Consider the following 72089-nt stretch of genomic DNA (forward strand, 5'->3'; position numbering starts at 1 on the left):
TCTACTTGGGTTAAAGCCCTGTCCAGAAAAAAAACAAAAAACCCTTCAATATTTTTATCCTTTACAGAAATAAAGCCACACAGGAGTGAAAAGGTGAACTAGGTTTCCCCTGTTTTCTTTCAACAGTTGTTCTATTAGCGTTGTGACAGCTTTGGTCCTCTGTATGAGATACAATCAGTCTTCCTCTAATTAGACACTACAGACAAATAACTACACTCATCTGACACCTTGCCAGTAGATAGATGGATCCTCTTTTGCCTTAGGAGCTGCCTTAATTCTTTCTGCATTGATTTAAGAATGTGCTGGAAACATTCCTCAGATTTTGGTCCACATTTGTATGACAGCATCACACAACTGCTGCAGACCTATCAGCTGCACATCTGTGGTATGAATCTCTGGTTCCGCCACATCCCAAAGGTTCTCTATTAGAGATTGAGCTCTGGTGACTTTGGAGGCCACTGAGTACAGTGAACTCAGTGTCATGTTCAAGAAAAAGTTTGATTTGAGTTTGCTGGAAGCAACCATCAGGAGATGGGAAAGAGAGGGAGCAATACTAAGCTGGTACTAAGGGGCTCAAAAGTGTGCTGGGGAAATATTTTCTACAAGATTTCAACAACACCAGCAGGCTGAAATGTTCATGCAAGGTAGGTTTGGCTTCATGTTGTTTATGCCTGAGCCTACACGCTGGATGTCACAGGAGAAATTGAGACTTCAGATCAGGTCATCAAGTCTTTTCCCTCTATTGCACAATTCAGTCAATGCGAGTTCAATCAATTTATTATTTGTATTCTAATTTTATTTACATAGCACCAAATCCCAAGAACAGTGTTCTCAAGGCACTAAAGAGACTCTACAATATTAAAGAAACAAATGCCAAGCACAGTGGGAAGGAGAAAAAACTCCCCTTTAATATGAAGAAACCTCCAGCAGAACTATGCTAAAGAAAGGGCTCGGTTGCCAAGTCGCTGCTGATAGGTGTAGCACCTGGTGTGGTCTTCTGCTGCTGCGGCCCATCGGCTTTAGTGTTTGATGTGTTGTGCATTCAGAAATGATCTTCTGTATGACTTGACTGTAACAAGTTACAAGTTACTGTTGACATCAGCTCGAAGAAGTCTGGCCATTCTCTGACCTCTGGTGTCAACGAGGAATTTTCATTTAGAGAACTGCTAACTCACTGGATATTTTTTTTCTTCTTTTCCCTGCTTTTTGTGAGAATTCTTGTTAACCTTTCAGTGATGGTTGTATGGGAAAATCCTAGTAGCAGTTTCTACTAAATACTCAGCTTAGTCCATCTGACCAGCAGCCACGACTTGTTTAAAGTCAATTTTCTTTTCTATGTGGTGCTGAGTTTAAACTTCAGCAGTTCTTCCTGACCATGCTTAAATCCCTAAATGCAGTCAGTTGCTATAGATATTTGCATTAACAATCCTTTGAACCGCTATACCTAAACTTACTGTAAAGTAATCGTTTGCAAGATAATTAGTTTTGAGTCCTGTGACTATGAACATAAAATACTAAAACGCTGGACGATCCCTTTATTGCTGCAGCACAGAAGAATGACTGAAACCAATTAAAATGCTTCAGATATATTTGGCAAAAACATTCTCATGTTCTGCATTAAGTTGGCAAAGCACATCTACCCCAATTTTTCTCGTTATGCATAAAACTGTTACTTCTGTGTGACTCTAATAATTTTAATTTCCCAACTCTGCAACTGATTGGTTGCTTTAATAGCAGAGATCTGACCTGAAACACATGTCTGATAAGTGTCACTGTTAGTGTTGGTGGAATTCTGTTATTTGTGTATTGCAAAGATAATGCCATGTATATTGATTAACAGTGTTTTTAATCGAGCTGTTTTTTGTTTACACCGCTGAAAAATGTATATAGGGTAGATAGTGTGTGTGTGTGTGTGTTCACTGTTAGATATCTTATCAGCATCTACAATAACTAATTACCATATTAACGATCCCTCTTCCCTTATACTCTAAGCACATTCTTTTTGAAACCCCCTTTGAAAACACTATGTTTATGTGTGCAGCCTCCTGAAGGGTATTGCAATGTTAAGTGATATTAGATGCCAGCTGACTGTTGATGCATTAGATCTAGGTTGATCTGACTCCCATAATGGCACTGCTCATCCAGAAGTGGGGAGCTGCCCTTGACAGGAAAACAATACTGGGTGTTTTGAGTAGAGATGGCACGATACCACTTTTTTATGTCCGATACCGATATCATAAATTTGGATATCTGCCGATACCGATATGAATCCGATATAGTGTTTTTTAATCAACAAAACTGTTTTTTTCAAATAGCTTGCTGCATTTTGTATAAGTTCATACTCAAGTGTAAAACAACAACTACACTAAAGCTATTCTGTTATACCTGTATGCAAAAAAAATATTTCATAGTTCAGCAATACTGATCAATCTAATAAACTTAAACCTACACCATCCTCCCTATTCTGGTATTTTAAAGAGTACTTAGCGTAAATATTAAGCAACCTAACTAATAGGGTTCCAACTCCCAGCAACAACAAAAATAAATAAATAAAAATTGGGGAACCACCCCTCACGCTCCACCTCATGATGCTTAATCGACGTAATCAACCTTAATTTGATGCAGTGTGAAAAAAAATGCACAGAAATCAATTATTTTTCAAGAAATATTAAATAGATTCAACATCTTTCTTCAACAAAATTGCAGACTGCACAGATGGTACCTTCCCAAAGGAAAAAGTACTATAGCTTACTAGGGTATATATATTAGACTTAATAGTTACTATATACAGTAATTGACTTCTATTCATTTTACATCAAATTAAAACTTTGGGTGTAAGATTTGGATAATTATTTATTAAAAGCTAGACATTTTAAATGAGAATAAGAAAGAAAAGTATGTCTTTGTGCCCCCTTTTCCCAGTTAATGCCCTATCGGCCCCCCTGGCTAAACTTTGCTAGATGCGCCCCTGCACAGTTACCAGCCGTCAGCTACATAGAAAAAGATCCTGGTGTAGAAAGTAATATTAAATAAATTCTAACAACAGCTGATCAAGCTTAAACGTGCTGCTGTTGTTCAGCCGCTGGTTTCCTCTGTCTGGTGCAAAGTGGGCCAAAAGCAAACAAGAGAGACAGACTCGCGACAGAAAAGCCGATCAGCTGATCGTTAAGCAGTTTCATGATTGAAGTAGCAGCAAGAAGAGGCAGTCGCTTGTTAAGCTTAAAGCAGGAATGCTTTACAAACATTCAGAGATGGACTTACACACTTGCTTTACTTCTCTCGGGGATAACTTTGTCGGAGATGAAATGCCGGGTTGCTAGCGAAGCTCCAAATGCTATCCAGACCACCGACAGGTCCCGCATGCCACAGCCGCTCTATCACGTGATGCATACTGCTCTGACGTGCTAACATTCTGAAGTGAGTTACGGCGTGTTGCAAGTTTTGTTAGGTGCTTTCGTGATATTTAATGGATCGGATTACATTTTTTATTTTTCTCCGATATCCGATCCAGTAATTTAGGTCAGTATCGGACCGATACCGATACGTAATATCGGATCGGTCCATCTCTAGTTTTGAGGGATGACATTTCCCTGTGATTGAGCACTCTAATCAATCACATACTGAATGGAAATCATCTTGCCTATTTCTGAGGCAAACAAACGTGTTACACAAAGCTTTTTACTGCTGTATGAAATTTTAGTTTTCTGCAATTCAGAACAATATCTCTATTAGTTCACAGCAAGAGGCTTCTCCCAAATTTTCCGTAAGACATTTTCAACCACGGCTTTCTGTGTAATAGTGATTGTGTGTGTGTGGGGGTGGTTTTCAGTTTCGCGTGTGCTCAATGTGCCTTGAAACGACACTATCTACTGTACCTAGCAGAAGCGCCAGCTCCTAGGAAATATTGTGCTTATTTACCAGCTCACTGTCAAATCCAAACAAACAACTGTGAACGTCAGATTACGTTCACTTTATAAATTTTTATTGCAGAATGGATCATATTTCACACCCTCACACCTGTCTGAGGTGTTAGGTGAAGCCTGGAGTTTTCAGGTTGTCAAAGATTCACTCTCAGCAGGGAGACTTTCTCCACTTACTGTTGAAGTAGGTGCTGCAGCTCTGCTGGGTCTGATTGGATGGGGGTTTTTTTAGACATCACACAGCACTTAAATGTTTCAGCTGAGTTTCTGTTTTTTCTTTCAATTACCCTCGCCAACCTTGAGGCCGTTTGCTTTCACAATTGTCATCACACTTTAATATGCTGTGGAAAAAAGACACATCACAGCAACTCATCAGTGCAATGAGGGGAGATGTCTGGGAGCAACAACCTCATTGATCTGTGATGTCTTTATCTTATTACTCAGGAGGAATTACTTCCATGAGTAACACCGCCACAAGGGTTAAAGGCCCTCATGAAAAGGGTTTGAAATTTTAGCCATTCAATTTACTGAATGTATTTTCAAACTCTATTATTTGCAGGTTTGAAAGTGACTAGACTTCTAAAGAGACTTAAAGAAGTCCAGTCGCTTTCTTTCTAAGCTCCTTAGATTGCTTTAGTTCATTGATGTTTGTGGGTTTTCATTCATGCACAGCTCTCAGAAGGTCTTGTCTCAGCATTGAGGTCTGGACTTTGACTAGGCCATATCAGCTCTTTGGTTCTTTTCTTGTTCAGTCATTTTGTTTTCAGATTTCAGCCACACTTTAGCTGTCAGATGGCCTTACATTTAACTCAAGAATGCTCTCATATACAGAGGAGCAGTGTTAGGGTAAAGTGTTACACAGTAATGCTTTACTGTAAGAAATTCAGTTATCACACTACAGTTATGACACACACCTGTGTTATTACAGATGTAAAAGTTGTCAAATAAAGGTGTTAAGATGTGCAGCTCAACAAACTGACAAACTTTTGAATTTAGAGGGGTGGTCATATTGGCGGTTAATCAAATAACCCTCTTAATGCCTATAGAAGCCATACCTAAGACTGCACAGAGTTCTGTAAAAATGTTTTCTAAGGAAACTTTCCATAAATAAAAATCCTGCTCATATTTTTTTTTTCATTAACAAGCTATCTTAAAATCTTAAAAGAGCTTCAGTTGACTTGAAAGCTTAATAAAAGGCATCTTTACCTCTTTAGTCGCCACCAGGTGAATCAATTACACCTCTGTAGTGTTAGTATGCATTCTGCTAGGCTATAGTATTGGTTTGAGGTTGGTAAGCATTGTCTCCTTCCCATGAAACTAACTCACAGTAACTGGGTCCAATCTTTCAAAAGATCCAAATATATATTTTTGTAATTTATATAAAAAAAAAAAAAGAAAGATTAAAAAAACTGAGACAAGCAATGTGGAAATGTGGAGACCAAAGTCACTAAGAAGAATGTTTGTAAGATACGTTGTGCCAACTCATCCAAGAGCTGCAGTTATTCCAGTGTGGTGAACTGACCGACCAACGTATTAGCACTGCTGTCATTAGCATGGCCAAAAAAAAAAGAAAAGCTAGAGCTGTCACTGAGAGCAACCCAATCAGGTTATGAAAATCAACAGGCAGTCTTAGGCACAAATATGTTTATTGGAAACTCCCTAAGCAAGAGTGCAACACAGCTGGTGCAGTAAAGCACAACACACACTTAGACCAGAGTTCTGCTTGCGCTGTGCTAACCGATGGCAGCTCCGCTGAAGCATAAAGTAACTGAACTAACTGAGCTCATTCAGATGTTTGCTACTGCACAATCTAAGATTGTTCATTTGCATAATATAAGGAACAGTGTAGTAGCTGCTAAATACAGTTTTTTTTTTTTATTCTAATACCCCAAACCTTGATTTGTGAGTTTCAGTTTCTTTCATCAGAGTTAGTATAGACCCCCACGATCGCACAAGATACCTAAGGATCCTTTGATTCTTCATGGACAAGGTTCACACAGCTGCAGTCCTTTATTGTACATAAAGTATACAAATAGCAAAACACAGCTCAAAGACTTCTCAAGGCCTGACATGCTTATTGATAGAAAACAATCTTCTCACAAATGGAACTGGCATGCCATGAACAAAGATTCTTTTTTTTTCTTCAGACATCTATTCATGATAGCTGACAATCATCTCAATATTCTTCAGTATTTTTATTTTCTTAAGTTTATTTATGCCTTCAGTCCTTGTGAAGGTGAAACATCTGGAAAAAATATCTGAGGAGTACACACTGGCTGCTTATCTAATTTAAAATAATTAAATATTTATTTTAATAACTTTTCTTTCTCTCTTTCTAAAAAAAAGATTAAATTTCGTTTCTTAGTGACACATCAACCATTTGAAATAACAGGACACCAACTGCTACAACAGCATCTATAGCACCAAATGAAAACAAGCCGTGATCTTAGATTATTTCTAAGAGAGCGGGGAACTCAAATCCCCTGTTGAAAAAAGGTGAAAATACAGACTTCTGAACAATGCTTTTCCTGCAATATACAGTACCACATAATAGGAGAAAACTAAATGACAGAGTACAAACATCAGACCGCCATCAGTCAGGCAAATGCAGGTATAGAACATTGTGTATTTGTGTCACAATCCTTTTTATCTCTGAAAATCTGCCTCACAAAGCCAGTATCTCACAGTGACACATTTGCAGTCATGTGCTGAAAGACTCTATGGAGTCACTCTCCTTTCTTACAGTCAGCTCTCAGAGTCTCAAGTCCCATCACAGAGTCTGATGCGCAGCGTCGAGCACCTTTTTCCCTCTGGTGAAACGTTCGTTCTTTGTAAAGTTTCACGTTGTATTGCATCATTGTGAGGTCGACCTTGTCAAACGCTGCACACAAAAACATTCACACGCTCGCGCGCGCACACACACAAATGCTTTACAACAGCTGCCAATGGGTTGCATTTGTGATTCAGGCTTAATTGTGACACGTTTAAATAAATCATGTAAAAAGTCATTTTGATCAGAGAGATCGTTCCTTGTCTACCTTTGTGCCACGAGCCAAACTGTGCCCAGGATAAAGTGAAACAACAGCCGAAGGTACAGCTGATGTTTTCCATTAAAACATATGCGGCGACAGACTGTAGAGAATGTAAAAACACTGCTCACGAGCTTCTTGACAGGATTTGAAAAAAAAAAAAGCTTTCTACATTTGGCTTGCTGCTCATTCATTCTGTTATGCTGTGCAGTTCTCCTGCATCGCCCAACACATTGCTTTTTAGTGCTCGTTTGGGTTAGAGCTGTCCTAATATCTAATTTTCCCATTAATGTCACAGCAATGGCAAAAAAGCGCATAGTAACCAAGGCAACGAAAAAAAACATCATTTCTAACTGCAAAAGGCTACAAATTGCTTTGTTGATGATAGGAAACCAGTCATCTAGCTATCTGGGATTTCTGTTCATAATGAAAAACTTGGTGCACACTACCTAGGCATAAAAAAAACCTACAGATCTTTGGTGTTTGCTTGTTTCAACATGCTGTCCCTATATTAAGAAAAAATTGAACTTTAATGGATGATAAATACACCATAATCACAGCCCTGGGTTCAGATCTCTAGTCTGCTGAATACTAGATTGTCTATTTGTGGGGCTACATTAGACTGAAAGCCATTTGCGATGCATGGGCAGTTCACGGGGCACCTCATATAGTTCTAATGCCCTCATAAGGAGCAGTGGCTGACCGTGCTTAATGAGGATTAATGCAGAAGCAGATTGGGGTTTGCGCCTTCCCAGACACACTTCTGCCACAGCATTCCCGCTTGGCTGTTATTGATTGCCCCCACTGAGGGTCCGTGTCCCTGTGCAACCTCGGGGAACAAGTGTTAAATGCAAAGCAAGTGAAAAATAGAGTTTGATGGTGACAAGGAGAGGAGGAGGAAGAGAAATGAGGAAGTGGTGATATGCAGGGTTTAAAGCCCAAGAGAATGGTGAGAATTTGAATAATGAAAAAAAAAACATTGCTTTTGACATGGAGCTGTGCTTCCCTAAGTGAGTATTGGTTCTTTATTTATCGTTATGCTGCCAGACAATAAAATAAAACTGCTGGAAATAGTAGAGGTATGAATATAGACTGCTCCTGCATGCCTTAAAGTTTTAGGCCTGGTGCCCTACAAAATGCAGAAGACATCTGTAGATTTAAATGAAACACAGGATGTTGTTTCGTTTCTGGCATGAGGTGCTATCAGATTCCACATTTTGTTTTAAAGTGTGACATATACAATAACACTAGTTTAATTTCATGGTTTGATTGCTGTGACATTTCATGGGATCTCCTCAACCATCTGTCCCATTTCTTTACAACCAAACAATAAATATACTCCAGCATATAGCAACCTGCCAACCGTGTCTCTCATTACGCAGAAAGATTCCAGCGAAAGCTGGCAATATTTTCATCTTCTTTCACAGCCATTAGTAAGACATCTCCTCAGGTTTTCAACATTTTTTTTCTCGTCCCTCTCTGTGGCAATGTCCCATATTCGTAGGTTCCTCGCATACAACACATCTAAATATAGACTTTAATGGCTGCTGAGCAAAATCAAAGAGAAAAAAAACAAAACAGGAATAATGTAGGTGCCACCCGCAGTGTGGGGTTTAAGAGAATAGAAATGCATGAGGCGTTTCACTGTCCACTGGAATGTATACAAGAGTCAGTCAGTCACTGGGAATGGGGGGTGGGCTTGGCGGCTTGGTGAGGGCGTTGGGGGTAGTCTCAGTGGTGGCCACTAGTCATACTGGCCCTTCAGTCAAGCCTTCCAGGGGAAGGGTGGTGGCGTTGTCAGTGGGCTGCGGGTCGTCCTGAGGATGCATGGGCGTGTGCGTGGCGACAGCCAGGCTGGCATAAGGCAGGTGGCAGTCCATGTGCAGGAAGGGGGGGTAGTGCTGGCGGTAGCAAATGTATGCAAACAGCAACCCGATCACTCCTCCAACAAAAGCGTCTGCGAGGCACAAAAACAGATATATTTAAAGGAATGCATGGATAGCTAAGTTTAGCCTGCGTGAAGGAAGTAAAATAACACCTGCAAATAGAATTAGCACAATTAATAAGCCATTGATGTATGTGTTGCAGTGCTTATATTGTAGTTTGGAGTTCGATGAAAGAAACTTGAAAGGGAGAGTAACGAATCTGCTCTGCTGAGCGGTGGCTTCACTTGCCTCAGGACAGGAGGCTGTCTGTGTCACTTTGTCATATGCTGAACAGGCTTGTATTATACCTAGCCACCTTTAAGCTATAATATATCATATAATATCACACTGCCATGGTGAGTATTAAGTCTATATTGCTGCATATAGATCAAAATGACACAGCCAGCTGGTGGCTGAAACAGCTCTAGTAGAGGCTTCTGCCATATCAAAATGATGTTTTTTCCACAGGTCTCCCTTTATTTCGTCCTTCTGGGTGAAATGAAAAAAATACTGCAACATCGATTCCCGCCATTCAACAGCTGTACAGTGCACGAGTTTGCTCACTGAATGTTTCATCGACTGCTGTCAACCGAATTTAATAGACTGTGACTTGATGCGATATATTAGCTGGGCGGCCTCGTTGAGACGGCGTGTGGAAGGCCAGCCTTTTCCCCTCAGAGAACAGAGGGCACATCCAAAGTGAAAAGGAATGGTGAGGAACATTAGTATCTATTGAGAATGGTGCCGCAGCCTGGCTAATGGCAGCTCCCAGCTTGTGTTTACAGTGGGAGCAGATTGAGCCCCCTCAAGTTTAATAGCCCTTTGCGTACTTACAGTTTGCTGAGGAGATTCACGACAAAAAGTCGAGCTAAGAAACACAATGAGGACCCATGCAATGATTGGCTTGTCTTGAACTGCTGTAGGTGCTTTGCTTTCATTGTAAATATATTTTAGTTCCTAAAAAAAGTGGAACATATGGCTCTCTAAAACTAATTAACACCCCATGACAGAACTGTCATCATATTTGCACATGCGCTTTTACACACCTCACCCACATATTCATTCGCTTCCTCTCGCTTCACCCCTCCATCCCAGGTTTTTCTAAGTCTTTTAGTAAATATATGAAGTTAAAACAGAGAAAGAATAATGATGTGGAGAAACATGAAACCTTAACCTTATAATCATAATCTCCTCCCGAAGCTGGTGAATGATATGATGCATCTGATGCAGTTTTCAGGAATTAATCATTATGCAATATCTTAAAGACAGCTCTTTAAGACACAATTTTACGCCTGTTGGACAAACAAGTGAACTTCTTAGTTGGGCTTATCGTACCGGCTGCACTTTTTAGCTTTCTCTCAATTTGTCAGGTGTGATGATGAAGTTAAAGCTTGTTGTGATTATAGGAATACAGCTGTTACAAGCATAGGCCTCATTACTCATCTGCATCTACAATTACAAAAGTGCCTTGAGCAAGGTTGGACTGAACATCAATAATTTCTGGCTGACACGGGCACAAGACTTTTTGTGGCATTAATTCTAATAAATGGAGGAAAATCTCGTGTCTAAGTTGTCAGGCAGACCTTGCCAGTGGTGTTTGTAGTCACAGGTCCGGGACAGTGCAATCATCATGGCGCTGTAAAGAGGCAGCACCATAGCACAGAGACGCCAGCTACGCCCGCGACCTTGATCCGTAAAACACTGCAACTTTCCCGCCAGGTAGAAGGAGGTGAAACCAAGACCTGAGAATGCAACTAGAGGGAAGACAAAGAGAAAGAAAGAGAGACAAATCAATATTGAATGTTATGTTACAACATTCAGATTATCAGTTGATGTCTTGATCTAGGCTCTTGATATAAATACAGTCAGTGAGCCAGTCACACAAGGCTAGTTCAGTTACTTTTAATTCAGTATTTTTTTTACATAGCACCAAATCACAACAGTTGCCTCAAGGGGTTTTATATTATAATGTAAAGACCCTAAAATATAAATAATAGAGTGATGTGATACCACTCAGCCAATCAGCTCTGTGCATTCTAGGTGGTAAACACTGACTCTACAGTGTCAATAGCTGAGAGTAAGTTACACATGAAAAGATGGTAGAAAGAAAGGGAGAAATACAGACGATTGTGTGAAAAGCTTAAAAAATTGACAAGGAAGAAAGAAGGAAAAAATTAGGAACGAACAGTGCTGTGCAAAAATGAAAAGTGGACAGTGAAAATAGAGCAATGGGTGAACGCTGGGCCTCTCCAGATGCAATTTGTTGATCTCTAAGATGATGAGGACCTGAAAGAGCAGCTTGTATGTGCTGATCCTTGCACTTTTCAACTGAGTTAGGTTTCTCAGGTATGAGGAAAGTAGCCCTGTGCATCTTGACCACGTTTGGGTCTACACACTTAACCAAGGCAGTTTTCTCCACAGTTGTTATAATGAAAACTAAAGAATTGAGCTCTAGCTTTAAAATCCTTGCAGGACAAGCTAGAGCTCAATTCACTCACAATAAATTTGTGTGTAAATGATCAGTATTTATTCAGGTTTTGACGCACACGTTTGTAAAATAGTTTTACGTGTGGTCAGATTGCTTCTTACTTGTGTGTGGATTGGAGCATGCGCCTGAGAGTCCTAGAAAGTTGCACACAAAATTGGTGTACATATTTGTAAGTTTAAATTTACACTTGTGGAACATATTGTACACATTTGCAACCCTTTTTGCGGCACATTTCTCTCCATAATTAAAAGAGGGGAATAAAGGGAGCCTCTAAAACTGCTCACAACTGTTCAGCTGTGTTGAGATTTATAATGGTTGAGACTTTTCAGTCCGGATAGGAAACAGAAAAGAGGCAATTCGAGATTTTCCGCCCTTTATTCGATTTTTCTGAAGTTAAACACTTAAACTTTTAATGGCGAGAATTTTGAAAAATCATACATATATGTATATAATTAAACATTATGATCATCCAGACCTTTGCTTCAGTAACTTTCTTCTAAGTGGACCTCTTTAAATTTTAGTTAAATACCCCTGCCCTATTGTATGAGCACTTGGCAAGAGTGGGAAGGAAAAACTCCCTTTTAGCAGGAAGGAACCTCCAACAGAACCAGGCTCGGGCAGGGGCAGCCATCTGCCGTGATGGGTTGAGGTTGAGGTGAGTGAGAAAGGACAAAACACAAGCTGTGGAAAAGAGCGAGAGATTAATAACTCCTGATTAAATGTGGAGTGGTGTACAAATACAGAGAGGGAAAAGAGGTGAGTGAAGAAGCCCCAAAAGTAACCTGTCTATATAAAATCATACTACAGATATATTTATGTAGTTTAAAAGGTAAATGAAATTGTACTTATAAGTCACCTTTCTATTCAGCTGAGCAGTCAAAGCAACTTATTACTATAAGTCTCATTTTCACCCTATGACACACAACACTAACATTCACACACACAAACACACACATGCTTAAGCATCAGGTTGAGCTTGGACTTCAGTACCTTGCCCAAGGATACTTCAACCTGTGGAGGAGTTAGGGATCGATTCACTGACCAGCTGATCCATCTGTGTAACTGTTGAGCATTTTGGAAAAATGTAATGGAAACTGATAGGAGTTTTGCAGCAGTTTTTCAGAAGTTGAGTATGTGTTTCCACTGCACTTTTACCTGCTTTCAATGTGCATGAATTGAATGATAAAGAAAATGGAAAGAGGTCAAACCTCCAGCAAAACTTGCAATGTACAGATAAACATTTTTTAATTGACCAAGGTGTTTTGGCTTGTGGCCTTCAAGGGATCATCACAATGAGGTCGTCATGATGGGATGTTGTTGGAGTTTTTGACCTCTTCCCACAGCCACCCACTCACAGGTAATTTCACTGAGACTGCAGTCTCTAAACGCTGTGCTGAAACACTCTGCAGGTGCCTAGGAGCAGATGGGAGCAAGCAGAAAACTACACTTACAGAGCTAAGCAGAGCCCACACTCTCAAGGAGACTCATTTAGCAATTTGCATACTCTTGCAAAATGAGGTCTGTTTGCAGCATCAATGTGTGCATCCCACGTGAAATAATTAGCTTCCTAATGACTGAACACTGAACAGCTCTCACCTCAAAACAAGAAAGTCCTGGGTTTGAATCCATGAGTCAGCTGGGGCTTTTCTATATGAGGACTATGTTTGAGTTCTGTGGGAGTTCTCTCTGGGTGCACGGTTTTCCTCCCACAGTCCAAACACGTGCACTGGTAATGGTCTAAATTTGCCGTACATAAGAAAATCATCGGATTAGTGATCCTATGGTAGCACTCACTCACAAAAAGAAGAGAACACACATGTCCCAAATCGTACCACTCGAGAGTGGGTTAGAGTTTATAAATTACACACATACACACAGAAACATACGTTACAGTGAAAAATAAAGCCCCGAGTAAGAAAACAATCGTGACTGAGCTACTCGCCATGCAATGCTGAAGAGACCACCCCTTGTTTTAACTGATGTTGTAGAAAAAGCAGCAGTCTAATTATCAGAATGAAAGGTTTTGTGATGGAGCCATTAATCTTTGCCCTGGCACAGGGTCATTAGTTAACTGCTACAGCAGGCCAAACAGCACCCAGCCTCACCCATCAGATGCCCATTTGTCACTCACCCCACAATCTGGCCCAGAATACTAAGACCAGCAGGACACATGTGCAGCCAGGAGAGAGAGAGAGAAAGCGAGGAAATCCAATGGGGGTAGAAGGAAGAGGCAGAAAGTTCAGCCGTCCCAACAGCTGCCTGTCTTGCTTTCAGGTGATGACTTGGATCCATTAACAATTCTGAATTTTACACTGGACAATTTACACCAGCATAGTGGACAGTTGGTTTAGGCTAATATAAGATTTATTGCTATGTTATTCAATGTTACTTGCATGGGAAGTTATGGAGATATTGTAGTTTTCCTTCATTGCATCCTTATTCAGAATACTTTCCCATATTACATTTTTCTGCGTTTTTTTGTTTGTTTTTTTGCTCTTTTTGTTTTTGCTGGATTGCTCACAATGTATCTTCTTCTTGCTAGCCAGCCAATTTACCCATCAGATGTTAGCAAAAGTTGGATCCTGCTTGAAAAGTAGACTGGGGTAAACTGGGAGCCCAATTAATGCGAGGAAAGATGCAAACACTACAAAGATAATGAAGCTTTGGGTGATATAAAGCAGATTTAAGAGGCTCCCAGAGGAAATTCACACCTGCCCAATATTAACAATGCATTGCACAGAGAGGCTTAGTGGACCCCAAGCTTTAAATTGCGCCAGTATTTGCTATACCTTGTTCTGTATGCAATAACACACTGGACATTGTCAGCATTACCAAAAATGCATTACTTTTGAGCTTTCTAGCTCACTTGAGTTCCTCTGCTCAGAGGTTATGAACAAGCCATCCCCAGCCTAAGCGTTCCTCACTGCCCATCAATCTCACTTCTGGGCAACCTCACCACATTTCCCATCACAGCTCACACCATTTATTTTAATAGCTCTTACTATAGCTAAGACAATTACATTACTCACTGTGAAAGACAGAACCAAATTATCAATAAACCATAGAGTCGGACATTGAAATGTTCAGTCAGCATGGTCTAACTCATATTAGTTCAACAAGACTTTCAATATTATCTTTTCAATTTCTGGAGAGCAGATCACACATCATTTTTGTATTAGTAACAGCAGTAATGTAACACTTCAAAAAGGGTATCATATTGCACAAAGTCATCTTCACTGTTTGAACATGATAAACGTATACATTACTCTGTGCGTTGTACATGCTTTGATTCTTCTCTTCTAAAATCATGACCCAGCTGGAGCAGCCATCTAGTAAACTGCTCTTTCTTGCTATAATCATTCATTCAGAGTGACAGGCACATATCCATTTATGAGAAGGAGGCTGCACAGGTCACCAAACTCACACAACAACTCTCCCTGATTTGTAGCAATTTGCTGCTATAGTTAAATACCAGAGCTTTTTCGTAATATGTGGATTTCATACATAAAATTCTGCAAATGGCCCATTTTAACTGACGTGCAGTCTATAAATCTGAGCAACTGAAGACAATGTTGAAATACTCCAGACAGAAAATAGGGGAACTGTAGATAGAAACAATATTGTCTAACCTTTATTTTTAGAATTCATTGACAGAAACAACAAATGTGAATAAATAAAATCTAACCTGCTGCAAAGCTGAGCCAAAATCGTCTTTTTTATTGCCATAGTAAACACAAAGTTTATGTTTGTAGACACAGTAAGTCAACATCTTGAGGATTGCTCTAATAGAAATGCTTTTTCGGCATGAATAATACAATAAGTATGTGCTCTGCCCGGGCTACGTGTAAAGAAGTGCGCAAATACATTTTGTAGATGTAAAATTTGCATATATGACCAAGCTGGGTTATACTTAATTTAATAATGACTGGGATGTTATTGTCTTGTTCAGAAGTGGCAGGAGTCCCTAAGAGGACAGAGGGAAGAGGCCAAGGATGGGGGGGAAACATCATGTTAATGAATCTGTCTCATTCATTTCAAAAGCTTTGAAAAAGTTATTCCCCTGAGACTAAACAGAGATGCCTAATGAGAGTAATGAGTACAGGGTGATTGCCTTTTTTCATCTTCAAACAAACACAAGGTTTGCGCAGAAGTTTCAAGTGAAGAAGGACCAACATTGCACTTTTTTTAAAGATGGAAATGATGCAAGAAGGTTTTTCTTTTTGGTAAACGTGTTAGAAACGGCATCCACTGGTGCATCCAAAGGAACCGCTCAGCCACATAAATGGAGCTAGCTTGCACAGTCTGCAAGCTAGTTCAGGCAGACTGCTCAAGCTGGACTGCGTCATACACATGCCTTACTCTCCTCGCCTCATACACCAAACTAAGACCTCGAATTTGTTTAGACACCAACATTTCCCATTTCTTTCACTAACATGTGCTGCTCTGTATCGCTGCCTGCTGTTCAGCCCCTCCGTCGCCCCAGCAACCACCTATAGGTTTGAGCCTACAGGCATTTATTTTTTAAATTTGCTTTTTGATTTTTAATTGTAGCTGCATCTTTTTAGAGATGTGGTGCAGCAGAAAAGGCAATAGCAGAGCTGCATGATAAATTGAAATAATGAGATAGAATTTGCTAACTAGGAGTTTTTCTTTAGGCTCTCAAAAGATTTGCACAATTATTTCTTATACAAGAAACGCTCCTGTACCTACTTTGGATTTTGACTGAAGCATTTCAACAGCGGGACAGGTTGCCATGTGATTTGATAGACATTTTTCCTGCAGGTAATTACTTTACGTTTTTATTCAAGTCTATCTATCTATTAAGTTAAAATGTTCAGGACTTTGGTCTGTATAAAAAAGCTGACATTAAACTCAGTTGTAGTTCTGGCAGGACAGGGAGTCAAGCTCAGCCAGCAATCTCGGCTTCTTGGCTCTCTGTATCTATTAGCTTGCCATTTCTCCACTGTATTTGGTAGGATGAGCCAGAGACATTGATTACAGTATGTCTGCACTTGGGAGTAAGACTTAATATTATCTTGACTTTCCACATGCATTTATATGTATAACCTGAGGGAGGAGATCATTTTAAACCTTATTTTCTGGCAGTTGCTTCTTTTACCAGATTTATGTCAATTTTTACATCCCTGTGACTCCTGACACTGAACGTATGGCATTCTACCTGTTGATTATTATTAGGTAAAAGTAACTGCCCTGGGATGTAACCAAGATCACTGCCAATCTGCAAGTCTAACTTTCACAAAGATTTTTATCTTTGTTAGAATTAACACAGCAAATGTGCTAATATTAGTATGAGCTCAGAGCAATGCTGAAGTTCAGTCTGAAAGATCTCAGTGGCTGCGGCTGAGCCATTACACCAAACTTATCTACATTCTAGCTTTAAACACTTAACTCATTACTTATTTATGTGTTACTTTATAATATGAATTTCCATCAACACCACACTCCAAACTCATATTATTATGCTTCCAATCTCCCAGCCTTCCTCACTCTCTTCTTGCTGTTTTGACTTTTGACCCCAGCAGGAACAAGTGGGACACAACCCTGACTCTCACAGAAGTAATGCATATTAATTAACCACTTGAGCATGGAGACTGTTTCATCCATTAACATACAAAAGCTCAACAGAACCTCCTTATTAGCGCTGTATAATTGCTCCTTCACTCTGCACTGAACTGTGTCTGACTGCGTTATAGCAGAAATAAGAGGACACGCTGCTGCAGCAGCCTAATTCTCCCTAGACATTCAACTAATATGATGGACATGGCAAGCTAAGGCTAATTTAATATAGATAGTTGTGCATAAGTGAAAGAAGCAGGAGCTGGAGATGTGATTAGCTCCATCTCTCAGGATTCATTTAGGAATCGGAGAGACTGTAGATGGTAAGATGGCAGATGGGTTTCAAAAGTGTTTATTAATTGATCATATCTAATGGCTTAATATTCACAAGGGGAGAGTGGTGAGATGAATATGAATATGAAGTAGACAATTAGAGCTAATGCTTTAGGGCCCGGTTGCTTTATCGCTGTGGATATTGGTGCAGCGAATTCAGGGGAGTTGCTATTTATCTGTTTGTTTTTCTTTTTTCTGGAACCTGTCTCCTCCAATTTATGTTATTCTTTTACTTTGCTATGAGGCGAAGAAAAAGAAATCTAATCAGGGGCAACGTGAGCAGCTTTAACAACTTTCAAATGCAATAATAATAGTCTGAGTGTTTAAAAAATAGCTGTCGACAAACAGTGGAATCTGATATATATGTATATCTTTGTTCTGGCTATTCTTGATGGATTTCGTTTGCATTTTACCGTGCGTCCTTTAATGACACAAGCTGCATATCTGTGACCTCATTTCTGAGTCTGTGAGTGCAAAACTGTTTATTTTTCCCCTATAGTCTGAGTGTATGTCTTCACACAAGCCAGAGCTGATTTTGTGAGACATCCAGATGCCATTTTAAACAAGGCTCCATTCACTCTCGTCTTCTCTTTGGCCCTATTCTTCTGTCCCACGCCACATTTGTCTGAGTAAAAGCTCTGTAACTTATTCGTGGTCCAACAAGCAATGTCTGGTGAAAAGGGACAGAGACGGGAAATTGGATTTCTTCTGCTCTCTAGATGTGCTAGTGTATGGGCGCTCCCTATGTCCCCAGTCGCACTGTTCTCTCAATCACTTTCTTACTCACTGTGCAACAACATAAGGCTATTAGAGCTGTCGCATAGATGAATGTAATCCATGCTCAGTGCTGCGGTGAATTACAGAGCATCGTCCCTCTTTGCCATGTCTAATGGGACAAAGCCAACACTTCAAAGCCTTTCTTTAAAGCAGGTGTTTGAGAGGTTGTAAGCATTAGACTTTAGCATTATTACTATAAATATGTATTTCAAATAAATCTGGGCTGTGAAATTACATCATTGAATTCACATGGTCTTGGCATGTAACACACAAAAGCCCAGTGATCTCATGTTTGATTAGGAGCCTGCTGTAAACATTCACACTGACAGCAGGATGACAATTAAACAAATTTCCCAAGCATTTCAGAAGCAGAGTGTTTCTTGTACATATGCCCAATATACCTCAATAATAATTCGAATAATTCTCATTTGGTTTCATTAGAATCTTTAAAAAAAAAGAAGAAGAGGTGTTTAAGATGCATCATGCATTTTCAGCTCTTTTCACTACTGTGACAAATAACTGTTTCGGTAGGATGCAACAATTTGCTTATTTGCACATTCCTGCAGTACAAATGATTACTGCGTAATTACCTTGTCAACTCTGAATGAGGATGTAGAGTAGAAATGTAATGAAAATGCAGAAGCAAGCAAAACAAAATACATTTCATGCATGTCACAGCGGTAGCAAAGCACACAAAGATGCTTTCTTTAATTTCGCAAAACAGATATTGTGATGTGCAAAAGTCTTGAGCCACCCCTTGTTTCTTCCAAGCAGCCAGACTTTCTTGCAATTTTTTATATCTTGAGTAATAGTTCTCCAGGCTCCTGCCACTTAACACTGACGTATGACTCATTCAAACATGAAAAAGGCACCTAACTCAAGGGAGGAACCAGTGCTGTGTCACATAACAGACAACTTAGCAAAGAACCCGTTTTAAATTCCATCTTTAGGCACTTTTAAATGAGGAGAAACACCGGAACAAAACACCGTAAAAAAATAAAAACCCAAAACACCAAAGCCATGCGGTCACATTTTTGTTCAGTGCTGGCAAGACCATTAATAGATCTTTGCAAAGATGTATCTTCTTGATTAAAGCCTTTACATCCCAGATGCACCACGCTATGCCAAGAGTTTATTCAGCATCTGTGTGGCCTCCAGCAAATGTTCCATGGATACCGCTTAACATTCGTCTGCTGGACAACAGGAAAACATTTGAATTATTTAACATACTGCTGAAGTGAAAACAGCTTGGAGGATAAGATTTTGTGTGTCCTAAGCCGGAATGCACAGCTGAGCACAGCAGGATGTCAGATCAAACGGTGGGTGTGCATTCAACTCTTACTTAGGGTGCGCAAATTGAATGAAACTGATTGCTACATGTTGTAATTACCATGAAAGAGAGAGAGCAACAAGATACACCTCATACATACAGCAGCCAGTCAGTCATAGATTTTGTTTCTACTTGGTGAAATGTTGCTCAGAGCACCATGCCGTTTTAATGAGTGTCTGATATCTTCTGGCATTGTGTTGCAACTTCTGGTGGTGATTTATGTCAATCGCCTTGTGATACTCACAGGAGGAATGACTGCTGGGGAAGCTCTTGCGCCCCTCGGAGACTACCGCCGGCTCCCCAGTGCAAAGCATCTTTGCATTCATTTGCCCATCTGGGAAACAACGCTGTAAGTAGTCTGGCCTCGGTCTGAAAATCAAACAATACCATCGACGGGAAGAATTTCATTTTACTTGTCAAGAGTGAAAAAGGGATCTCATGTGGCAAGGGCCAAGAGCCTAACATTTAGCATTACTGACACTGCCTTTAAAAAAACATGGGCTTGTTTAACGTACCTGCCAACAATCAACTTGATAGTATTTGTGAAGACTCCGTTTAGAGCAAGAGCCAGGGATACAGCTGGAGGAAGAGAGACACATAACTGAACATTTTACAGTGTTGGGGTACTAAGACTGACATTTTTCAGCATCTGTAGGACTAATTGAAACCATCACGCTGCAGTAAATCATTCATTCTGTCAGTGTGACAAAGATTCGGGCAGGTTTACTTCTCCTCTGATATAATATAGCAATAAAACATCGATGGGAATTTCCCTTGCAGGTGGACACATGGTTGTTAGGGTCGTGTGTGAGCAGCAACAGTAGCGAGTAGGACTGACAAATGTATGCTTAGCTACCCTGTGAGACTCGTGGTGCTTTGAGCTACCATAAATGCCCCATCTCGCTTTTGTTTTAGGAGTGTGGGTAAATTGCCGTGGACCAAATACAACAGATGTCTGTCAGATCAAATCCAGCAATAAGCTTTCTCATCTCACAGTAGTGATAAAATTTTAGGTTCAGTCAAGGCTCGGGGCATAGGGTGTCTTGTTCGATCATCTCAGGATTACATCTTTGTCTCTTTTGCAGATGAAGTGGTCATGACAGCTTCATGAAGCAGCAACATTCAGATTTATGCAGCCGGGTGTTAGAATAAGAATGAGGACCTCAAACTGAAGCCGTGGCTATCAACTGGGTCGGCAATGAGTTTGCGAGATAGCCTTAAATAGAGCCACTGCTCTTCCACCAATACAATGAGACACGTGCCTTGCTTTTGAGCATGTCTATTCTATAGATGGACATCTAGCAGGTGAGAAGTTGGCTGAGAAAAGCTTCGACAAAGACTTAGAAGAGCTGGAAAACATGGGCAAGGGTAAGCCCTATTGCACACCAACAAAACTTAGGTAAGCAGTAAAAAATAGATCATTTGAATATAATGTCTAAGTTTAGTAACAGTATTAGTACTAAATACAAAGGGTGAGATTGATGTGTTACTTGTTAGATTTGAAAATGTGATAAAAGTGAAGAAAGAATCCTCACAGAAAAACTGACATAAGCGCATCCTTTTAGAGCCTAGTCTGACTGTGAAGCAATTCCTGCTTCACAGTCAGACTATTCCTGCTTCACAATTCCATGATGGGGAACAGGAAAACTCCAATAGGTTGACAGGTAGGTGTTATACTGCAAATGTATGTTCATTTAATTAGCTGTAAAGAAAACCACCGGGACTCATCATTAGTACCCTGACCTCATAGGTTCATCCCAGTAGTCCGCAGTGGAAATGAGTCCATTCACCCTACCACCAAAACACACATGAATTATCTTCCTGAGTGGCTGACAGGAGCACAGATTCAGTATTATTTCACAGCTGGATAATTTGGGCAAACCAGTGCAGATCAAATGAAATCCCAGAATGAGGCACATACCGTCTCGGCAGGGACGTTAAATTGCAGCGCGTTTCCCTCATCCTTTGTCAGATCTCTGTCAGGATAAAACTATTGCTCCACTCCAACTCCCTAACATGTTAGGAAATCCTTTTTGGTGCTTGCTGACGGTCATTATTGCACTAATGATTTTTTTGCTGACCTATAGCCAAACGTAACGCTGACACAGTTTGACAGTTTGTGTTTTGCGCTTAATGCCCATTTAACTCCTGCTACACAATAAGCAGATTTCTGCTGATGAAAGTGGTTGCTATAAATATAATGTGCATCTAGTGCGGTGGACTGCCATATGGCACGCATGTATATTCCCACCCTGCAACTCTGTCCTTCCAGTTCGGCCAAAATTCACCTCACATCCACTAATTAATCTTGAAGGGTCCGAGAGGAGCTTGCATGATTAGCCATTTTTTAGCCCACCATGAGGGATCCTAATATATTCATCCCCCTAATATAGTATTCATCCGGCACCAGTCCCTATGCCAAATAGGTCTACTTACATTTGGATTGGGGCTATGCCTCTGCAAACCAAATCTGGTCGCATTCATATGCATATACCCTAGAGTTTGCCCCAATGATTACTCTAAGGCACAGTTTCAGGAAATTAGTAGCCTCATGAATAAAGATAGGACTGCGGCCGTTACATTAGCAAAGACCCTCTCTTTCAGCTCTTACAGAAAAACAAGGTGATTTGTGGGATTTGACGAAATCACCGATTGTTTAAATCGATTGTCATATCCTTAATATATTGCTACCCTCTAAATCTTCTCTCTTTTTAACAGCACAGGTGTTCAAACATAGAGCCTCGTTTTTTATATAGTACTTTCATAACTAGATGCTGATGCTTTGACACATGAGCGTAAACACAAATGCATTCTTGTACTCTGCTGGAAGATTGATCCCCATACACACAGTAAAAAACATAAGTAAATAAGAACGTCACTATATGTGTGGTATGGGATCTCACACTCAGATGCTGAGCAATATTATTCATTCTTTGTCACCAAAAACACACATAAAGAAATCATTACAGGATCATCTGCCGTTCTCCGAGAGTCGTATATAATATAATCAAACTTCCAAGATGGCATCGTTGTATCCTCACTGAGATAATCACGTAATTAAGCAGCATGACTTTGGGAATGATAAAGGATTATTAGACAACTCTAAAAAGAAAAACAATCCTTTTCACTCCAAAGAAAATGAGGCAAAGAGGCAGTGTGTTAGTAGATTGCACTGTATCAAACATTAAAACCCAGTACATTAGAAAAACTAATTTCCATTGGTACTCGGGAAATCTAACTCAAAACCCACAAATTATGAAAGTTCAATTAAATCTGTCTGAAAATTTGATTTATAGATTCAGAGTTAGAGGACCCTCAGGGACTGCTTGAAACCCCATAAATTAGCAAGAATATGAGGACAGCTACTTTTCGGTGATTTTAGTTTGGCATGAAAAATAAATTGGTCTGTAGGTAAAGCTACTTTTTAACCACAGACCCAGTTGAACAGCTGCTTTCCTTTTCTTTCTCATTCAGTCTTGCGGAAGAATTGGTTCAAAGCTACTTTCAGTAATGTGATCATGTAGAAACTTGTCAAAATAATGGGCTTCCTTTTAGTCTTTGTTCTTCGGCGTGATGCTGCTTTCTCGTTCAGCTTCTAGGAGTGCCTCTCTGCAGGCAGTAATGGGCCTGTTTAGTTCTACACAACACTGTAATCTCGGGACCGATGCACTGACCTACGCTCGCTCCCCCCATTCATCTTTGGGAGAATCTTTAATTGGATTTGTGTTAAACTTTCTTAATGCTGTCTGATGTGCCAAAGCCTCTGCAGGCCTCTGGACCCAGTGGAAAATGGCATATCAGTGCGGAGGAAACGCTCAGATGTTGCCTGATAGAACAAACAGCATAAAATTTCAATTGGTAAATACTCGTGGTTGCTGTGATTAAGATCAATTTGTGCAGTACCAGCAAACACAAAGATCTGCACCGTTAAGTAAAACCAGGTCGAACTGTGGAAAGATCAAACGGATTAAAGAAACAGACATTTTTAATAGTTATTTTACAAGAAATCCAAACCACACAGTATTACACTACATGCAATATAAATGTCAGTTGAAGACTTCTAATGGGCTAGATTACACTGACAATAATCAGCAACAAATTTGTGACATTTCAAACAAATAACTCCACGAACCTAAACAAGCCTCTTTTATCTCTGTCTTGTCCGTCCTCTGAATTATCTTCACCACAAATATCACTGCCAGTGGAGTAAGGAATGAAATTGCCTGTAAGGAAATAAAGACAGTGACAAATATATGGTTATTACTGTGACATTAGAGATGTACTACAGCACTCTATTAGGTCTTTTTTTTTCTTTTTTTTTTTTTGCAGGTTAATTGTGAAATGATTTGTGCCTCTGGGAATGACCCGAGCCCATCTATTATTCAGAGTTAATTTTAACAAGGCAAACTGAGGGGCAAAACAAGCTTCTTTATTGTTCAGTGGTTCTTCGTGCCTGAGCTGAGAGAATTATGCCCTTAGTTTGATATGAGATTGGGGCCCTCTCAGCACCTAGGTAATTATTCATGCCCGAGAATCTATTAATTACTCTCTGGACAAATTCTGCATATTTTCTTTTCCTTAAGCAACAGAGGTAGCAAAAAACAAAGGTAGTGTTTTAGTCCCATTATTATAACGCACACATATTCCTTTCCCTGTGAGTCCTGTTCATTAGTTCAGCTGTGTACATCCTGAGTATGTTTGTGTATCGCTGCCAATTATGATCTCACTTTGCACCTCACTATCCCCTCGAAATAGCTCAAACGTGTAATCACACTTTCATTCACACTCATAAGTGAAGCGAGAGTTGCTCTCTGAATTTCAATTTAAACAAGTCACTGTGGGTTTTTTTAACCTTGTAACACGGCAGTCGGTTTGGTGCAAAGTGCACACGTCCTACTAAAGCTGAACAACATAATGCAAAACTTAATGTACAATAAAAGACAAAGTGTACTCTGGACAATGTAACTTATAACTTTAACATACATGAAATATATTATCGTTGCAAATGCAAATGGAGACATATAAAATTTTCTTACAGCATCTTTATTTTGTACATTTTGGCATATTTAGAGTGAAACACACAATAAATCAGGCAAAGCGCGGAAACCTTGTGATTGAAAAGTTGCTACACTATAGTGCCAAAAGCATTCATGGCCCCTTCCTGTTCCTACATACACAAAGCCTATAAAGACATAGCCTGAAAAGACATAAAGACAAAGTCTAAAAAGACATGGTTGAGCTGGTGTGGAAGAACTTGACTGGCCTGCACACAGTCCAGACCTCAGAATACTTCTGAGGTGCCTGCAAGCCAGGTCTTATTGTCCAACATGGTCTTCTGGAAGTTCCCATAAACACACTCCTAAACCTCGTTGAAAGCCTACCCAGAAGAGCTTAAGCTGTTATAGCTGCAAAGGATGGGCTAACATCGTATTAAACCAGGGGCGGGGGAACTCCAGGCCCCGAGGTCAGGTGTTCTGCAGGTTTTAGATGCATCCTTAATCCAACACAGCAGATCTATATGGCTAAATTACCTCCTCAACATGTCTTGAAGTTCTCCAGAGGCCTGGTAATGAACTAATGATTTGATTCAGGTGTGTTGACCCAGGGTGATCTCTAAAACCTGTATTAAACCCTATGGATTAAGAATTGGATGTCACTCAAGGCAAACAAGCAAATAATTTTGGCAGTATAGTACATCATGGGCATGCAATGTTTTTGGGTTCCCAGCCAGATCTACCTCTCACGTATGACATTCAAAAAGATCAAGACTGAAATGTCCAAAGTGCACAGCTGGAGGCTTTTCCATACGTCATTTTAGAATATAAAGATTTTGTTAACTGTTTCTTTTACATTTACTAAGCATACCTTTTAATCAATTAACAGTAAGCCTATTTAATACTTAACAGACACATATCTTGTTCTTTAACTCCTTATATAACAGCATTTTATCGTATTTGCAATACATTTGTAAACTGCAATGTTTATATTTCTTTACATTTACATGTACTTTTGAGATTTGCCCATCTCCTTAGGGCTCATGCAGGATAGCAACTAATTCATAAAACAATTAATATCACTGCCTAGTATTTGGAGCAAATTTCATTTCACTTCATAGAGAGATTATTACTGTAGATAATGTTTTAGAATACTTTATACTCATATTAACTTCTTCAAGGCTTCATCTGGAAATCATGCATAATCAACTACCGGTATTTGCATAAACAGTGCAAAAATGGAAACAGTTGCAATTTTTGTATTTTACTGATTTGTAAAGCTTTTTTTCCACTTCATGGGCAGCTTTTAATTATTAGATAAATTCTCCACACCTTCAGAGCTGTTGTTAGAACAGTGACACTGAATAACTTGAGTTGTGCATAGTTTCCTAGACGACTGTAGGGTGGTGGGAGTGTGGGGTAATTTACAGTCGTGTCATGAGTGAAGATCTTTGCACACTGAAGTTGTGATAATCTATAAATTAAACACAAACCAAAAGAGTGATGATGAGTTTTAAATAATCTTGTTCGTGAATGGTGTTTGGCTGGACATTCAGCTCAGCTGTTGAACTGTAATCGCTTGCTTATGTGAATGTGAGTGTTTTTTCTGCTCGACTGGCGCGTTCTATGACTAATGCATTTTCAAGTGCTTATCACAAATTACCCATCAAATGTTTCACTGATGAGCAATTTAAAGCTCGGCTTTTATTTATTTTCCATTTGAGAAAATCTGCTTCTGCTTTAGCCATTTTATGTTAAGCACTAACTTTTCTGTCACAAAAGCTTCTAAACATCAAGAAGAGCTGCCAAGATAAGCTCAAGTGGATCAGTTGTTGATGTTTAATGGGCTGTATTCAGGCACTTGGGGTAAAGGTGTTGGGTTTTGCATTGCGTAAGCTGACAGTTGTCTCGAATTGACAGACAGTTAGAACTTACCACCTACTACGCAGCTGTTTCTGCACATAATAATTTGATTGTTGACTGATGTGTGTCAAGCAGCACAGGATGGAGTGGAGCACCAGTCACTCAAACGCTGACATTTCAACAGGTACGCTACATGAGCAATAGGCATCCAAAGGTTTGCCTGCTGAGATGGTTTGATTAAACAGTCAGAACCTTCTAAAAGGTCTTCTAACAAGGAATAATGTAGATAAGCTTGTCCTGCTGTGAACGATTACATACACATGTAACCGATCTGAGAATGTTATGCTAAAATAAGTAATTTCTTGATTGCAATATTAAGAAATATCAAAGAGATAATTGTAAATATCTGTAGCTTAAATACCATTTCTGCCACAGGACAGTGTAACAGCATGCAAAGCCTGTTATAACATAGTAGTGGTCCTGCTCTCTTGCCACGAGATATCTGACTGTTAAAGCTCTAAAAGATAGTTTGATCAATCTTTGGAAACCATTTACTGTATGATGTTGCATGGTAGAATGCAATCACTGTTAAAACTCAGTTTTGGGGACTGAGTCGTGAAATATCACCTTTAAAAAGCAGGTCTGCTTGACATCTCATTTCCTGAGAGTGCAGATTGTTCAGGTTTTAAGGTTCAACAGATCTTGTTTTATATTTCATTTCACTGCAACTTCAAATTCAAACACTTTGAGGGACACATAATTCACATTTATACACTCATACATAAATTTATGCATTTATTTATTTTATATAAAGGGCTTAAAGCTATTTTGTGTTGTCCTATTTTACTATAATCACTCTTTCAAGTGGTATCATTAGAGGTAGAAAACAATGACTCACTCAGGGATTTGAGCATTGTTGGTTAAGTGTACTGAAGCCAGTGATTGTTGCTGTTAACTGAGGTCAAAATTGGCAGACCCTCCAATCGATGCTGGATAAAAACGTCAGGTTATCTGTTCAGTGCTTCCAGCAAGAGGCAGAGAAAAATTACTTTCCATCCATGCTGCATCGGCTAGAAATTCATCTTAACAGAGGACCACCTACGGCTGTCCAAAACAGATATTTACATTGCTGCGCTAAGCACCACAGTTCTTTAAAGCTGTTTTCGTATTTGTTACCAGGATTCAGGCCTCAGCTCATCAGTAAAAATACAACCATGTGCAGAAATGATGCAGAAATTGTTAAACATGGAAACAACGCAAAAATTACCAAGTGCTTAGTGCCAAGTCTGACATAAGAGGAATGCATAGTTAAACAGGCAGTACTTACGAACATGACCCTCTTGGGAATGTGGTCTGACTCAACTAGAGGATTCTTGTAGAGCCAAAGCTCCTCTGGTTGAATCACTCTCTCAAAGGGCTCCAGAAACTCTGTAAATCTGTGGCAGGGAATAAATGCACATTGATCAGTAACTAACACTTTATGCACAAGTAATAAAAAAGTACAATTTGAGAGATTGCATGACTTTTTAATATGTGCAAAGTACTTCCAGAAAAAGAAGACCCTGTCGTTCTTCTGCAAAAGTAACCACAACTGAGTCCATGTGAGCAGGACGTCTTTACCCAAGATCAACTACTTTGTGGTCCCACGGCAAAGAGTGTAACGGGCACGCTGGTCCACCGTGTCCATTTCATGCTTTGCCTCTCCAACACACACTTGTTGAGTGGGAGCAAATTAGCATGCCCCTACTTCCTCCAGTCTTCTTGGGCCACCCAGTGATCTGTCAGGCGCGACCTTGTTCTCTGTCATTTCAACAAGGTCTTTTTGTCAATGCACTGCAACACGCTTCAAGCTCCTCAGTTCTGCAAGTGAGCTCCAAGAGACCTCAATTAAAAGTGTTTTTTAAACAAGGACTTCAATAAATCCATCCATTCAATTAATGACTTTAAATCGGCAAAAGCAGCAGATGTTTTAATTAAGCTGAATAGATTTTAACCCTCCACCCCCTCAACAAAAAGTTTAATATGATTAAACTTGTAGCAGTTCTTGGATTTAACAGGCCAACCTCCAGATGAACTGATGCAGCATAGGAAGAAATACCAAGTGAATAATGTTCTCCTCCACAATGTGGGCCCTTCAGCAAAGCATTTATCTACTCCAATAGACATGCTCATTGTCCAGCGGCAGAAATTGGAGAATATTGTGGATCTCGTTCAGCTCTTCGGCGAGAATTTAACTGTGGAAAGTTAAAAAGGCCATTGGGCTCATGTGTCTTCGGTAAACATTGGCTACATAAGAAGGATAAACAACAAATTTTCTTATCATCACAGGGAAAACAATTACAGAATTTTAATCTCTCAAGGACACATGCAGCACGTTACACACTGGGCCAAGTCTATTTGCTGGTCGGCTCATAATAATGTCTCCTGATGTTTTTGCAAAGGAGCAGCCTAATCAGTACTTGCTCATTTTACACCTTGCTGGGCCCGTGCGCATGATTCACTTCAGCGGCATTACATTCACGGTATGTGGTTCACAATATATTATGCTGTGCTAATGACACGCAATATGCTTCATAAATTACTCAATTTTCCCAGCTTGTATTCTCTTTAACTCTGTTGTTCAGGTATCGGTGACTGGAAATATAATTTTACTCCCCGGGGATTAAAAGCAGAGCAGTATAGACACACAGTCAAGTGAAGAACCCCCCCCCCAACTCACCTTAGATACAGACACAAATATACGAACTGAACCTCCATTAGGAGCGCACGCGGCGCTCTTGGATCATTAAATACTGCAATGATCTACCTGTCGCTCTGTAAAGCTTATCTTGCATCCAGTCATTACATTCTTAATGAGTTTTAGGCACACGCTCCCTGAAGATAGCGACACATATTTTCTTTCATGGGTCATGTTAGAATGCAAAGCATGCACAGACTTGCTCTGGTGTGTAATCACTTCTTTATATGGGTCCATTAAAGTTTGCTGTTCCACATATAATAATAATAATAATATTAACCTTATACTAACTTTGCATGCTCCTGCCAAATGCATTCATTAGGTTTGTATGGATGTGAAGACTAAGAGTGGTTTGAGATTTGTAACATATCTTAATATGAACAATTTAGAGTCATGTTTTATTTTATGATTTTAAATTACATATGTGTTATGAATTTAAAGAAAGCAGACGCATATGTATGTATGTTTTTAAGGGATGAAAATAAGCTGGAACAAGCTCAGTACTGTAGTTGCATCTCTCTCTCTGCAGGTTTTGTAACTCTCATTTTCATTGTGTAACTTCAAAGATCCCATAATGAGATTTTAAGCATTATTATACCAGCAAGTAATAATTTGTTATATGATGTAATGTACTGGAGTAATGGTGTTCTTAGCAGAGAATGAAGTCACATTTCCTCTGTGTGAGATAGTGCAAGCTTCTCTTTCCAGTGTTTTGTTAGCCAGTCTAATTACTCTTGCACATAAATGTGTGCGAGTCTCCTTCTTCGAATTAGTCACAGACAGGCAGATAGAACTTAAGAAAAACGTAGGCATCAACTTTTAGCTGGACTGCTTAATACTACCTGTCTTGGATGGGCAAAAAAAACAAAAAACCTAAAGATTGTTTTTAGTTAATGCAAAGAGAAACAGGGTATTTTAAACCAGGACAAAAAATGGTTAATGCATTAAGGCTCATAAAAAATCTTCTTTTGTTTCAGTTAGTTTTTGTTATTATTGCTCCAACCCTGCTAGTCACATGACACACTTTTTGGGAAAGATCTCAGGAAGAAGCCCAGAATACTTGCTTTCTGTTTAGCTGCTTTGGTTTGCTGTAACAGGTAACAGACATTGGTGTACACTCTGTCTGCAAATATTGGCTAACTGCTTACTGTGCTAACCCATGAACACATAAAATGCAAACTGTAAACAAAAATTGTTTACCTTCAAAGTAAAACCTTTTGAAACATGTTGGTTGCAACACTAAGACACATATTTTACTTTGAAGGTGAGCAATCTCCTGTTCCAGTTTATGATACACTTTGCAGAGAAGCTGTTGTCTTCCATGCAAACTACACGTCACCGCTAGTGACCAAATCAATGACAAGGAGTTTTTTGGTGCTCCACCCACTTTGCAACCAACTTCACCTGGTGATTTTGGTTCCATACCACTCTCCAACCAGCTGGGGAATAAAAAATGTGTTCCTTGCAACCAGAGGTGGCCGAGGACTGAGGCCTAAAGGAATCTCAATATTGAACCTGTTGATGGTGCTAGAGTGCTCAGACATGAAACTTGGTCTGATTTCCATTCTTATGTTTTCCACTATCACTAATCAGTGTGTCAAATTGCAGAACTTTTAACCATATGCTTTAGGACTATCATAGACAGAAGAAGACAGATGATGAAGAATAGAAGAAGGCGATGGTGAATAAAAACAATATGGATGCTTGTGAAGTTTTGCCACTCGGTCCCCAGTAATAACTTGACTGAGTTGCATCCGTATTCTGAAACAACGGACAATGGCCGACTCAGTTTTATTATGGCATTGTATTTTCATTGCATTTTTTCCTCTCTCTTCAGTGGAAATGATTGCTTTCATAAGCTCGAAATCAAATGCCTTTTGGACATGTAATATTCCTCTTTCTTTTGGAGAATTTGTATCAAATCTCTTCTAACAAATCAATGCTGCCCACACCGGATTTCCTTTGGCCTGAAATTCAGATTGAATTTTTTGCCTCATCTTTTTCTTTGTTTCCCCAAGTGATAAAATTTATTTAAATGTGAAATTCCAATGTAGTTTATGTGCACTTTAAGGCTCTAGGCTCCAAAAGTCAAACACAGAATTCATTCTTCTTTCTGAGGATAGAAGTACCTGGAAATTAATTTCACCTTTATTGTAATTTACAGACTGCAGCGAACACATTTACAAGGTGGTGATGGAAGGTCTTTTCTGTGTTTGATAAAGGAAGGGCCATGCTGATCGCATCAAGAGACAATGCGGAGAAAAAAAAAGTCCTCAGTATGTCATCCAGGAAAATATCTGCAGGCAAACTGATTCATAAAGTTGTGAAAGAACTGTGGAGAGGGGTGGTGGGCTGCGTCAAAGATAGAATTGGCACATTCAGATGGTCAAAATGTCTGAAAGGTCTGAATTATGGCCTTTTTATTTATTTATTTCTTGTTAAATGCTCATCTTTATTCTGCTCACTGCAAGAAGATCAAACAGGCACTGCAAATGACCACAGGACCTGAAGCTAGGAGGAGACACAGAGAAAAAAGCAGCAGAGGAGCAGTGACAAAAAAGGCCACCACATCAGGAAATGCACCACAAAAAGTTTTCTATAAAAGCAGACTCATCAAGGCTCCGCTGAGCCCACCGACATAATCTCTGGCAAGAATAGACAGCTAAGTGCCCATAAAGAGGAGGCACAGCAAATGCCCTGAACTCAGCACCGCCTGCTGGCTGCCTGGGGAGTACTTCATTTTGTTTTATCAGCTTCTGTTTACCCTCTGTAGGAGCAGTATTGAGCAAAGTGATAAACGTCTCTACAGGGGCCAAAGCATAATAGATTAAGCCAACAACAGACCTCAAGGTGAATATGTAAAGGTAACTATTGTTGGCAACAAACCTTTAAGAAAGATTTAATGGAGGCGGTTAGTCTGATTTTTCTGCAAATTGTGCAATTGTATAGGGCCATTTAGGCTGAGTGGAGACAAGGTATGCTACTAATGTCTACATTATTTTTTCTTTTTGCGATGAAATTTGCCTCGTGCCCATTCTTCATCGTTAAAGCTCTGCATTTGGGCCAATTTATCACCACCGGCTCCTATCCATCTCTCCTTGATGCATATCCCAAATCTGATGAGCGCAGCCACAGCTAAAGAAATGAAGCAAAATTATTTCCCAACATCTGCTCTTCCTCTATCGTGCTGAAACAATTGGGAGATTTAGCATACAACAGCAGAAAGAACAATATGAGCGTCTTATTCGAAAGCGCTTGATTTACAATGCACTGTGGGCAGAATCGTGGCCTCGGGAATACATTCTTCTGCTGCGCCACTGTGACAGAAAGTGATTTAGAGAAAAAAAAAGTAATGGAATTGTTCCTTAATTAGTTATGCAGTGAAGCAATAAGGCACACAGAAGAGCCAAATGGCTTAGTTGGATAAACTTCAGGCAAGTTTCCATTGTCATTTCTAAAAGAAGAGACACAGTGTGAAATGTAAATAAAATCACAGTGATTTGCAAATTAATTTAACCCAACATTTAATTGAGAATAATATAAAGACAGCAAAACAAATTTTGAAAATTTTAACTTTTTAACAAAAACGTCTGTTTCAACATTCGATATGTGTCCTTGGATCCTTTAATGTAAGACAGGGTTTAAATATTCTGTAAGTTATTACATTTTTCTAATTAATTTTATACAAAGCTCCAGCTTTTCTGGAAGTTGAGTTGCAAGTTTACAGCTTTTTGGTAATTGGAAGACTTTATTAAATTCTTTGGTTCGGTTCAACTCAGGCATAGAAGTGTATCTAATGACTTCTTAAAGTGGGTCAAAAACACTTTCCCCCCCTGTTAGAAATAGAGTGAATGAGTAAGCTGAGAGCTGAATGAGATGAATGGTATGCAGATCTGTGAAATGTGCTTTGGCGATGTTTTAACCTACAAAAGTAGAATTTGTAATGATTGATGGCTGAGAGTCACAGTGGGTGAGCCTGGATTTATCACAAATCCACAACTTACACACACTCAACACTGCTGAAAGGGAAAACACGAGTACGGGTTTTTGCTTAAGTTACAAATTTTTATTCCACATAGGAGAGAAAAAAAATCCTGTCTCTGCTATTCCAGCAAAATCAAATCTAACTCCTCTGGCACAGCTGGATTCAAATAAGACAACCGGGTATCTGTAATTTCATATAGCGCTGCTGATGATGGAATTGGATTAGCGCTGGTTCACAGTGGAGAAAGAGCGAAGCTGAACGACAAACTGAGGATACATTCTTGATTTAATTATGCAAATTTTATTTCATTTATTACCAGGGCCTGCACAGCAATCCTGTCTTGATACTTAACACGTGCTTGTATGTGTACGTTTGTGTGTGTGTGTGTGTGTGTGTGTGTGTGTGTGTGTGTGTGTGTGTGTGTGTGTGTGTGTGTGTGTGTGTGTGACTGTTGCTCACTGACCGAAGGCTGGAAGATAATTGCACTCTTTCAAAAGAGAAGTTTAAATCAGGCTAGCAGCGATCTACCTGGCAAAATTCTGTTGGATATAATGATATTTGAGGCTGCATATTTATTTTTTTAGGCTGCAAAGAGACCAGACAGCAGGGAAACAAGTGGAAACAGAAGGCATTAAGCTTGGAGGCGAGGCTGTGTGGGGTTTAAAGGCTGGAGTTTGGAGACAGAATTGAAGCTTGGGAAAGTCTTGAGCTGAGGCAACGTTGTGCCTCTGAGCGAAAAAGTTCTTTAACCTTTTCCAGCAAAACAGTCACAGCTTGAGTTTGGATTGGATACACATGACTAAATCATACAACAAAGGTCGTACACCTGCTATGGGGAAAATCACCCTTAATAATATTAATATAGCCATCAGAAGTTCCTATAGAGCCAACTCCATGACTGGCATTAACACTGTCACCTGAATTTCCAAGACATACTAAAAAATTCCAAGTGGCTTCTTTATTTTGCAAGTCTGAATTTGGTGTGGACAATAAGTGTCACATGCCCTCTCTTTCTGTGTCTGTGCTACTGGTTACAGTCAGGGCTTTGGCCAGACGTGTCGAGAATGCATAGCATCAGTCCTGTCACAGGCAGGGAAGAGAGGAGGGGAGCAAAATAGATGCTGAGTGACACTGAGCTAGCGCTGCCTTCCCTGGAGGAATCCCGTCTGAAGTTGGCTAAAGAAACAGAAAATCCTTCACTTGTCACACAAAACCCTGGTGGGGGATACAGTGGAAAACTAGGTCCTTTTTTTTTTAATTACCCATTGAAGCTGGCTAAATCAAGAGGGTGCATTGAAAAGCTGAGGGCTGGCTTAGTAACACTGAAGGTGTCTGTTCACGATAAAAGCCCCACAGACACTTTTGGAAAGGTCAGAGCCTCACATCTGAGGCAGGTATTAGGAAATGCAGCCATATGAAGCTGGCAGGACATCACCAAAGGGACACGAAGGAAGCATGGTGGGGTGGGGGCACATGGTGAGATAAGAGTACCAACCCACAATAGGAAGGAGAAGAGCGAGGCTGCCATGTACTGGTGGGACTCATCTCTGGGAACGACGAGACGGCCTACCAGAGTGAGGTGGATGGACTAGCAAAGTGGTGTGAGGCAAATCACCTCTCCATGAACATCAGTAAAACAAAGGAGATGGTGATTGACTTCAGAAAACAGAGAGGTGAGAAAACTCACACCCCAATTCAGATCTATGGAACCCCTGTGGAGAGAGTCTCCAATTTCAAATACCTCGGTGTCCACATCAACGAGGACCTCACTTGGAGTACACACACGGACTTCCTCATTAGTAAAGGCAGACAGCGCCTCTATCACCTGAGGCGTCTAAAGAGGTTTAAGATCTCCAAGAATATACAGAGGAGAATTTACACTGGTGTCATTGAGAGCATCCTGTGCAACAACATCATGGTGTGGTACGGGAACTGCACAGTACAGCAACAGAAAGCCCTGCAGAGGGTTGTGCGCACAGCTGAACGCACTATGGGAACATCTCTACCAGCACTGCAGGACATCTATGCTGAAAGGTGCAGATCCAGGGCCATCAGGATCATTAGGGATTCTAGCCATCCCGCCCACAAACTGTTCAGGCCACTGAGGTCAGGGAAGCGCCTCTGTAGCCTGAAAACAAGAACAGAAAGGTTCAGGAGGAGTTTTTACCCACAAACTGTGAGACTCCTCAACCAAAACACAAACCGGACAACATGATGGACAATCTCACACACAGTACATAATTTGCACTTTACCTTTCTTCTCTGAACCTTATCCGTACCTTATTATATACATCTGTACTATGTAAATATGTATATTTTTATAGTTTTCTCATTCAAATCATTATAGTGCAATATCTTGCACGTCATGGATATATATTTATAAGCACAAACATATGGACTTTTACATTGTTTTTTTATATATTTTTTTTTACTTTTAACTTTTGTTTCTTTTCCTTTTTTTTTTCTTAGCTTATGAAAAATCCTTTTTAGCATGTTTGCACAGTCGGGGGGAGTACTTTTTTAGCCAGAAAAAACATTTCACTGTATGTTGTACCAGCTATAACTACATGTGACAAATAAATAAAGAATTGAATTGAATTGAATTGAATTGAATTGAATTGAAGATTTGCCAGAAAGCTTTGCACAGGCTCAACAGGTCCAAAGCTTATATTCACTGAGCATGCTGAGTAAATGCATCAACTTTAACACCCCACTGGTGTTAACTCATCATATTAGTTGAGCTCTCTCTCTCTCCATTGTGCAGAGAAAATTGCCACACTCAGTGCTCCCACATAAAACAGTAGCAACAAGGAGCTGTTCTACAATAAAATGCTGTCGCCTGAATTTCTGACGCACGCAGCTTGTCAACGGCTTTTAATTCCACACATTTCAATGATGGCTTCACTATAACACAGGAATGAAGCAACAGGCATCAGCCTATAAAATTTTTAAAAAAAGTTTAACACATTGGGATATATAATAATAATAATAATAATAATAATAATAATAATAACTCCTTTAAACCTAACTACACATCTGTAATCCAATTGATTTAATCCATACAATATGTAATGCAGGTGTAACTACTACGACTGTTAGACAAACAACAGAAATATCCATGTACTACTACTACGATATGTAACAGGCTATTGTTCTTCAAGGAAATGATAAAATTCCCAAAAGCTCTGCTATGTAAGCAGGGGCCTGTCCAATATATTTTTAAAATTGGATTCTAAATTTCAACGGAAGTCAGTGAAAGGATGCAAGGATAGATATAATATGTGACCGCCAGCTAGATTTTGTTAGCAGCCTTGCCGCTGTGCTACGCACCAATTGGTGACAAGCTTTGGAGGACTGAGAGATGCACGGGAAGAGTGAATTGTAATGATCAAAGTGGGAGAAAATCAAAGTGTGTACTAAAAGATGGTTGAATGACAGTAAAGGTTTGATTTTCGCAGTATTTGAAAGATCAAGGAGACAAGACTGGGTGACCTTATCCTGTGTCAACATTGAAGCTACCAGCTGTTTGCTCATCATCTCAGATCATTCAAGTCATTTAAAGGGGAACTCTCGAAGCTTTTAGAAAGCAATTATTTAACAAAGAACACTAGTGGACTAGTTGACCAATCTTTGCTATTGTCACTAGTCGGTACCAAACACACTAGATGTTTAAACTAACCATTTTACTTTTTAATTGATGCCCAGTGCAGTTAAATTGTTGTGTTCTAAATGCTATGCATCCACCGGCCACCAGATGGCGCATCAATGTTGAGAAATACCATAAATCTGTAAATTTACACCTTTTCTGTTTGTTAACACTGTAACTGTTAGTTCTTTAAAAGGCGAAAGGATGAGCTCACGCTCTGTTAGTGATAGGGTGAGGTGTTCAATCTACCAGGAGGGGCTCGAAGTAGGGCTGTATTTATATCGTACAACGGCAGGTTAAGCAGCATGAATCATTATTGAAGAATGCAATTAATTGTTTCAAATGCCTTTATTTAGAGAGTTTTTGACATTTTCCAGTAAACAGTTCTCCAGTTTAAGTTGATAGCAGCATCTTTCTAAATTTTAGACTAGTTGGTTAGTTTATTTTTTTCCCCTTTGTTTAGTCTTTGAAGAAATTAGTCACCCAGGAATATCCCTACTAACAGCCACAATGCTTAACAGGCAAAGCATCAAGAAGCAAAAAGGTGTGTGACCATCAATGTTATACAGTCTTTTTGTTCATACCAATATCTTTAATGATGAGTTAAAGATATTCTCCCTTTAAACAGGCTCTGGTTCCAGGCTCTGTTAAATACAAAAGATTTGATTTGTGGAAATGGAGGTGGTATACACAGCAGTGCATAATGATTAACATGCACTACTATGAATAAAAACGTCGGCCACACCTTTGAGTTCAGGTGTTTTCACTTCCACTGTCACAGGCAGAATCAAACTGCCTTTACAGACGTGTGTCAAAAAATGGGTCGTTCTAAAGAGCTCACTGAATTTGATTGGGGTGCTGTGATAGCCGGAGCCCCACTGTTGCAACACATCAGTAATTTCACTTTCTGAAATTACTTCCTTCCAAGATATTCTACATTATTATTAGTGTGGTATTATTGCAAAGATTAAGAGTTTAGGAGCGACAGCAACTCAGTCAAAAAATTGGCAGACCACATAAAATTATAGAGTGAAAAGTACAGCACTCAAAACATCCTCTGGCATCGACATCAGCACAAAAACCGTGCACCAGGAGCTTCATGGTAGAGTTTTCCACGGCTGAGAAGCTCCTTTAAGTGTAACATGTAAAGTGTAACTATATACATATGTGGCTGAGTAAGTATTTTTCAATAAACAGTGGGGTACTGCTGGCCTTAACGTAGTAACCATAAGTTTTATTCTTTAAACTTCAAAGAATATGTTTAGAAATAACATATTTCCACTATGTTGACAAAATGTTCTTCTTTTTAAGCCACTTGCTTCTGGTGATTCTTCAAAATCGCTGCTCTAGAAAGAAGTGTAATTCTAGCCAACATTACTTAATGCTTATCTTTGATGTTTCAGAAAGACTGACATGAAAATAACCTTTTAAACTTAATGTGGGACAGAAGGACAGCAGGAAGAGTGAAAAATGAGTACATGAGAGGGACAGCTCAGGTCGAGCGTTTTAGAGATAAAGATAGGGTGGCAAAGCTGAGATGGTTTGGACATGTGCAGAGGAGGGATAGTGGGAATATTGTGGAAAAAATGATATGAATATAGAGCTGCAACTGTGGAGAAAAAGAGGAAGAGCACAGAGGAAATTCGTGGATGTAGTGAAGAAGGACCTGTAAAGGGTTGGTGTGACAAAAGAGGACGGGGTTAGATGGAGGCAGATGATCCACTGTGGCAACCACTAAAGGGAACAACCCAAAGAAGAAGAAAAAGACCGATGGCTGCCAGGGAGTCTTTGTAACTTTGTTACATTAATGAAAAAAACCCTAGCCCTTAATTTGGCCCTAAAAAGAAAAAGAATATAATCTAATAAAATTCATATCTAATGTACATCTAATAGATTTTTATCCAAGCAACTCTCACTACAGTTCTATATAATTATCCTGTGACCTTTGGTTAAACCACAGCCACTGATGGGTGAATGTACATAGGAATTACGTGAGTGTATTTATCAGCCAACCTTGAAATGTTTTAATATAAAAGGTTTCACTGCATTCTTCTTTGAATCTATACAGACACATCATGAATTTAGCAGGCTGAATAGCTGCCATTGGCAATCACCTCAGAAGTTAATAAGTTTTGTGCTTAGTTCAGACAATTTGTTAGGTGTGTGTGTGTGTGTGTGTGTGTGTGTGTGTGTGTGTGTGTGTGTGTGTGTGTGTGTGTGTGTGTGTGTGTGTGTGTGTGCAGAGCTTATTAAGTTAAGCATAAAGGTAACCATGCTTGGAGCATTAGAGAAAAAGACAAGGGAAAAGGGAGGGAGGTGGAAAGAATTCGACAGAAATCGCTCACACAGATTGGACACAGATGTGGGATTGGAACACACAGCTGACATTTATCCCTGTTGTCATGCTTATTGGTTATTGTAGTAAATGTTAAAGTTGACAGCAACATGAAGGAGAGTGCAGCTTTTTTGCTCATTCAAAGGAAGAGTGAGTGTACAAAACCCTTGCAAATACCACTCAGTGTGAAAGCATCGGGAGATGAGGTCCACTGCTTGTACAAACATGGATACACACACACAGAGGGATGCCGCATTTTTATGGATCTGAAGGATAATAATGATACATCTCCTATCTGTGAAGTCTATATATTCAGTGTTATCACACTGTAATACTTTTACTTTGCTTTCTCAGATTTGTTTAATAGTATTTCGTGGGTATTTTTGTTGTTGTTTTCTGTTGTGAATCTTATCTTCAATGTGATTTTCTTTCCACTTCAGAAAAATGACTTTGTTTTTCATTTTCTTGAAGATTGTTATTGTGGAGACCCTGAATAATATATCATGTGCAGATCTGAAAAGTGAAACCAATGAAGAAAAATGCTTTCGTTCTAGTGGCGAGCAGGATTGTGACTCCACTTGTTGCAAAAAGAAGTCTGACAATATAAAAATCTATGGATTATTTATTTGTTAATTTAATAAACATTTGTCCCAGGACTTAGTGAATACAACATGATTTTGTAATTATGGTCCCGATTAGTGTCAAGAAGGATGACATGCTTGGGAGGGGCAAATTCAAGTTCCTGTTGTATGAGTTTGAGGAGCCCAGCTGTAGTCAGACCATCCATCTGTCATCATGTCCACTTTCAAAACAACGAGATGCTAAGCTTGAGGCTTCAAATCAGGAGCTGTTGAAATAGCTCCTTCCATCTTTTATTTAGAATCAATGGCCACGTACAAGAAAATGGAGTCACTTCATTTTTTTTTAATTTCCAAACAATAGCTGTGGGTTCCTACTCGCATTCAGGAGTTAATCATTAATCCTAGTGAAAGGTTTTCTTTCCTCTAGTCAATGAAACTCTGATAAGGAGAAGCTAGGGCGAACACAGTGTTATTGACCGAAATGCCTTTTATACTGGCCATTGACGATGCTATTTTTAAACAAAAATGTGAAAGTAAGGGTTGGATTTCCTTGCTTACAACAATTGAGTGGAAATCAATATGAATCCTATCCAACCATCCAGGATTGAAACAAAGCCCATGACACACCTTGAGCAATATAATCAAGAGAAGTGGGAACAAGACACAGCTGAAACTGTAACTGAATGGAGAATCACATTACAAAGAGGAGGCAAGAAAAAAGTTAACACAAGGAATCAAATATTAATAACCCACAAGAACACAAAAACCTAAAAACATACATTCTAGTGCTGTCAGCGTTAATGCGTTAAAACGGGCTAATCCGCATTAACGCGCTAACGCAGATCAATCCATGTAAGGGTAAGGGGTTACACACGTTAACGCTGTCATAATGTTTAACACGATTAAATATTTTAACACAATCAACCCATCTGGAGCACAGAATGGACAAACTTTGGACAAACTGCCCGAAATGCGTTGACAGAGACATTTCAGGGATTTTGAGTCAGTCTGCGCTCCAGATGGGTTAAATGTTCATCACATCAGTCGCGATGACGCGTTAACACCGACTAACCCCTTACACGGATTGATCTGCGTTAACACGCTAATGTGTATTAGCACGTTTTAGCACGTTAATGCATTAACCCTGACAGCACTAATAAATTCTAAATAAAATTACTAAATTACTTACCTGAATTACCAGAAATACTAAACAAAAGGAAGCTAAACCCCAAAATATAAACACTTCAAATGGCAAAAAAAACCCAAACCCACAGGACATTTCATATTGTGCATTAATAAGGATATTAAAGACAGCGAAGCAAACAGGGAGTGAGAGAGATGCTGATCAAGCATGACTGCACACACACACCAAGTCTGGAGAAGCACTCTACACTCTAATCAGCCAAAATAATTGGAGCCACTGGTGGGCTTACTCTGGCCTTTAACTGCTGTCTTTTGTTTGGATGTCATTTCAGATGTACTTTCATTCTAAATAATTATATTAAATTATTTTGATCTTAGGTTGCATTGATGTGTATTACAGATACATGTAGGTGTGTTAGGGTTAAAGAACCCTGGCTTTCTGCATCCTGGTTCACTGGCATTAATCATTAAAACATCTTTGATTACTAGTACCTGTAATTGTAGGTCCTGTTTTGACAAACAGAATATCAGAAGAGTTAAAAAGGCTAAGTTCTTAGGTTTGGCAACAATATTCAGTTCCTACACTTCATGATGGTTGAACTACTGTATGTATATGAAAATGCCACCTTAATTTAGCTACTGAATATACTGGAAACACAGAGGTCAGAACTTCATACACATTCAGTCTCACTAATTAGAGTCAAGGACAATTCAATCAAGCTGTCTTTAACCTCAAAGTCTTGTGACAAGGTCTAATCAGCATAATTAATTGAACTGAAGCACCTTGGTGTGCAGCATTTACACATTAAAAGGTTAAGTTAGACTGAGCTTGAGTCTGTTGACAGCTGGATGATAAACTGCATGTGATTTTTAGCGTAGCTGTCTCGATCCAGTCATTATCGATTAGTCCTATCACCTTTACAACAGAATTATAAACCAGTATCTGTGGGTATCCTGTAATTCTGCGATATAATAATAAGAGGGACTGTCTGAAAACAGAAACTCAACTGGAAAAGTAGCTTTATGTATCTCAAGTGTGCAGAATATTATTGCATAATCCAGTTCATTAGATTGTAATGCTACAGTTTGTGCCACCATTAAACCTTATTATACAAATATTTGTTTTTCTTTTGTGTTCACCACAGTGTTGAAGAATAAAGAAAGAATGAAAAGATTAAAAGAAAAGACTTTGTTTATTTGTATTTCTGATCTAGTGAGCTGGAACGCAGTGTTATTCGTTACTTATTCATTCATTATTACTTGGCTTTCTTTTTCTTTAACACTTAGCAAAAAGGTTCTCGGTTCAAATCCATGATCTGGCCTTTCTGTGTGGAGTTTGCATGTTCTCCCCATGTCTGCGTGGGATCACTCCAGGTACTTACCACAGTCAAAAGAACCTAAATTAGTGTGACAGACTGCTGACCTGTCCAGGGTGTACCCCACCTCCTGTGCTACGGTAGCTGGGCTTCAGCCTGCCCGTGATCCTAAATTGCATACGTGGAAGAAAATGGGTGAATGATAGAGTTTATCATTCTACTTTAAAGTTATGACAGATTTCAAAATATACATGTAAGTTTCTTCCCTTCAACTATGACACGCACACTGTCCACAAATTCACCTTACAGTGGCAAAAAGTGAGCAGTTACTCTGCAGTATTCTCTAAAGGAAATCACAGAATACTCATCAAGGAAAAAGTGGTCTGACAGCAAAAGCTTGGGGCTTGAGGGACACACACACACACACACACAGACGTGATGAAGGCTTCTCCAGAAGGAGAGGAGCATGCTTGTTATATATTTTAAGATTTGGGCCAGGAGACTGCCAAATGTGCTAGTGTGTGTGTTGGCGGGAGGCTCTTTCATCTTCTCAGCCCCTCATCTGTCTTTGTATATAGATAAGAGTATGATGCTGAAAATGACAGTAATACAGAGGAGGCTGAAAAAAAATCACCTAAGAAAGGGGCAATAAAACGATGAAGTGACAGGGGGAGGTATAAGAATAGAAACGTCGTGATGGGAGGAAGTGTAACTCAGTGCAGGGGACCTTCCTCTCCACTCTGACAGAAGCTGTCACTTCCGCACTTCCACACCTCAGAGCGCCACAGCACTGCCCCTCATCACAGCCTACATCTACCGAGCACCAGTCATGGTTCAAATACTTCTAAAATAATGGGGAAACTTTAAAGTTTTAGAGAACATGTTCAGATGAACAGAATGGAAGCACAAAATGAACAAATAATGTGATGCAGTTTATCTTCATAACATCATTACAGCTCCATCATTTGCATCCTCTGAGCTTCAACCTGATTGCTGAGCCGCTTTATTTTACAAAAGGAACAGTTTTAACATTAAGATTTGTTTACGGCTAGAACTGAGATTGACATTCATATTTTACAATGGTGAAATTGCAATACCAGAACACAATACCATGTTGCAGTAAGAGCTTTTCCCTAAGAATAAGAAAATATAAAAGCTCATAATTCTGAACAGTGGTTACATTCCAGTATTTGTTTTGTTTTTCCAGCTGAAAACGCCACATGTAAAGCACAATCCCTGCTGTTACTGTAGTTTTTACAAGATTCTTCTTTGACTTTTAAGACCCCCCCAGTACAATGATGGAAACTGGTTAAGTTTATTATTTTCACTTTGTAATACGAGCAGTGGGAAGGCTGGGAATTAGATTTGGGAGGAAAAGTGCAACTCTGTGTTATATGATAAATTATTAAGGCGCATGACAACAACATTGAACTCAGAGTGGATGTAAAAGTTGGAACTGTTTTCAGATGTCGTAAATTCACGACAAAAAATAACTCAAAAATCTGTAATCTGATTTATTGTTAACTAGAATAAGGGTTTTTCTGCTTCTCCTACAGTAATGTGCAAAAGTCTTGAGCCACCCCTCATTTCTTAATGTTTTCTTTCCAAGAAGCCATATTTGTTTGTAATTCTTTAAAGTGCACTGAAAGAGGAATAGTTCTCCAGGCTTTCTGAAGGTTTTCAAAGGGTTTTCTTTGGACTTTGGCGGGTATTTTGCTCCTTTTAATTCCGTGTACTTGACTATTTTCAGGCAATAGTTTTTTTCTCTTTCTTTATTTTGTTTTGATGGGTTTTTTGTTGGTTTTTTGGCCACTTAACACTGACCTATGCATCCAAGTGAACATGAATGTGTTAGCTGCCTCGTCTAATAAAAGCCACTGTCACATCACATAATTTTTCCAGTTTATTTAGCTGAATCCATGAAACGTGTCAAAGATGAGAGTTTGACATTCATAAAATATTGTTTTTTTTATTCATTTTCAGTCCTTGTACCTGAAGTCCAGGCAATATTTTATTGTTTGTTAATCCTCTTTTAACACTGTTACGAGCATAAAAAAGGCACCTAACTCAAGGGATGAAGCACAAAACAGACAACTTAGCAAAGAACCAATTTTAGCCATTGGTTTAGGCTATAGGGAGAAAATGCTAAAGTATTTCTAATTACAGAAGAACTGGAATGTTAATCAGTTAAAACAGGTCTTATGGAGTGATGAATCCAGTAAAACACTGGAGGCTGTGTCATGGTCATGGTGCCAGTGGATCTTGATGGAATTATGAACACAAGAAGTAGCATCAGATTTTGATCCACCGTGCAGTACCATCTGAAAAGCATCAGATTCAGAACATCTTCATTTTGCGGCACTACAGTGATTCCAAACACACTGCCAATGCAGTAAAGGCAAACCTGGACAGAAAAACACCTGAAAAATACTTGTTATTAATCTCTGTCTCTCTTCCACAGCATGACTTTTATCCTGTCTTCCTTCTCTCTCCCCAACCGGTTGCCACAGATGGCTGCCCCTCCCTGAGCCTGGTTCAGGTTTCTTCCTGTTAAAAGGGAGTTTTTCCTTCCCACTGTCACCAAAGTGTTTGCTCATAGGGGGTCATATGATTGTTGGGTTTTTATTTGTATGTATTATTGTAGGGTCTACCTTACAATATAAAGCGAGCTGAGGCAACTGTTGTTGTGATTTGGCGCATAATAAATAAAATTGAATTGAACTGAATTGAAAAACCATCATGAACACTATCAGTCATGGATTTGGTCTCCCCAGAGCCCGGACCTCAACTTTACTGAAGTAGTGTTGAATCAGCTTGACAGAGAAACAAGGCCACCTAAGAGAGTTCATATGTGGTCAAACTAAATATTCATCTTCAAGCTCATAAGAACTGTACAAACCCAGTTTTTTCCTTTTATACTGTATCTCTGTGTATGTTTGCATGTGTTCTGATTAATTTTCCTACCAGAAAATAAAGACATGAAGGGCAGCTCAAGACTGTTGCATAGTACTGTTTGACTTTTTTTCTTACAGTAAATTTCCTCTAACAGGTAAGTTGACCCACAAGGCAATCTTCACAAAGCGACTTGCAGTACCCCTTTAAGGCAGACTGGTGTAAAGGACACACAGAGAGTAACTGAGCAATCTGCTACCCATGGAGGGATAAAGATACGGGTTTGGAAAAATGACAGCAGGGACAGCAAGACATAATGAGCTGATCAAACGATTGTGGAGAATGAAATGCCAGAGTAGCTTAGAGCGGTGACAGACTGAGCTGTCAGGGATTCCCTGGTCTTGGTGTGAGAGTCAGCTGCCTCTGCTCTCGCTGGATTCATGGATATTTTTGCTGCAGCATCTGCCTCGTTTGCTAATAGAGCTTTCCTTCTGCTAATCTTTTCTCAAATCTTCTCACACCACTCAGATTCCCAATTCACCATGGTCACTAATCACAATCACATCCAAAATGTCTGACGTTGTCTCTTTTGTATTTTCACTCATATAGTTTTTTGGTTTAATTCGAAACTGTTGAATAAACTGCCACTTTATTAAACCTACACATTTAGGGATTAAGTTACTGTGTCGAATATAGCTTATACAATCAAGCACAACATTGGGTGCTCTCCCTGGGCTCTTCAGACAAAGATGTACAAAGGGAACACTACTGAGGTCACACTGTTTCAGTCACCGCTTGCTGACTCGGTCTGTTTGTGTTATCGAGTCAGGAAGTATTTCAGTGCCTTGTTACAGTCAGTAGTCAAACATGCAATCTCAATTCTTTCTTCATCTCAAAGATAATGAGGGTCACAGGTTGGATGACCCGTGACTCAGTGCTTCAAATGTGGTAGCAGGAAAAATTAAGGCGAGGAGAATATATTATAATTATGAAGACGGGTATTATGAAATTTACACAAATGGCAGATGACTGAAGACGGCGATGTGTCAGTGTTGAGAAGTCATGTTTGTCCACAGCCGAACATAATAAATATGTATACAGGCAAATAGTACAACAGCAGCATCCCTCTGGAGTCCTCTTTCTCACCAGTCAACGTTTGCTACCCCAATTCTTGCTTGTCTGTATTTCTAGTTCAGTCATCCAAATTCTGAACACTGTATCTGAGTCTAAATGCTCCACACTGGACTTAGTGGACTGCAGAATTTACTCCCTCTCTTTGCCATTACCCACTGTGTACTGTGCAGGAGTGATCTTGTTTTCTTAGAAATTTTGCCCGTGGGGAAAAAGCGTTTGGACTAAACCATATAGACAGATGAATAAAACGAAGAGCTGAAGGCTGCAAAGCTGCAGACTTACTGTGTCTATTTTGGGGGTCGGCTCTTTCTGATTACAAGGATTAAAATTCAGCACTTTATATTATGGCTTTGGCACTCACACCTGTGGCCCTCTGGGTAAAAATCTCTTTACTGACATCTTATATTAAAATAATTACACTATTTCTACCGTTTCTGTGAGTGGAGTTCGGGAGAAAGGCCAAGAATATTTTAGTGTCCACACCACTTTAAAGTTATAATCTTTTATTACATTAATGCTTTCATGATCTCAGACCCCCATTTTGATTATAGCTTTTTTTTTCAGCTCCTTTTCATTTACATTCTATAATCACTCTTGATGTAATGTAATGTTTGTTGGATGCAACGAAAAGACCCGTGCAGAATTTAGATTTTCCAAGCACAGAGGGTATTCTTGCACAAGAAAACTATGCATGCATGTAATTAAAAACAAAGAAAAATTCTCCACACCACTGATAACAGCCTCGCCGTCTATTGTTATTTCTCTTCAAACGAGGACCAGGAGACTGCCAAGTAAGAGTATTAAGCTACTGCTAATGTAAAGAGAATATGCTGCCTCACATTAAAAGCGTTGGACTGGCAAAACATGAGGGATTAATTATGAAAGATTTAAAAACTGCAATGTGTTTTGCACTGAAGTAAGTGCTGACTATGACTGCTTATCAACAATCTTTTTTTTCTTTTTTTTTAGCGGTCCATTAAATTTTTAATGGAACGAGACGGCGCAGGCACAGTTAGAGGAGTGGTTAGATGAAGAGCTGTAGGTGACTGGCTGAATCCTCCTCTACAGGGTCATCATCGGCGCTGTGATTCGCTGTGCACAACGGCTCTTTGTACTATGTGCTGCGTGAGATCAGATCCAGATCAGATCAGACATCTTTATAAAACCAAAGTGAGCTAATTGCACTAAAAACAGAGTCACCTGTATTTCCACTTGTGTTTGATGTTTAAGGAATTATTGTTGTATCATTAAACTGCAGTCATGGTAATCAACCAGGACTAATTATATCAGGATTACAGCTTAGTTTAAACTCTGCATCGCTCTTTTTTTTCTGTCTCTCTTTTTAACCATTAATCCGATAACACGTTCACTTCTACACGTGAAAGATCCCTAGTTTATAACCGGCAGGAGAAATAAACCCAGCCTCAGGGGATCACAGGCCCAGATAAACGGGAGGATAGCGTCAGGAAGGGCATCTGGTGTAAAATGGTGAAAAATCTCTGCCAAATCAAACATGCAGATCCACCCTCGGGAAAATATTGAGCAGCTGAAAGTACCTTTAATCCAACAGACGTGTTGACTAAACAATCTGTTTATTCTCAAAAAGTCCAAGTTTCTTTCAAGACTCTGCTCCTCCCCATCATCTCTGAGACTGGCTAACGCTCTGGGCTGTATCTCGCTACTGCCTAAACTTTCCTCTGAGATGGGGAATGATGTGCAGTCACTGTTTTGAGGGATGAATTGTGTTATTTCAATACACTTGCATCTAACCTCATTTGACAGCAACTACAGTGCTGTGAAAATGCATTTTACCCCCTTCCTGAGTTCTTAGTTTTATGCATATTTGTCACACTTTCATGTTTCAGAGCATCAAACTCATGTTAATATTAGACAAAGATAACCCGAGTAAATACAAAATGCAGTTTTTAAATTATGATTTTATTTATTAAGGGAAACAAGTAATCCAAACCTCTCTGGCCCTGTGTGAAAAAGAAACTGCCTCCTAAACCTATCAGCTGGTTGTGATAACAGGCTATGACTAATTTTCACGTCACTTTGGCCCACTTTCTTTGCAGAGGTGTTTTAGTTCTGTTATATTGGAGGTTTTTTGAACACAAGGGGCCTGTTTAAGGATCTCAGATTTAAATCTGTTTAATAAACCAAGTGTGCTTGAGCTTCAGGGGATGAATTGATGGTCAGATATTCTTCTTCAGGATTTTCTGATAGAGAGCAAATTTTTAGAACTATGGTAAGTCTTCCAGGTCCTGAAGCAGCAAAATTGCCCAGATCATCAGACCATCAAATGCTATATTACAAAAACCTTCCAGAAAGTTCAACTTTTGTCTCGTCAGTACAGAGAGCATTTTCCCAAAAGTCTTGGTGATCATCAAGGACTTTTATTGGCAAATGTAAAACAAGACCTCTGACCTTGACTGAGGCAAGTTAGGCCTGCAGGGGCCTGGGGGTGGGCACAATCACGGAGTCCATATTACCATCAGGGTGTATACCTCACCCCTGGCGTCGTTGCCCACCTCTCAATTTTAAATACACGTAGACATTGAGGGCTATCAGGAGGGACTATGCGCTTACCTGCTGCTTCTTGGCAGGTAGCTCTATGCCCTCCTGGGTTTTAATTGCACCTTAGAACACACATGCATCAACACTACAATGAGCGGGTGGAGGGAGGTTTGGAGTCTTCTCCCACCCCCATTCTCTGCGGCCTGCTGGAGCGGGGGGGCTAGGAGGAGTTGGCCGTCCGACTGCGGTCTGGAGTGTGGGGCCTCCCTGCTGCTACGGAGTCGGGGCGGTCTGCCTCTCCCCACCGCAGGGAAAAGGGTAACACCACCTGGGTCTGGGTGCAGTTCCCCCCTCCAGGGGCAAGGGTACCTAGACCCGGTTTGTAGAGTACGCTTGGGGAGTGTGATCGTGTGTACAGCGTCTCTTTATGTCTGTCTCCACGTTGGTTGAGTGTGGAGTGAGTGCATATGAGAGCATGAGGGTGGGAATGGATGTTTGTATCTGTGTGTGCCTGTATGTCTGTGTCTATATGTCAGGTTGGGTATCAGACACCACCTCTCTGGGGACACCTCAGGCCCTCCAAGGTTTGGAGGCCTATCTCCACCCCTCCACCACTTCCCCTGCCGGTGGCGGACTCCCTCAGGTGTCGGTGCGTTGGTGGTTCTTTGTGTCTGGGGGTGGGCGTCCAGGTACACACCGGCTCACTCCTTGGCGGCCGCTTATCGGGGCCTGGAACCTGGGGCTCGCTCGGGCCACTTCGGAGGTGGGGTGCCCCCGGCCTCTCGGCCTGGGGCTCGGTCACTCAGGCACGGCTGGCTGCCGGCGGAGCTCACGGGCGCGTCACTGCAACTCCCCCTGGCTTCTGCTCCGCGGCTGCTGAGTGAGCCCTCATCTGGGACTCTCCTCAGCTCTTACTGGAACAGTGGCGCGGCTGCCCCTCTGTTGGTCTTCTATGGTCTCTTGTGTTCTGGGGGCCTCTGGATGTCTGGAGTTTTGATCTCCTCCATACCTGCTTCATACCCTGGAGGACGGGGCTGTGGCCCCCCCACACTCCCTAGCAGATCGTTACATGGAGAAACCTTTGGAATACAAGCGCGCTGATCCACACAGGTATGCACACGGGTGTTCACTGCTCGTAGACTTAAATTACACCTTTCTTGGCTACTACTTCGAAGCACATCTGTCCTGCGTACTGCACAACAACATTGAATATTTAGTATTTACTGCTGTTTACACTTAGCTAGATTAATGCGATGGTGTTGTGTTTAGTATGTTGCTTTGGTTTTTTTTGTTTTTTTGCTTGTTTTCTATTCTTCTCTCAACAGGTGATCCAGGAGATTCTTTTTTTTTTCTCCCCCCCTTTCTCACTGTCCCTCTCCCCTTCTGTTTTTCCTTTCCTTCCTCTTTCTTTCTCCCTTTCCTATCCCTCACTCATGTCTGTCCCATCTGTAACATCTGAAAATAAAATATAATAAATAATAAAAACAAAGATCGACCAAATGGACCAATACGGCAATGCCACGAAGATCCATTTGGCAAAGTAAATCCATTGGGTATCCTTGTTGGTCTTCAGACAACAATTCTGATGGCTAAAGAACCAAATGGGACAGGCAAAAAAAAAAAAAAAAAAAAAAAAAAAAAAGGATCTCAGATTTAAATCTGTTTAATAAACCAAGTGTGCTTGAGCTTCAGGGGATGAATTGATGGTCAGATATTCTTCTTCAGGATTTTCTGATAGAGAGCAAATTTTTAGAACTATGGTAAGTCTTCCAGGTCCTGAAGCAGCAAAATTGCCCAGATCATCAGACCATCAAATGCTATATTACAAAAACCTTCCAGAAAGTTCAACTTTTGTCTCGTCAGTACAGAGAGCATTTTCCCAAAAGTCTTGGTGATCATCAAGGACTTTTATTGGCAAATGTAAAACAAGACCTCTGACCTTGACTGAGGCAAGTTAGGCCTGCAGTTCTTTAAATGCTGTTCTGGGTTCTTTTGTGACCTCCTGGATGAGTTGTTGAGTAATTTTGGTAGGCTTGCCACTCCTGGGAAGATTCACTGCTGCTCCAAGTTTTCTGCATGTGTGGATAATGGCTCACACCATGGTTAGAGTCCCAGAGCCTTAAATACTGGCTTCGTGACCCTTTCCAGAGTGACTGTTGTCAAAGTTTTTGTTTCTCATCTCCTCCAGAGTTTCTTAGATCATGGTTGCGTTTTGGTATCTTTTAGCCTACATCAGACAGATTCTGTTTAAGGACTTCTTGATTCAACGTGCCTGGCAGTAATCAGGCCTGTGAGTGACTCAGCTTTCCAAAAATTGTGGTTACGCAGTTATTTCATGATTTAACACGAGGTGGCGGTTACTTTTTCCACATATGAATAGGGGGGTGTAGACAGTTTCTTTCATTTAAGAAATATTTAAAAAGTGCATTTTGTATTTCCCCGGATTATCTTTGTTGAATATTAAAAACCTTTTGCTCTCAAACATGTACGTGTGACAGATGTGCAAAAAATACTAATGAAAAATACTAAAAAAATAAATCAGGAAGGGGGCAAATAGTTTTTCATGACACTGCATATCAAAAAATGATCTAATGGCTGATGCCAGCTTCAGATCACACATTAGTATGCCTCATTACCAATGCATGCAATTAAGAATAATCCTTTTTTATCACCATAATTTTCTTCAATAAATAAGTAATTTCTGCCTGGTTCCAAATTGTTGCTTCTGGCACAAACAGATCTACTCTGTTTTGCTGTGTATGACAGCCTGTAAAATAGCAGCCATCTTCTCTGGGCAATCAAGAGGCTTTTAGATTGCTTTGATACGGGTTCTCACGGTTGTTATGGTGCCTATCTATTTTCTGAGCCTCAGGTCTTAATCTTGAAAATCTCTCAACAATCTAGATCTCCCTAACTGTGTGTCCTCCATCTTATCTTCCTCTTCTGTCTCTTTCTTTTTGTCTCTGTCTTTCTTGCTTTTGTCGCCTGTTCTGCTTGCAAGCAGTGTTCGGGTATTTATGGGACGTGCTTATTCAATTGTCCGACTATGAGCTTCGGGACAAACACACTGACAAAATTCAAGCTTGTATTGCTTGATTGAGGACACGAGCTCTGTCACACAACCACTCAAGGAAGAAATGAGTCCTTGGTATTTGTCTAAGCTCTTGCTTGTTGCGCTCTGGATTACAAGGAAAGGGAAATAAGACCAATCTCATTATCCTCTCCTTCTTTGCTGAGCATTTAACTAGAGATTTTTTTTTTTTTTAAAAAGGACTTTATCTTTGTGTTTATTTGTGTTTCTCTTGTTTTATACTTTGCCTAATGTCAGAGATCATATCCCTTTAGAATAAGACATGCGTGACTCCTGGGGTGCTAACCTATGATGACTGCATGGCATTAGTGGTTTCATAGCACAGGGCCAACCCAAAGTCACACTTTCAGCCTCTCACTAAGGTCACTGCATCTCCCGAGGCTTGGAACAGACAGCAGCTTGGCAAGCAAGGGCAAATAGAAAGTAACGTTCCCTTAAAGGCAGGCTGTCTTTGGAAAAATTTGGATGTGAATAATGCAGAGATTTCAAGCCTCTTAGGAGTCCACTGTTTGTGTGGGTGGGCAGTCAAGCAGAGAGGATAACTTCCTTGCCACAGTCAGCATTATTTAATCAGAATCAAAGACAAACCGAATTACCAAACTTGCATATGGGAAAGACACCTCTGATGCATTCATATCTGCTCGTTAGACCTACTTCAGGATGAATTCATTCATTTCCCCTCGGTACATGTTCACAATTATGAAAGAATATGAACAGCAAAATGAGCAAAAATCTTTTCTTCATTTTCCTTCCAGTTTGTCAAATTCAAGAGTGAGCTGCAGAGGAAGAAAACACCAAGTTGTGAAACTAAATTTAAGACGACTGGTAGCTCTCCCTGGCAAACATGCACAGATGAGACTGTCGTTTTCTTCCCAAGATAAAAATACAGTGCATTACACCTACACCAAGCCTACACCGCACAGCAGGCACGGATAGCGGCAGCCAAAACCTGTCCTCTACACCTTCAGCGGAGAAAACAACAGAAACTAGTTGACCCCAATTATCCTGCCTTCACCACAGTCTTTGAGGTTAGATACGAACAGGATCCGCTGCCCTTCGAGGCCAGAGGGCGACTCTATCTGGTCTGCTGAAATAAAACTTGTTCGATACAACAATAACTTTGAGCCCCAAAGAAACGCAGAAGATCAAATTCTCCCTTCTCTGAATACACGATTGAAACTTGCTCTTAAAATTTGGCACTCTGTATCCATCAAATCAAAATGAACAGCAAACAAAGGAATCTGGCTTCTATGGCTTCTTGGTTCACCAGCTTTGTCACTAGTTAATCCTATTTAATCCAAGGTATCGGTATCAAATGTAGCCCAGCAGGAAAGTAACAACCTTCCCAAAGCTGATCAACATGCAGTGCATGTCTGTGTGTGTGCACTGTCTCATAGAAGAACGTGATGCTCGGTAACCATCCTGCTCTTAATATCCTATTAGGGGTAGATCAAGTGTACTGATGGGGGAGACTGAGTGTTATCAGAAGCAGATTAAAGCTCTGTGCAGTGTAGAGGGAATATGGGGAGTAAAACTCACTTCATTAAGGTGATCAAGTGCTTTGTGGCTGGGGCTTCTGTGCTACAATACAACACTTGCCTCGTGATGATGATGATGATGATGATGATGATGATGAAGATTGTATTGTGTGAAACTGCATTTTTCTTTCAATGTGGCACAGATTCACAGAAGCAAATCCTAGAGCCTAGTATCACATTCAAATATACAAAGGGCATATCCAAGATACTTTATGCTTTTTTTTCATCTCTCTATCTGAGTTTATCCATGTCAAACACAATCAGGACACACCATCAGGCTCTTGTTGGCCGGATAATCCGTCTGCTGTGAGAGCACACACAGAGTTGGACCACTTAGCCAAGAGATAGATATTAATGACACACACGGAATGCACGCACTGTGTCTACACACTCCAAAATGAGAGGAGCGTCTTCTTTTTTTTTTTCCTTCTTCTTTTATTTTCCCATAAATGGAAAAGATGCAGCAAGGGGATGCATTGTAGATATCGGGACTTGTAGCTCAACTGAGATGATATCGAGCATAAAAATAAGCAAAATGGTAAATGATAAAATCATGATGCACCTGGAGCTTAATAGCTCCAAGATAGACAAACAATTATAACCTATTTATGTTAGTTTTTGCTTGCGAGGAAGAAGCTTCACAGAAAAAAAGGGGGGCAAAGTATCATTTCATCATTGTGTGCTTAGTTAGATTACTGTGTCGTGTCTGGTGAAACGGTCAGATGAGCTGTCGCTGCAGCTCTCTAACCGGCTGTGATCCAAAGAAACTAAATACTAGTTCTTTCATAAGAGTCAGTACAGAGCGCGCTCATAACAGAAAGTCTATTCTGGTGGAGATTTAAGTTGTTTTTTTGTTTTGTTTTGTTTTTTGCAACCTGTTAACCACAGCGTCGGTCTGCTGCTGGTTTGACAGCGGTCTGTCCACGCTGCTGAACCGCAGCTACCGCCACACACACACACACACACACACAAGCACGGGGACCTGTTCGTTCAGCACCACACCGCGGCACATAAACCTGAACACAACACTTCTGTGTCGAAATAATGGAAAGGCATATGTATAACATCAGTGACGAAAATGAATGTCATCGCCAAGACGCGCGTAGTTGCCAGGCAGTTTTTCATTATTATTATTTTTGTTATTAATTTGAATGTTTTCGGTGTTTCTCAGATAACTCAGCTGCTGGAGCCTTTACTTACACGAAAACTCCGAAAAGCAGAACTCTGATGCCAATCTCCAGAGCCAATTCTCGCATGTTTTTCCTGCGGTCTGGAGGCGACACGTTCATGATTCGGAGACAATCCGTCAACTCAAGCAGAAAAAAGGCGGTCCCGGTCAGTTCTGGAGGCTTTTTCACTTTTGTAATCCACCTTAACAAAAGCCCAGCGCTCCCTAATCGCGCATGCCGTGCACCTCCATTGCAACTCGGTCACCTGAAGCAGTCTTCCTCTCTTTTTCGCTCCTTCGCCTGTCTCCGCTCGTCCCCGTCTGTTTCTGTCCCCCTCGGGCGATTTTCTTTAAAGCAACTCTGTTGCTGACAGCTGCTCTTCTATCGAGTGAAACTCTTCCTCTTCCACTCCATCAGTTTCTTAATTTAAGATTGGAGTTCGGGGCCAGAAGATATCAGCCGATTTGGGAGAAGGTACAGGTGTGGGTCAGCACAGAGAGGGAAGTGATGGGAGGCTGCAAAGTAAAAGGGAGATACTCAGAGCGTCAGCGAGCTTGTGTGGTGTGGGTCTCGCTCTCTCTTCTCTCTCTCTCTCTCTCTCTTCCTCTCCCTCTCTCTCATCCTCTGCGTTTGACTTTGGAGATTCAGATGACTAGAAGTTTCTGGAACACCACACAGACACTCATGGGAGGAAAAGAAAGGCTCGAGTGCTCATGTCCAACACTCCTCCATGTTTCTTCTTGTCTGCTCTGCACTAAAGAGACCTTGAACCAACATCTCTTCACAGACTACAATGACCCACTGGCTGTAAAAGCGACACAAAGCAGGGCGACCCTCCGCTGGCACAATCTGGGCAGGTGTTCATGACCAGACCCTTTACAACTCTAGTAGAACTAATCCATCAACACCGGTATCAGGCTTACCTGATATTACTGACACATGATATTGCAATCCTGGAACAAAAGAAGACCACTTTGGGAGGGGCGGAGGGACTTTCTCTCTGTTGGGCCTTCCACATACTGTCCAATCATACCCTATGACAAATCTAGCACCTCAGGGTCTAAGCAGTCAGGCAGTGATGAAGAAGCACAGACAGCAGCAATACCTGTGAGCCAGGAAACCTTGCCAGCCTTTTATAGACACACATGAATATTTTATGCCCTCTAAAGCTGGCCTTCCTGCATTACCTGCCAGTCTGAAACGTGCCGCTGTGTGCATTTGAATGCGTGTTATAGGCCGTGAGGGAGAGACCACTGAAGAGAAAGCCCCAGACCACAGATTTCTTTCTGGGTCACAAGCTCTGCAACCTGGGACGAAATAGAAAGTCTGCATCTTGCTTGGTTAACAAGGCATCCCTTTAGCTATGTGTAGCTAAGATAAATAAATGTAGGCTATGGGTGCACGCTCTTATACACGCAGATGCACAGCAGAGGTTTTGATGTATTCCCTTTTTTTCATACATTTGAATTCTAGGTGATGTGCCTGGAGTCTTTGCCAGTTCCCTAATAAGAACAAAACAAGAGGAGAAGCGAGATGGTGGTAGGTTGGTAGGTGAGCTCCAACTTCAAAGCTTTCTGCCAGCCATCAGAGTTTTCAGCTTTTAGAGAACCTGGCATGTTTATTACAAGCTATCAACATTGTTTTTATCTCGCAGCATCACAGGACTTGTGATTTAGCTGATTCACTCGGGCCAGACAGGCTTTACAGACTTTCCAAGCATCAACACAGGGTGACATAAAAATTATTGGATAGAGAAAAAAAGAAGTTTGTTCTGTCTGGTTGATGCCATGGTGGCTTTTTGTTGCCAAAAAGCAAACATTCGAGTTGTGTAAAAATACACCGCTTTCCTTTTTGTTTCAACTTTGCTTTTTCATTTTCTTTAAACACAATTCACACTTTCATTTATGTGTTTTTGTGACCCATCTCCAAGTTTTCCCCCTTCCACTTTTCTGGAATGTAGACTGTGAGTCACATTCCCTGAGGTTCTGGTTACCCTTCAAGGTTAGACATATAGCGCACTCCAAAACAGGTTGTACTTCAATAAATCAAAGTTGAAGGCATCATTACAAAGTGCTCCTAATCGCTTCCATGGGTATGGGTGCATATTCTCTGAGACAGAGTGACTCATCACGCCACACAGAGATTGGTTGAATCAATTCCCCGAGTTCTTCACTTTATTGAACCTCACTTCTCATTACACTTTTATTGTTTTAAAAAAAAAAAGTCTGGTTCATTTGCACACAGAGTCATTTTATTACGTGGGCAGCATTTACACATTCTGATCTAAATATGGACGTCTGAAGTCTGATGCTGTTTTTCCAGCATTGTGTACTACAGGGCTAAATAAGATGTGCATTTGAAAGCATGTCTTTTCAAGGAAAGTAAAGCTGAAGACTCTGTGAGGAAAAACATCCAGTTTTATGTTTTATTCTTGGAGTTCTATTATTAGTTCCCCGAAATCTGAATGAGTTGTTGAGCAGAACAGCCAACTGTGAAAGACAATTCAGCTACTCCCCAAAGTGAAGACGCATATTTCACGGCTTGGTTAGCATCCTCTATCAATTACAAAGTAGCATTCCACAATAGAAGAATGATTGTTTCAGATAATGAAAACTAGAAAATGGAATACTCTGAGCAAGAGAAGCAAAGGTTTTCGAGTTCAAGACTTCCATACATGTTCATTCTCTACTTATAACAGCTATGAATTTCAGCAAATGAAGCATATGTGTAAGTTCAATGAGGAAAATCTATAATCACTCATCTGCCTGCTTTCCTCTTTGTTCCGCCACTAGTTTGTTCATTACATCACTACCACTTTCCCACGCTGTCAGTCTCATTACTGACATCATTACTCTAGTCCAATCATCTTCTTGCCTGGATTCTTTGAGCCAGTCAGACTCCACTCTGTGTGGTTTAAATCTGTGCTCTCTGTCATTCTCACTTTCAGACTGTCCTTCATGCAACCCACCTGTCCCCATCTCCACCTCACCATAGTCACAAGCTTAATCTTCACCACCATCAGTGGCTAGATTCCAGCCTGTCCAGTCCTAAATCCTTTCACCACTGGGATTTTGTTCTGCCGTGATGGGTCATCAGAAACTCATCAACAAATCAATTTCTCAGCAAATCATGTTAAATTCTGCCAGTCTCTACTTATTGAACTTATAGATTTGTATGTACAGTATATCTGTTAATATAACTCTTTTTTGCAGTGGATTGAACTGAACACAAGGGATGTCCCACTTTGCCCTTTTTGTTTTGCTTCACAACCAGATCCCAAGCTGGTCCTGAAATGATCACTAAAGTACAATTTACAAAATAAGGGGGAAAAGAATATCTTTATTGTTGCATGTTAAATGCAATCCTGTTTACCTCACCAGGTTCCAGCAACTACTGAGGATGAAAACATTCAGTGAGGGCAAATTTCTTCTGAGACGAACTTCTCTGCAACATAGACTTAATCGTAGACATTTGTTTTTACAGTATTAAGGGGTCACAGATGTGAATCCCTCCATTAAATTAATCAAACTTAACCACTGAACTTGTCTGAATAAAGATGACAGAAAACTACACCAAGGAGAGGAAATGTTATTATCGTTTTCATACTAGGCTCCATTTTAATTACTTACCGTAAGTGGAATACCTTAGGTAAATATTACGTAGGATTCAAAAGACTATCCAGTGGAACTGCGTTTCTTCATGACCAGTAATAATAATAACAATAATAATAATTTAACCAATCAAAATCAAGCTAAAACTGAACTTTTCACATACAGTAAAACCTGAATGTGCAAACAGACAAAAAAGCAGAAGAATAAAATAAAATACTACAAATAAAAATATCTGTAAAGGTTAAGTCCAACTTTACATCACATGAAGATATTAACAGCTTATTTAGGCCAAAAGTACAGTTTCTGACTATTGCTTTATACTGTCACGGTAAAAAGAAAGTGCAGCCTCTGCAGGCTCAAAGATTTTGCATATCAGGGTAAAAACCGAGTCCTTAATAGGTCTTAATATGAGGTGTTTGTGTTGACTTGCTGTGTTTGGTTTTCATTTGCTGTGCGCTTTGCCAAACATAACATACTTTGGTCTGTCAAAAGAACATTGTTCCAGAAGCCTTGTGGTTTGTTCAAGTTTGCAAGCCTGAGCTGTGCTGCCATGTTCTTTTTAGAGAGGAGAGGCTTTCTCCTGACAGCTCTTTCAAATAAGATGTACTTATTCAGTCTTTATCTCATTGTACTATAATGAACTTTAATATTTAGCATCCACTTCAGTCTGAGATGGCAAGGTGGTTAGCACTGTTGCCGCACAGCAAGAAGGTCCTGAGTTCAATTCCACCATCAGGCCGGGGTCTTTCTGTGTGGAGTTTGCATGTTCTCCCCGTGTTTGCGTGGGTTCTCTCCGGGTACTCCGGCTTCCTCCCACCGTCCAAAGACATGCAGCTTGTGGGGATAGGTTAATTGGATAATGCAAATTGCCACTAGGTGTGAATGTGCGAGTGAATGTGAGTGCGAATGGTTGTCTGTCCCTGTGTGTTGGCCCTGCGACAGACTGGCGACCTGTCCAGGGTATACCCCGCCTCTCGCCCTATGACAGCTGGGATAGGATCCAGCGCCCCCCGCGACCCTGAAAAGGATAAGCGGATGCGAATGGATGGATGGATGGATGGAGGCTTTCTCCTGACAGCTCTTTCAAATAAGATGTACTTATTCAGTCTTCATCTCATTCTACTATAATGAACTACAGTAACTATGAGCATTGATCTGAGACGTCTACTCCTAGGAAGAGTGGCAGCTGTCTTGTCAGTAATATTTCTCAGTGTAGAATGATGGACTTCAACTTGTTTGGAAATGGCTTGACAATCCTTCCCAGACCAATGGGCAACAACAACTGTGATGACAGCTCCTTTTCACGTTGGTGTTAACTCACACCTAAATGCTCCAAATTAGCAGACTGTCATAACTTTCTTTAGAGGTCAGATCCAAGATATTAGACCTAAATGACCTAAATGACTGAATTCATTTCATTCAAAAACAACACGAATAATGTTTACTTGAAACTGATGAAAACTATAAGTGATACCAGACTCAAAGGATTGTCTTAAAAAAAAAAGCTTTTCAGTAATAATGCATAATGTACTTGAGATAAAGCTGAATGTTTTATTAAAGAAAAGTATCGATTTTTGTTTTATAAAGTATTCAAATTAATTGTACCATTGCAAAAATGATAATTTAAAAAACTGTATTGTTTTTTCTTTACATGGCATGAATTAAAATACATTTTGCTTTTATTATTTGTTATCATTACAAGTAAATTATTCTTGGGGTTCCCAGGCACCAAGTTTGGTTTATGAATGTCAAATATTTTGGGAGGATGAGGGTTAATTAAGTCGATTGGATTATCAGTACCTGGCTGCTATTTACTCTCTCCATTCCTATGAAAGCAGTAAGGATCCTTAGTCCTTAGTTTGTCACACACTGCTTCTGCATTTTATTTTTTGGTAAATAAATAATGACACCGCGTTGTATGTCGTATTTTGTATGTTGTTGTTCATCTAATTTTACAAAGAATGGACCCTATAAGCAGACTCGGACAACTGACGTACAGTTTAAAAGGTTTATCAGGGTGAATAACAGACCGGGGGTTTATCAGGCGATGGCTGATAGTGGTGTTCAGGGTCTGTGAAGAGGGGGACCAGTAGTTTAACAAACGCCAGTTGGGAGCAGAGGGCGGCAATAGCTCACTGGATTTACGCTTAGGGTCCTTACCTGTCAAAGATGAATGCTGAGCTGTGAGAGGGGTACCTGGTGGGCAGGCTGAGGCTTGGAGATGAAGGGAGGAAGTCAGTAGAGGGTGAGCAGGCAACTGAGGTAAGTCCTTGTTTCCGAAGAGATTCAAAAACCCGAGTGATGTTGCTGTACAAGTATTGCTGTGGGCCTAAGACTCCAGGAGGGACTCCAGATAGGAAAGTTTCTCAAACAGTGAGGAGGGAACTCCAGGAAGATAACGAGAAAGCAGACGAGACCGAAAGGTTGCTGATCAGAAGTTGCAAAAGTCTTACAAGTTGACCAATGACTTGACCAATTTACCATCATAATAAAGACAATGATCTGGCAGGGAATCATTGCCACAGCCAGTCCTAAATACACAGCACTGATGAGTTGCAGGTGTGTGAGAGTAATCCCGGGAAAAGACAACCGCCCACGGGCAGAAGCACAGATAATCCACCCACCTCCCCACCTAAGAGAAAACAGAAAAAGAGAGAAAGGCAGAGACAGAGAGAGAGAGAGAGAAAGGAGGAATTTAGAGGAAGAAGCCCCGGCCTGCCCCAGATCCTACAGTAACAGTACTTTGTTTTTGCCATGACTGTATTTCTGGTAGTATGCTGTGCAGTTCTTTTTAGAGACACCGGATCAAACACACGTTATACCAGGACAAATTTATTTTTAACAAAAAACAGAGAACTCGAGGCCACATGACAGTTGTAAATGAGCATGAAAGCAAAGACCTGTTCAAATTAAATATACCCTTCATCTACTGCATCTGAAGCTTGGACAGCCCGTTGAAAGAGATTTAATTGAAGATGACAAACATCTTCAGTCGGCGAGACGGTGCTGGGATTCAAATGTCAGCTGTCAAAACTAAAATGAAACTTTCATGAATTGCGATGCAGCAGGTCACGGTTAGATTTCTCTCTGGGCTCATGAGCAAAGTTTATTGATTAGCAGGAGCAAAAACAAGGAAAAGCTACAGAAGGGCTTGACATGTGATCGATTCTAGGTCAAAGTTTCCTGAAGATTAGTTTCAGTGATCTGCAAGTCTGGAAACGCAGGTGTTTTATGAGCACTTTTGCCAGTAATCTGCTTTTCCCATTGCATTAATTCCAAATTTTCCAACCAGCTTAATATACAAGACTTAAGGTTAGCATTAACCCAAATATCACTTATAAAAGAATTTACAATAATCCGTGAGTGAAACAGGGCTGATTTGTTTCTGCTGTGTTACTTTAGTGAGACTTCATTGCTCAGAGCAAATGCAATTAAATATACGAAAATATCTTTAGCTGAAGGTTTTACTGTCTGCTGAGTTTCGTCTGGTGATAATGCATAAACAGGAGAATTTAGTGAAATGCCTGTCATGTCACTGTCCTCTATTTTAGCACTCTTACAGTGTTGCTGTGGGTCTTTGAGCATAATACAGCTTGACTAATCTGATCATCATCACACTTATCAGTGCTAATGCCATCAGTGAAATTAGTAATTAATGTCAGAAATTAGTTCTGCCTTTGAAAATGGCACACAGCGATGAAATATTAAACTGCGACAAGAATAGGAATGAGCTCTTTTTGTCTGGTCGAGGCCTACAGTGGTTTTATTGATCACTCTGTCACAGTGTCATCCATTTGTCTTATTGTAATGCAAGTTCTCAGACAGCTACAGCGGAGAGGGATTTACTTTCGGGTGGATAAATCGTTGGTTTATGAGGGAAAAAGGAAAAAGTGATAGAGAGCTGAAATGCCAAACTTTTACACTGTCGTTTCATTTGTCTGCATGTTCTTGCAGCATGCATGAAAAAATGCCTATATGTCTTTTTTTTTGCAATGATATTTACAAGTTACATTTATACACAGCATGCATACTGGGATGCAGACATACAGAGCGTGACTGTGAAGTATTTTATTGTCTCTGCTCATAATTGGATCAGATTCCTTAGCTCCACAGATAAGCCAATAGTTTCTTGGAATAAGAATCTTGTCAGTGATTAATCTCTCAACCACTGAAAGCAGAAAATTGGTGGAATTTTAAAGTGGCTTTTCAATTCTTTCTTAAAATGAGTGCAAGATAAAATACTTCGATTAAACTCTGAGATGTACTTTCTTGTTGAGTAAAGCAAATCTATTGATTTATCTTGGGTTTGTACTGAGTACACAGCCTCCTATTTGGAGATGGTTCTGTAGTTCAACCACCTGTAGAGATACAGAATCATCCCCAAATAGGAGGATTGTATGGGACACAGAAGAGGCCTGAGGGGTGAAGCGAAGAGTGAGTATCTTCTAATTATGGTAAGCCAGATGAATAGTTTAAGGATATTTTATGTGTTAGAAGCAGGAAAAATGGGCAAACATAAGGATTTGAGCAACTTTAACAAGGGCCAAATTGTGATGGCTAGACAACTGGGTCTGAGTATTTCCAAAACTAAGGTCCTTGTGGGGTGTTCCCACTAGACTGACCCGTGTGGTCAACAGACAACAGACAAGCTACTGTAGCTCATTAGTGCTGGTTCTGATAGAAAGGTGTCAGAATACACAGTCCATCATAGTTTGTTGCATATGGGGCTTCATAGCCACAGACCAGACCAGTTGTACACCACCAACAGCGTCAACAATGGGCACGTGAGCATCAGAACTGGACCACTGAGCAGCGGAAGAAGGTGGCCTGGTCTGATGAACCACGTTTGATGAAACCTTGGCTCCTGCCATCCATGTGACTGTTACTGTGACACGTACCACCAACCTAAGCATTGTTGCGCAGCGTGTACACCCTTTCATAGAAATTCTAATCCATGATGGCTGTGGCCTCTTTCAGCAGGATAATGCGCACTGCCATGAAGTAAAAATGCTCAGGATGGATTGAGGAGCACATAAGTGAGTCTGAGGTGTTGACTCGGTCTCCAAATTTCCCAGATCTCAATTCAGTCGAGCATCTCTGGGATGTGCTGGGGAAACAAGTCTGATAGGTCACTACACCTCACAGCTTACAGGACTTCAGGGATCTGTTGCTAACATCTTGGAGCCAGATATCACAGCACAGTTTCAGCGGTCTAATGAAGTCCATGCCTTGATGAGTCTGGCAGCAGACGATGGACCAACACAACCTTAGGCAGGTGGTCACAATTTAATAGCTAATCAGGGTATAACGTATACCCATATATAATGTATATTTATACATCGGTTTGTTATTGTAAACATACCACTTACAACAACAATCTGTTTTACATGTTGCTTTTTAAAAACAGTGAATGTAAAATACTGGAAATTATTTATGTATAGTTCATTAGCTATTTGGTATTTACTGGATGCTTCTGACTGGCTATTTCAACTAACTTGGCTACTAGATTACATACAAATTACATACACTTTTAATCTTGTGCATCAGCATTATATAGTTTTATGGATAAAATTCATTTTTTTATTTACAGCAGATCTTTGTATATATATTAGGGGATAATGGCTTATACAGCTGGATCTTGATTACTTTGATCTTTTAAAGCTCCCTCAAAGGGCAGATTCGTTTCTGTCTAATCCTTTTCTGTCTAAGCTATATAAGTACAGCTTTTGAAATAGCCACCTCTTTATCTTATCCCTTTGAAGTCCCTACACAGCAGACCCCATGCACGCAGATGTTTTCACTTAATTCACTTGATTAGCTCTCTTCTCAGGAGTGTTTGAACGAAATGGTTTGATTGTGTCTCCTAGAAGTTACATGTACTTCATTACTAAAATGTTTCCAATTCAATTTTGGTCACTAATGACATGTATAATCACTGGTTTATGCCCAAAAACTGAATTTATAAATAAAGCTGATCTGCGTCTGCCACTGTTGCATTAGCTTTTATTGAGTATGATCAGTATTCAAAGCATATGCTGTAAGATGCTGTAAGATACAAAGATCTCACTAAATTAGATACTAGTCAGGAATTTATAAGCTGTAATCTCCTCTCTTCCGCCTGCTGTTACAGACGTAGATACTAGACTTCCTCATGGACTTCTGTCATGGGCTGAGGTTTAGCCCTAGAATGTCTAAGACTTCTATAAAATGCTAAGCACAGTTAAGACTCTAAATTTAAATAAACAGTATTAGATGTTTTTTTTTAAAAATGTTACCTCATCCATACATGTGACGCATGCCATGTTGCATACTGTTAAGAACGTTTCTGTTCCAAAGCGCGAGGGTGTGGAGGTTTGTCTGCGTCTGTCGCTCTATGAACTGTGGAGGCAGAGTCATTCACCTACCATTTAAATGGTTAGTGGTTTGCTCCCTGGCTCACACTGAAGTGTGGGTGTAAGTTTCACTGTTGTAAAAAGACATTTAATATATGGCTTATTGTAAAAAGTGCTATATTTGGGGCCAAACCTCAAAGTCTCTGTTGTAAGTTGTAACTGTATCAATTCTGATATCAGCTATTAGTTCCATTAGTTGTATTGGTTACATTTTATAACCTCCTCTTTAGCTTTATGGTTTTCCAGAAGTATCTATATTTAGATAAAATGGGGATGTAATAAGTTATTAGCTAAGAGCAGACTCAACAGATGTTGTGTACCACACAGCAACCCATAGTAATAGTCAGGTAATTTTATTAAAGATACTCGGACACCCCACGGAGCTAAAGCTTAGCAGAAATCTGTCTGCTGCAGCTGCTTACATGGATACACCTGTCACTCAAGGGAGTCACATCCCAAAGAGGGAGGCTTTTAAAAGCAAACAATGACTTAAAAAGGTCTAATCAGTCAGAAAGTTTGTGTAGGATTATTAAAATATATTCTCAAGTGTCAGGATCAGGTAGTCTGGATGGGTTTTTTTCCCCCCCATTTCCTCTCCAGGAGGGTTTTCCTTCGGATGAAGTAACCTTCGGGGCCTTCCTGTTCTCTGCACCTGCAAGATTTATTCAGGAGATCTGTACTATCTACCATGGTGGCTCTGTTCTTCATCTCCTTTGTACTCCCTTCTGCTTCTCGTCTCCTGTTTAGAATCCCTGACCCACAACCTGCTCACCCACTACAAGAACCCTCCTGTTTACTCAATACCCCCTGGACTGGCATCTGCCCACAAACTCTCCACTGCACTCGTTATCCTAGCTCCAGAACCCAGCCTGCCCGGAGACTTAGTCCCTCACTTCCTTTACTCTTTCAACAACAAGCAAGGATTTCTAATTCAGTCACTACAGACACCATACCCATTTATTTCTATGTTTGCCAGGCGTAACATTGTTTTTACCTGTCCACAGACCCTCCCTGACCCCCGACGTGGTAACGGCCCTCTGCCCGCTCACTTCACTTTTGCACCTTGTAAATAAAAACACCTGAACACCAACATTACTGTCTGTATCTGCTTACTGGGTCCAGTAAAGGTGAGATTGTTACATTAAAGTGCTTTTCCAGTTTTTAATTCTAAAAATATGAAACACTCACAAGCAACAACTCAGGGTGGATCAGTACAGATACTCCCATAGGACACTGAGACACACAATACAAAATTAAAAATTAAAAAGTTAATATTATAGTAATATGATGTTAATAACAATACCTTGCCTCACACCCAAATTAGGCAGAATCAGCTGTCGTGCTTTCAAAGTTTTTTTCCTGTTTAATCGAGAATTTAAACAGTTAACTGAACAACGTGAATCTTAATCTCGTCTTAATATTGCAAATCTTAATATTGCAAATCTTTGGTAAAGGTCAGCACTGGCACTATCCTCTTCGGACGATCTGATTTCCTCGTGTCAGCATTGTTCCCACATCATCATAATTAATGTTGTTCCAGGTTCAACATTGCAAGTGACCAATCACCTTCTTGTGACATCATTCCTTTGCGACTTCGAAATACCCGCCTTCGAGTATTTCGAAATACAAGTGAAGAAGCGAAAAACCGCCGCCTGTCCGCCGAATTTGAAGTCAATTCGCCTGTCCGCCGAATTTGAAGTCAATTTAGGATACTTTCCTTTAATAAACGGTAAGCATTATACATATGTTCCTCACTTGGCTTGCTGTTTGTTTGCTAGCGATAGGCTACTTGACAACAGCATTAGCTAACCAGTGTTCTCTAGACCAGCGTTCCCCAACTTTTTGGGTGTTTCGTGGCCCGGGGGTTGGGTCAGGCAAAATTGCAGTAGCTTCCCTGATCATTTTACAAACATAAGTGAAGAGAATCTGGACTAAAAGGCCTAGACTTAAGGTTGTGTGCTGAATCTATGAATCAAACTATCACCTGGAAACATAATTAACTGGTCCATAGCTGTGAAACTGGACATGAGTTCTTGATTCTATGGAGATTAACAGTAATCCAGAAATTTACAAATTTGTCCTGGTACATCGCGTAAATGTTGTCCCTGGGACATCGCGTAAATGTTGTCCCTGAGACATCGCGTAAATGTTGTCCCTGAGACATCGCGTAAATGTTGTCCCTGGGACATCGCGTAAATGTTGTCCCTGGGTCCATCATCTTCAGTCTGTGACTCTGTGTTTCCCCAGATTTCCTCACACATGGTAATTTCGATTGCATAACAAAGCCATACACTCCAGTCCTATACAATCCTATTACAATGGTAAAAGAAAAAAGAAAAAAAAGAATACATACTGACAGAGATAAAAGAACAAAATTAAAATATGACCAGCACTGTGTTTGGAAAAATGTCCAATTAAAGTTATTACCAAAGAACGTTTCTAATTCAAACTCGCCAGTGACAGTGAAACTCCATTAGGTGTGGGATCCCTGCACAACTGTAATTAAGTAACGGAGAAGGAGAAGTGGGTTGAGTATCAAACACAGACAGCTATCCAGCGTGTGCTTCTTCTGAGCAAATTATGCTCTCTCTTTTCATGCCATTCTGCTCTCTGTAATTTAATTTTAATACGATTCTAAGAAACAAGCCAAGGTCTACCATGCTCCTTGTTATTCATGAGAACTCAGCCTACCATCTGTTATCGCAACTAAGTCTGTCAAAAAAAACCAACCTAAATGTATTACACTGTCGGCTGCGATGTGTCGGGCGCTTCTGTTTTTTGGATGCACAACAAAAGTAGAATCATGTTACTGCCCTTTATGCTTTTTTTTAAAAAGTGATTCATCCCCTGTAGGCGCTTTAAAACCTCATCAGTTACAGATGTTTCCAAAACTGAACTCCTTTACAGTCTGCATCACATTACAAGTGCAATCAACTGTAAAAGGCGGTAAGTACATTGGCAATTACATCCCTCCAATATAGACTGGCCCCTAGGATTTTGAACATTTAGTGAGTGCTCAGGCTTTCCTTTTGCTAAATCCCTGTGCAATATGTAAATGCATATTTTGGCATGGCTAGAGGTCTAAGTTTTAGGTTAATGATATTTTATTAATTTTTTGTGGAAATAATTCATTCTGTTTAAGAGTGAATTATTTTTAGGCAAACTGGTTACTCTCCACTGACTGAGGGAACGAACAACGGTGATGCCAAGTTTAACAGCAAAACATTGCAAAGTAATCAGATGGGAAATTATATGAAGTTTAACTATATTACTTGTTTGATTCTATTGTTTACACTGCATGATGTTCTGTTGTGCTCTCAGTTGCTGAAAGTGTCTTTAGAACATCACAATTTTTTTTTCTTATCTTTATCTGACTGGCTAGCCCGGAGCAATCCCCCTTCAGCCTTCTCTCTAAAAACATGTTATAACTCACAGAGGCGACATCCATTCTTTGTCGTTGATCCTTTGTATCATATCTTTCCATCACAGATACTGCAATGGCATCCTAAGGTAAGCTTTCATCCTGTATGTAGCTGACAAGAGCAGCTGTGCTTCTAATGTGCATCAGCCTCTCTGTGGAGTAGACAGAAAACACACCTTTGGCAAAGAAGAATGATGGGACAGTAGCGGCAATACTGAACCCAGAGCTGCTTGGCATGGCCTTGCTGTAAGTCCTTCCAAAGGTGTTAGGTAACCCCTACTAACAGGGCTGCGCATTAACCTGCAGCCCAGCAATTGTCTAGGTGTTCATGACTGCCAAGGGAAGCTGCCTTGGAAATACCAGCGTATGATAGACTGAGCTGTCTGCACCCTCCTGCCCATTTTGGCACCAGCTTCTTCCAGATGACAGCTGGGAAGTAATTAGCAAACTACCACATTCTTCAAAATACAGAAGGACCTCTCTCTGTCGACATATAAAGGCGCAACCGCTCGATGTCAGGATACAAGTGCTTCCCCCTGAACTATGTGAAAAACGATCAACTGTTTCTGCAGGTTCAGCCTAAATCTTTTCATTTTGAGCTGAATGCTAATAATTTAAAGGCCGATGTAGCTCTAATAAAAATGAGTGTAACATGAGTAAATGAATCTATCCCCACTGTCAAAACACCAAAATACAGCATGGATACCTCCAAGTAATAGTTTCATAAAGTGGTAATCGAGGTGTGATCTAGCTTCTAAAACTAAATAAGAACAATGCAAGTGTGGCCCAATAAAGCATTATACATATTAAAGTAAGCAACACATTTGTTTAATTTTACAAGAATAGTAATCGCCCACCTTGTCTAATGCGCATATTAGCATAGCATGGAAACACAGTTGCTATTAATCACGTTAATTAAAGCTTTGTGGCTAAACTCTGTTAATGTCATTAGTAACACCTGTGTTTAAAACTACTCTTTTGCTGTATGTTTTTACTTTATGGACATACTCATAGTTTATGGAGCACCTCTTCAACCTGAGCCTGAGGTTGGGAAGAGTCCCACAGCTCTGGAAAACCTCCTGTGTTGTACCAGTGCCAAAGACTTCACGCCCCAAGGACCTCAACAGCTACAGGCCGGTGGCTCTGACATCCCACCTGATGAAGACCCTGGAGCGGTTGGTCCTGGCTCAGCTTCGGCGCCTAATAAGCTCATCACTGGACCCACTTCAGTTTGCCTACCAGCCTGGCATTGGAGCGGATGATGCCGTCATTCACCTCCTACATCGTTCCCTCGCTCACCTGGAGACCGCTGGAAGCACTGTGAGAATCATGTTCTTTGATTTCTCCAGTGCCTTCAACACTATTCTTCCCTCGGTTCTAAAGGACAAGCTGGTGAACTCTGGAGTGGACCATCACCTCACTACCTGGATCCTGGACTACCTCACCGACCGACCACAGTATGTGAGGACTCAGGGCTGTGTGTCGGACAGGGTCGTCTGCAGTACGGGGGCCCCACAGGGAACGGTTCTGGCTCCGTTCCTCTTCACCATCTACACTGCAGACTTCTCCCACAATTCCACCCAGTGCTTCCTGCAGAAGTTCTCTGATGACTCTGCAATAGTCGGCCTCATCACTGATGGGGACGACAAGGAGTACAGAGGTCTGACCCAAGACTTTGTGGACTGGTGCCAGCTGAACTACCTCCAGATCAACGCCAGTAAAACCAAGGAACTGGTAGACTTCCGCAGGCACAAGCATTCTCCACTGCAACCACTGAACATCCAAGGTATGGACATTGAGGCTGTGGACAGCTACAGGTACCTTGGTGTTCATCTGAACAATAGACTGGACTGGACTCATAATTCAGACGCCCTCTACAGGAAAGGGCAGAGCAGGCTGTACCTGCTGCGGAGACTCAGGTCGTTTGGAGTGGAGGGCCCACTCCTGAAGACCTTCTATGACTCTGTTGTGGCTTCTGCTATCTTTTATGGCGTGGTCTGCTGGGGCGGCAGCATCTCTGCTGGGGACAGGAAGAGACTGAACAGGGTGATCCGAAGGGCCAGCTCTGTTCTAGGATGCCCTCTGGACCCAGTGGAGGTGGTGAGTGACAGGAGAACGGCGGCTAAGCTGTCATCCCTGATGGACAACATCTCCCACCCCATGCAGCAGACTGTGACAGCACTGAGCAGCTCCTTCAGTGGGAGACTGCGGCACCCACGGTGTGGGACGGAGAGATTTCGCAGGTCTTTCCTCCCCACTGCTGTCAGACTCCATAATAAAGACTTTAACTGATCAAGCACACACATCCATACATATGCAATAATACTAAGTGCAATAATCCTTTCTGTCATCGTTGTATTTTTACTCAGTTGTATATAGTATTTGTATTTGTATTCTATTTTTATCTTATTGTATATTTATTTTATTTTATTCTACTGTATATAGTATTTTATTTTATTCTATTCTGTACAGTTGTGTACTGTATTTATTCTTATTGTATTCTAATTTTTGCCTCATAACTTTTGCACTGTCCACTTCCTGCTGTGACAAAACAAATTTCCCACGTGTGGGACTAATAAAGGTTATCTTATCTTATCTTATCTTATTTTAATGTCTTGTTTTACTCTAGGTATATGCTACAACTTGTTCATTCAGAGAATGCTACACACAGTTTAAACTGCACTCTAAGCCTCTTGTATTGTTTACAATGGTGTCATTCCGGTTATACCTTAGAAGTGTGCGTTTCCACTAACATGGCTAACTTGGAATGTAACACAAACTAACAGCCATCATCAATTTTATTTGTTCAACTGTGATAGTCTTGGTATGACAAATAAAAATGGCTGCCATAGAAAGGACATGCTGCTAATACTTGAAATGCCTTCAGGTTACAACAGTTCCTGTTTCTGAAAATGTGTTAAAGGTAAGCGTGTTATCATTCTGGCAAGGATTTGTTTTTGTAAGAATATTAGATTTTTATTTCTTCCTTGGCTCATACTTGACGCAGTGACTCGGGTTTTCTTGGCCTGTGTTAACCACGTTAGCAATATTGATCATAAAATAAAAGTGTAACTGGAAAGCATTAGCATGTGTTTTCATTAGCATCAGTGTCTTGATAAGTGTTATCTTGGTCAGATATTTGTTAGACAAGAACGTGATGGGAAAGCTTAAAAAGGCATATTACAAATGTTGAGACTGCCTGTTCAATAATAATAACAATAACAATAATAATAATAATAATAATAATGATGATAATGATAAAAAATAATAATTTTGATTTTTGTGGCAGTCAAATTGAAACAGCAGAACATTTACTTTAAGTGTAGTTTTGCAAAATGGTCACTAGAGAGCAGCAAAATATCACTGAATCCTAGTTAGAAAATAGTTGAAACTGTATGTTTCTGTTTTTAGGCTCCATGCCTGTATCACTTGTATTTTAAAAGAAAAACAAATATCCTCAGAACAGCAGCATATTTACCTGAACACAAACAAGCAAACTCTAAATCACTCCCAGACTGGTTTTCATGTGTGTTTCCTTTTGGTAGGACACAAATAAGAAAGTTTTATTTATTTGATATCTATCCTGAGGCATTTGATCCTCAATAATCTAAAGTTCAAAATAAAACACCTGCACACACAACCGGAGGCACTGTTATGATAGTCTTGTCGGCACAGTGCAGTATTGTAGATGCTATTGTCCAAAAATACTATTGATAGAAATTCAGAAATAGGTACAGAGGGTGTAATAAAACACAGGCAAACATAAATTAAAATAAAGCATATATGGCAAAGACTTTTCAATTCTAAAGAGATTAAAAGGGGAAATTTGGTAGGACCACCTTTGTTTTTAAACACAGCCTGAACTCTCTCAAGTAGTCTTCAGGAATAGTCCTCCAGGCTTCCTGAAGGACACACAAAGCTCTTCTTTGGATGTTGGCTGCCTTTTGTTCTGTTCTCTGTCCAGATGATCCCACACTGCTTCAGTAATGTCGATGTCCCGCCACTGAGGAGGCCAATTCATGACTGAGGGAGTTCCATTGTTTGTTTACTGTCCAGGTAGGCTTTCACTGCACTGGCCGTGTGTCTCTGCTGACTTCTCCAGTCCACTCCATAAGAGTGATGCCACTGATTTTCAGTCTAGTTTTTGTGTATTTTGGCATACCTGAGCCTTTTGTCTCTGTTTCCATTTGTTAGGAATGGCTATATGATGGTCACTCTTCCACTGAGAGTGGAATCAACATTTCATTTGATCTGAGGTCACATTACAAGTCTTTGATGTAGACAGTTTCTTTCACCTGCCACTTCTTATTTTGTCTTCCACCCATCAAGTTTCCTCAGATTTTTT

At 40.3% G+C, this 72089-nt stretch overlaps 1 protein-coding gene across 1 annotated transcript; it reads right to left on the reverse strand.

Moving 5' to 3' along the window:
• Positions 1 to 8697: 8697 nt before the first annotated feature.
• On the reverse strand, positions 8698 to 54440 carry plpp4 (phospholipid phosphatase 4). Its single transcript, XM_085369488.1, has 7 exons — positions 54352 to 54440; positions 27564 to 27672; positions 23512 to 23602; positions 19895 to 19958; positions 19624 to 19748; positions 10458 to 10628; positions 8698 to 8906 (listed from the first exon to the last, which is right to left on the reverse strand). Exons 1-7 carry the CDS (start codon positions 54438 to 54440, stop codon positions 8698 to 8700), a joined length of 858 nt encoding a protein of 285 aa, XP_085225614.1.
• Positions 54441 to 72089: the final 17649 nt, after the last annotated feature.

This window comes from Diplotaxodon limnothrissa, linkage group LG13 (genome assembly GCF_057381915.1).
Source record: "Diplotaxodon limnothrissa isolate DT_005_m linkage group LG13, D_limnothrissa_male_GT1.1, whole genome shotgun sequence".
NCBI classification, from domain to species: Eukaryota; Metazoa; Chordata; class Actinopteri; order Cichliformes; family Cichlidae; genus Diplotaxodon; species Diplotaxodon limnothrissa.

Coding starts and splice junctions, on each gene's coding strand:
- plpp4 (XM_085369488.1), bottom strand. CDS start 54,440: ATGAACGTGTCGCCTCCAGACCGCAGGAAAAACATGCGAGAATTGGCT. Junction 27,673..54,351: donor CTGCTTTTCGGAGTTTTCGT/GTAAGTAAAGGC, acceptor TCCCTGCCACAG/ATTTACAGAGTTTCTGGAGC. Junction 19,749..19,894: donor ATCAAGTTGATTGTTGGCAG/GTACGTTAAACA, acceptor TTTGATTTTCAG/ACCGAGGCCAGACTACTTAC.